Raw genomic sequence first — 71,078 nt, 5'->3', positions numbered from 1 at the left:
GTTGTTCAGTTGCAATTTTAGCAAGTGTTTTGTAGCTGGGTTTTGAATCACAGTCAGAGTCATCGTCACTAGATGTTTGATAGCGAGTAGTGCGTGTGTTTACCTTGGCACCGCGTGCCATGAAGCAGTAGGTGGGAGTGGAGTCGTTCTTGTCATTTGCGTCGGTGTCGGTGATGCAGTCATTGTCTTCAGTGTTGAAGATGGACTTGGCGACGTATACTGTAGCCAGACTCGCAATGCCAGAATCAGACTCCTCCTCAGACTCCACCTCTGCCTCCTCAGATGCGGACTCCTCCTCTGAATCCATCTCCTTTCCAACAAACGCACGTGCCTTGCCAGATGAGCTCTTCTTGTGTGATGAAGACTTTGATGAAGACTTGGAAGAAGACTTTGAGTATTTCTTCTTCTTCTTGTCGTCAGAATCATATTCCTTGCTCTTCTTCTTCCTTCTGTTCTCATTGTCCCACTGTGGACACTCAGAGATGAAGTGTCCAGTTTTCTTGCACTTGTGACATGTTTTCTTCTTGTAGTCATGAGCAGAAGCTTCATCATTCCTTGAGCTTGATCGTGAAGATTTTCTGAAGCCTTTCTTCTTGGTGAATTTTTGGAACTTCTTCACTAGCATTGCAAGTTCTCTTCCAATGTCTTCAGGATCATCAGAACTGCAGTCAGATTCTTCTTCAGATGAGGAGACAGCTTTTGCCTTCAAGGCACGAGTTCGCCCATAGTTTGGACCGTAGATATCTCTTTTCTCAGAAAGCTGAAACTCATGTGTGTTAAGCCTCTCAAGTATGTCAGACGGATCGAGTGTCTTGAAATCAGGACGTTCTTGAATCATCAGGGTCAGGATGTCAAACGAACTATCAAGTGATCTCAGCAGTGTCTTGACAATTTCATGTTTGGTGATCTCAGTGGCGCCGAGGGCTTGAAGCTCATTTGTGATGTCAGTGAGCCGGTCAAATGTGTGCTGGACATTCTCATCATCATTTCACTTGAAGCGGTTGAAGAGGTTGCGAAGAACACTGATTCTTTGATCTCTCTGGGTTGAGACGCCTTCATTGACCTTGGAGAGCCAGTCCCAGACCAGCTTGGATGTCTTCAAGGCACTCACACGGCCATACTGTCCTTTTATCAGATGACCACAGATGATATTTTTGGCACTAGAGTCCAGTTGAGTGAACTTCTTGACATCAGCAGCAGTGACACCTTCTCCAGCCTTGGGAACGCCGTTCTCGACGACATACCATAGGTCGACGTCAATGGCTTCAAGATGCATGCGCATCTTATTCTTCCAGTAGGGATATTCAGTTCCATCGAAGACGGGGCACGCAGCGGAGACTTTGATTATCCCTGCAGTCGACATAGCTAAAACTCCAGGTGGTTAAACCGAATCACACAGAACAAGGGAGCACCTTGCTCTGATACCAATTGAAAGTGCGTTATATCGACTAGAGGGGGGTGAATAGGCGATTTTTACGAGAGTCTTCAATGCGTGAGAGTTATGAAGACAAACAGCGAAGATTATGCCTATTACCATGCAGCGGAAGTTAGATTACACTAGGCCAGCCACGGTCATGTATTCAATAGAGTGAAAGCACAATGACAAACAACTGCAGTGTAATAAGGATCAGGTAGGAAGAAGTTATGAAGCCAAACAGTTCATACATTCACGTTGTGAAGACTAAAGACAAAGCAAGCATGCAATGGCTTCACAATGTGTGACAGTAAGAAGAGGAAGTGAAGATGAAACCAGTGACTCGTTGAAGACAATGATATGTTGGACCAGTTCCAGTTGCTGTGACAACTGTACGTCTGGTTGGAGCGGCTAGGTATTTAAACCTTAGGACACACAGTCCTAGACACCCAGTCCTGAACACACAGTTCGGGACACCAAGTCCTCACCGTATTCTCCTTGAGCTAAGGTCACTTAGTCCTCGCCCAATCACTCTGGTAAGTCTTCAAGGTAGACTCCCAAACCTTCACAGACTTCGTCCACTGGCAGTCCACAATGTCTCTTGGATGCTCTGAACGTGACGCCTAACCGTCTGGAGGATTCACAGTTCTCAAGTGTAATAAGTCTTCAGATCACATAGACAAGAAGACTTAAGTGATGCCCAATTTGCTCTGGCTCTGGGTGGTTAGGGCTTTTCTCCTCACTAGGAATTTTCTCTCAAAGGCTTCAAGGTGGGTTGCTCTCAAATGACAAAAGCCGTGCACTGAAATCTGAGCAGCCAACCGTTTATGGTTGTGGGGGTGGACTATTTATAGCCACTTGGCAACCCGACCTGATTTGTCCGAAATGACCCTGGGTCACTAAGGAACTGACATGTGTCCCAACGGTCAGATTTCGAACTCTCATGGCAACTTTACTTGGGCTACAAGCGAAGCTGACTTGTCCGGCTCTGGACAAGATTCGCTCTCATTGTCTTCACTCGAAGACATAGGTTTTTGATTTAGGCATCACTTTAGTCATTCTGACTGGTTCTCCTGGACCCCACTTAACAGTACGGTGGTTCCTATGACTCAACACAAAATAAAAAGAACTACGAAAGATCTAAGTCTTCGAGCTCCATAGGCTTCATAACGTGTCTTCTTCTGTCATAGTCTTCAATGTGAATATCTTCATATACCACCTTTGTCTTCAATGTCTTCATACATTTTTAGGGGTCATCTCTGGTAGTAAAACCGAATCAATGAGGGACTTCTACCTGTGTTTTCCTGCAATTCTCACACACACATTAGTCCCTCAACTAGGTTTGTCGTCAATACTCCAAAACCAACTAGGGGTGGCACTAGATGCACTTACAGTAGGCGGCGGCGCGTACGGGTGAGCGCAGTGCAGCAGCTACGGCGTGCAAGAGAGGGAGCGGGGAAGGGGAGCAGGGGCAGGAGCTCACTGCGGTTGCGACGAGGCCAACAGCGAGCTCGGGGAGGAACCGGAGCGAAGCGGGCGGCGAGGGGATCTCCGGCGGCCGAAGCTTCAAGACGAGGTCGGGGGAGACGATGCGGGGCTTCCGGCGTTGCGTGAGTCGGTGATGAGGAAGAGGGAGTCGCGGCGGACATCGGGAACAGCTCGGAGAGGCGAGTAGGTGGCTGTGGACGCGGTGGCTTTGGACGACGGCGACGGACGCGTTCGGTCCGAGCGAGAGGGAGGGAGCAGAGGAGAGGGGAGAGGTTGCGGGCGAGGGAGAGAGAGGTCAGGGGTCTCTGGGCGTCTCCAGGTGCGAGGGAGAGGCAGGAGGTGGCAAGCAGGAGCTGGAGCCTGCGGCCTGCGCAGGCGCTCTCTCGCGGCGACAGCAGCAGCTTTGGGGCGAGGGGAGGAAGACGACAGGAGGAGCCCCTAGTGGGCTGGGCTGGCTTTGCCCAGTGTTGGGCCGGTTGGTGGGCTGCACAGGTGAGGCCAGGTACGATTCCTTTTCTCTCTTTTATTTCAGTTTTCTATTTCTTTTATTCTGTTTTGAATTAGTAAAAATACTAATCCACTTTGTAAAATCCTGAAAATAATTGTGGGTAGTGTTTGGATTATTTCCAACAACCCAAAACTAGTTTCAGAGTTATTAGAGCATTTAAAAATATTTATATGATTTAAATGCTCCAATTCAAATACGATATGAGTTAATTCAAAGATCCAGAATGTCCTGGAAATATATTCATCATTTTTGGCAGAGGTTTTCACCTTTATCAAAAATCATGAACATTTTCAAAAGATAATTTGGAATCTCTGAAAATATTTTTTTATTGAGCCTAGTTAAATTCATTTGGTGCTAGGGTTTCGACAATCCCCATTTCAACTTTCATAGAAATTTAGACATGATGCATGGATGCTTGTGCAACTATTTGCAATCAAGTTCTAGGGCTGTGACAACTCACCCCCACTAAACAAGAATCTTGTCCCGAGATTCAAGACGTGAGGTAAGTAGAAAGAGGGGACACAAGCTAACACGATCTCATGATCCACTTTCCCTTCTCGAAGATGTTGATTCATTGCTTCTATTGATCTTGACGTCTTTGCTTTCGAGATCTTCATCCAACACGATGACGACAAAAGGAAACTCTACAGGAAACGATCTCCCTGAAGATCGAGCACTCAAGATCAACTCATGGAGTGAGACGTTAGAACATCTCTTGAGCTGAGACATGAAACACAGATCAGGAGTGATGGAAAAGAAGGTAGATGACAAGGTTCTACTGGGTAGGCAAAAATTCCACGCTGAAAAGGATGGTGCATGATTTCAAGATAGCGATGAAATAATTGCCATGATTCCAAAATGGGGCACCTTAGGGGAGATGACCCGTGGGATTTTCCCTTAAGTGGCAAAAAGAATTACTTTTGATACAAAGATCATTGAAACTCTCTATACCAGCCTAACGCAATCACAAACGATCATTTGAAGAAGTTCGAAGAATGGCATACTCCGACTAGAATGGATGATGTGGACTATCTTATTGAAGACAACGCAATGGATGATTTTTGCTTATCATCGGAAATGGATGGGACCCATGGTAAGTCCACTTTTGAGGATGATCCTGAACAACAACTACTAAGGTGCAAGCTGGGAACAGAATGCAAATGTTGGGAATGATTCTGGTAACTGGGGAAGAACTCAACAGTCGAGAGTGAGTCCACTGTTTGAAAAGGTTATAACATAACCGAGGAAACTGGAAGCAAATCCCAGTTAACGCCAACGGTAAAATCTGGTGCTTGCGCGTGCCCTCAAGAACTTGAGCATCTCCATATTCATCAAGGTTTTACCAATATCCGTGTCAAGGATCCTGGCAACACAACATACCACCATGATGAATGGTGATGGGTGATGCAGATGCAAAGGAAGATAACACTTCCTCAGATTTCACCTTAGCGAGGCCAAGGGAACAAAATCTGGATGATCGACCGAGAGACATATAGCACTCCGCTTCTAATGTTCTCCTTGATGTGCTAGTGTATCCCAATCATAGATATGGTTTGATATATAGAACATCAAGTAAAAGATCGGACTTCGGAAGCACAAGAATCCGTAAGGATTAACTACGGAGGTAAATCCTACGAAATCCTCACGGGAAGGTGGCCAACTTTCTTCAATCGAGATACTACAATAATAGGTCTTCCGGCTGGATGTGTTGGCCACGACATCCACTTTACCGGTTATCGAGAGACCAATATTATAGTTCTTGGAAAATGCTCCAACCATCATATCTGCCTGAGATTCAGATCTGGTTGGTGTCAGGATATTCCAGACTCATCGAGTCTAGAAAGGAAAATGAAGCTTTGCAACACAATTTGACGAGATGACGTTGCGAGATTCTCGGGGAATGAACTGCGATAGCAAGCTCCAAAACATGAGTTGGTTCTGCTACAAACCTGTGAACACGCTATCCAAGACGAGCATGACCACATAGTAGTCTTATAGTAAAACACTGTCGAGTTCAGGTGGGGAACCATCATCAAGGATTTCAAAGTCTTTACGCAAGTCCATGGATTAGATCCCAAGCGTAGACTTCTTTGCCTTGAACAAGTCAATCAGTGGCTTGGTGTGCTGGGGAATACATATGGAGTGGAGGTAATTAATCTACCAAACCATAGAATACATTCAGACATGCATAACTGACTTGGGATGGTGCCAGGGGAAACAAAAACAATCTTTCTCGAAATCACGGCGGCAACTTGCACCAAATGCACATGAATTCGAGGAAGTCACTTCTTCCATCCAAGCATAAGCTTCATGAACGGAACACGAAGACATTGCTTATAAAGTTTCCAACACTAGGTTGATGTTCAACATGAATCATGGGGGAGACAAAATGCTGTTGATGGGCTCAACAACAACTCATCGGAATTTCCATATCACTGGACTTCCACCATCATGTGAACACGGTGATAGCATTGGTTAGACCAAAAGAAGTAATGGTGTATGCTCGAGGAATCAACCATGAGTAAGACAACATTACGAATATCGTTGGTTTTAACTTGATTTGACGATAGCCCATACTCAAATCAGGGTTTGGACAAGACAATAGGTTCAACAACTGATCACAGGGATCAGTCGATGAAGATATCATCTATCTTCAACACACACACACACACACGCACCAGGATATCCCTTAACATGAACTAAGCCAGACAAGCTTCCATCTTCCAACTCTCCAAATTGTTGTTTAGCTCAACCAACTAACTCAGGGATATCCAACACAGATTCTTGGAGAAGGGGTGATTTATAAGAAAACCAACTTGATCACAAACTCAACATAGCGGTCAGGTGACAGCTAGGTAATACTTCCGAGAAGATCTTCGGAAAATCACGAACCACCGATATGTTATTAAGCTCGAGAACAATCTTGCTTTTCAGGCAAGACGATATGATCAAGGAGCGAGGGATTGTCACAATCCTAACTCCTTGGTCAATGAGTGCACCCAGAAATATGGACTAGGTAGCATGATCAATCTTAGAATGGTAGTTCAATAACCAACATGCTAAGAATGAGAAATTGTCCATTTACTACCAAGCAACGAGTTGCTCGGAGTATTGATTTCACACATCACAATTCATTTGTCGGCATTCCAGTTGCGACAGCACGGGACCGAGGAATGAACGATGATGGCGAGAAGTATCACTTTATCAAGAGTTCATAGGAGGTTGTGCAATTCCTATGATATTCCTGACATAAAGAGGGCAATACTTCAGGGTAGATCATAATCAAAAGCTGGATTGGCATTTTGTTCTGCGGAATACAACTGCTTTGATCCAATTCTAGATATGGATGAGGTACTGGAGTTTGTTTCTCCTAGTCATTCTGAAATAGAACGGCTCGACGGACCACGAGAAAAATAAGCATCGATAACACGAATGCACAACTAAAGAGGGACAACTCAAAGGAACATATAACTTCCTGAGTTGTGGATGCATAGATTAGTATGTCGAATCAAGTTCAATAGGTTTCTTCCGGATAACCCATGCAGAAAGGTAGAACTGACAGAATCACAATTATGAATGGAGAACTCCTCAAGAGTACTCTGATTGTGATATTTTGGTTCAAAGAACTTCTGCCTTAACGGTTCATGGTATTTGGAAGGAAGAAATACCACGGACCTCGAGGGCTGTCGCAAGGTTACTAATATCCTAAAGGAACTATCAAACACTATCTACATGAGGTAAGTAGGGTGAATCTCGGGTTCAAGAACCCATGAATAGAATACCTACCATTACATGGCATCACGGGATGCTTTTGAGAATAATGGCCAGAATCACACACTGGGGATACAAAACATGGCTAGATCACTAGGTGACTCCCTAAAACACCTAGGGTCATAGTAATAGCTCCAACATATATGTCGAGGCAACAAAGTACCTCAACTCACCGATTAGTGTGATTAATCTGGCCCAAATGGACATCAGGAACAGGAGGAAGGGATTTGCAAATGCATCAGACTATTTAGAAACATGGGATGACTCGGACAGCATAACGGCTGTGAATGCTCAAAATATTTGAGACATCCTGCAAAATAGTGGCATGACCACTCAACATTATAATATCAAGGTTCTGTGGCCAGCTATGAGCATACGGAGGTAAAAGGAACTGAACTGAGAATTGAATCCAACAATCCTATAAGTCTACGGATTAGTAACACGTCATCCTGATAGATAGATAGATGAGAAGGCCTAGTTCTTAATTCCCATAGAAAAGAAGAGGATGACTCAGATCAGAGGGCATGAGGTATAAGGAGTAAAAAGAGCCTTACGTTCCCTTCCACAATCAATCCCCTTACATAACTAAAGCATTTCTAGACTCGACTTTGACCAGTTTGGCTTGGTAATCCTACAGGCAGTCAGGCTCTAATACCAACACTGTCAGGACCCCGATTCTAGGTCACATCGATCTAGCCGGTAACACCTCATATCACTTTGTGGCCTCACGCACGGTATTCCCATGGGTGTCGCCTTACCATGGCCCGGGACCGTTTGCGCCTTTTGGCTCACGTATATGATAGTGTCGCTAGCATCCATATGACAGAGAACCCGGGCCGACATGGCTAGTCGTGAACCCAAAGCGGCACTAACCCATGGGGACAAGCATACATGAATCAACTTCGAACATGTCGGTCAGCAGCGTGTGAATCCGGGCTGTAGCACTCGGCTAACAGGACTCCGGTAACCCGGGCTGTAGCAGGCTAGGCAGGACTCCGGAGGTCACCGCGTGACATTTCCTCGAAGGGACAGACACAGGAACAAAGTAAAACACATGCCGGCCAGTCAAGTGTCATGAGCAGTAGTGCTGGGCTAGCAGGACTCCGGTGAACCGGGCTGTAGCGGACTACTATGGCTCATGGAAGCACAAGACCACATTTCCCCATAAGAGAGGCTGCCAAAGATAAACAACTAGATTGTCGGATCCCACACATACCAAGCATTTCAATCATACACACAATATGCTCGATATGTGTAAATACAACATGGCATCACAACATAACTCTACAACTCAAGTATTTATTCATTAGGCTCCGAGGAGCGAGATATTACAAACATGGGTCTCATGACCCAACAATCATAATATACAATGCAAAGCACATGCGGAAGCTTAACATGTCTGAGTACAAACATCTACAAATGAAAAAGGCTAAGAAGCCTGACTATCTACCAGATCCTACCAAGGACACAAGATCGTAGCTGAGGTATCAAGCTAAACGTCGAAGTCCACGTGGAACTACTAGCGAGACTGAAGTCTCTCTGCAAAACATAAATTAAGCAAACGTGAGTACAAAGGTACTCAGCAAGACTTATATCAGAACTAGCTACATATGCATCGGTATCAACAAGGGGGGGTGGAGTTTGACTGCAGCAAGCCAGCTTTGACTCAGTGGCTAACCTGAACTACGATTGCAAGCAACTCTTTTGAGTTGGCGCACACGAGTCCACATATTCACCATTCAATACACCACTATGGATCCGCTCCCGTCTCCCTACGAGAAGGCCATCCATAGCACTCACACTTATCTTGCGAGTTTTAGAGTATCCACTTTCACTTGTCTATGAACTGTTATAGGCAACCCAGAAGTCCATTACCGCGGACACGACTATTCGAATAGATGATGTTAACCCTGCAGGGGTGTACTTCTTCACACACGCTCTCACCACTTACCGCCGTTTACACGACATGTACTCGGCAACCTTCAAGCGGAAGCCCAACGAGGGTGTCGGCCACGGCCTACCTAAACACTCAAGTCTCTAGTCCAGGTTTATCGCCTATCCAGGTTCCATCCGCAGGGAGTCCGGCCGAGGTTTCCACATACGGCCCCGAACGATGTGAACAGGGTTCCCGAGACACCAAACGGGCACCCGGTACACCGTGCCACGGTGTATCTATCGCATCATAGCCCACCCCTAGGGTCAATGCTACGCACGGCCGCCAACACATATCCTATAAGCACCAGAAACTAGTTGCAACTCCTGGACAGAGGACAAGGGTGATCAAGAAGCCGAGAGGGTCCATTGGTTTCGGGCCCAATGCGTGGTAGTAACTGTTTCATGGATCACAAACACAGAACTCAGATCCTAAGGACAGCTTCAATGAGACAACCCACCATGTACTCTTACATGGCCTCTCACCGCTACCTTTACCAAATCGTGTTCACACACTTAGCTCTCAACAGTAGTGTAACGCCCTCGATGCGGCTATATCTCCCACGTGTCGAAGCACGACTTAGAGGCATAACCGCATTGAAAGCAATGTCGCAAGTGAGGTAATCTTCACACAACCCATGTAATACATAAGGGAAAGAGATACATAGTTGGCTTACAATCGCCACTTCACACAATTACATGAATAAAGCATTACATCAACCAGTTACAATCAAGGCCCGACTATGGAGCCAAAATAAAAAGAAGACTACCCCAAATGCTACACGGATCCCCGATCGACCCCAACTGGGCTCCACTACTGATCAACTAGAACTAAACAACACAAAGGACAAGATCTTCATTGAGCTCCTCCTGAGCTTAGTTCCGTCACCTGCTCGGACTCATCGGCACCTGCAAGCTAGTTTTGGAAGTATCTGTGAGCCACGGGGACTCAGCAATCTCGCACCCTCGCGATCAAGACTATTTAAGCTTATGGGTAAGGTAAAGATAAGAGGTGGAGCTGCAGCAAGCGACTAGCATATATGGTGGCTAACATACGCAAATGAGAGCGAGAAGAGAAGCCAAAGCACGATCGAGAAACTATGATCAAGAAGTGATCCTAGAACAACCTACGTCAAGCATAACTCCAACACCGTGTTCACTTCCCGGACTCCGCCGAGAAGAGACCATCACGGTTACACACGCGGTTGATGCATTTTAATTAAGGTCAACTTCAGGTTTTCTACAACCGGACGTTAACAATTTCCCATCTGCCCATAACCACGGGCACGGCTTTCGAAAGTTCAAATCCCTGCAGGGGTGTCCCAACTTAGCCCATCCCAAGCTCTCACGGTCAACAAAGGATAAACCTTCTCCCGAGACATTTCGATCAGACTCGGTATCCCGGTTCTACAAGACAACTTCGACAAGTTAAAACAAATCCAGCAACACCGCCCGAATGTGCCGACAAATCCCGATAGGAGCTGCACATATCTCGTTCTCAGGGCACACTCAGATGAGACTAGCTACGAGTAAAACCAAACCTCAAGTTTCCCCGAGGTGGCCCCGCAGGTAGCTCAGTTCGGACCAACACTCAGAGGAGCACTGGCCCGGGGGGGTTAAAATAAAGATGACCCTCGAGAGAGCGACTCCCAAGGGAAAAGTAGGTGGTGGTGAGGCAAATGGTAAAACCAAGGTTGGGTATTGCTGGAGGAGTTTTATTCAAGGCGAACTGGCAAGGGGTTCCCATTATAACCCAACCGCGTAAGGAACGCAAAATCCGGAAACATAACACCGATATGACGGAAACTAGGGCGGCAAGAGTGGAACAAAACACCAGGCATAAGGCCGAGCCTTCCACCCTTTACCAAGTATATAGATGCATTAATTAAATAAGATATATTGTGATATCCCAACAAGTAAACATGTTCCAACAAGGAACAACATCTCCATGTTCCAACAAGGAACAAACTTCAATCTTCACCTGCAACTAACAACACTATAAGAGGGGCTGAGTGAAGCGGTAACATAGCCAATCAACGGTTTGCTAGGACAAGGTGGGTTAGAGGCTTGGTTCAATAATATGGGAGGCATGATAAGCAGGTGGTAGGTATCGCAGCATAGGCATAGCAAAAGAGCGAGCAACTAGCAAGCAAAGATAGAAGTGATTTCGAGGGTGTGGTCATCTTGCCTGAAATCCCGCAAGGAAGAAGAACGAGTCCATGAAGAAGACAAACGGACATAGTCGAACGGATCCTCACAAACGCGATGTTACCGGAACCAACCCGAAGAAGCAACACCGGAAAGAAGCACACGACATAGTAAAAAACCACGACATAAGCATGGCACAATGCGCAAACAAGTATGATGCATGTCCGGTTTAATGAGGCATGGCATGGCAAAATGCACAAACAATCCTACAAATTAAGTGGAGCTCATTATGCAACGGAGTTGCATATTGAAGAGACACCACAACAAGTTATTTAGTTCAATCTCGTTTATGTACCCAACAATATTAAATGTTGTTAAACATGGCAAGAGGTGAAGCAAAACAAAACTATACCATCGAAACAATTTAAATGGGGCCGGATATAACAAACACCAAACCCGGTAAATCCCCATATGCATATTTTAGATTTGGTGCGGTTCTGCCCTAAACACAAATTTTAGAGTTGTTAAACATGCAAAACAAGTAGACCATGTTAAACTAGGCATTTTTCTACCCCATTTACATATAAAGTTTATTTAAATCCGAGTTACGGTTATTTAGTTATGAATTAAATCATTTTAGCATGGCATTTAAGCAAGTTTAAACAAATTGCATTTTAAACATTTCAAACATGCATGAAAGTTGCATATTATGAAACTAGATGCAAATCTAAGCATTTAACATGTTTGAATCATTTTAATCTGATGCACGGTTCATGAGTTATTAAATGCACGAACTCTAGGGACTTTTCTGCAAATCTGCAGTCTCAGGATAAAAGGAAAAACGTTCAGGCAGAAAAAATATAGAGCTGGGCCGAATCTGGAGCGTTGCTCACATTGGGCTTGGCCCGTTAGTGGAAGAGGCTGGGCAGGCCGGATCTATCTGGGCCTTGGAGGCGCTGGAGAGGAGGCAGCCCTAGGCACGCGCTGGGCCTTGGCGCTAGCGGGTCAACAACGATGAGCGGCTCCTGCTGCTCGATCTGGACCAGGAAAAACAGAGGCCGCCGATGCGGGCGACAGTCAACGGCGACGCTCGAGTAGCAAGGAGGCAGAACTTGCGGGGATGAACCATGCGAGGCTGGAGATGTTCGTGGACGTCAGGAACGGGCGCGACGATCTCCGGCAGTACCCAAATGGTGGCGCGGGGAAGCAACAAGCTTGAGGGCCGGCGGAGCTCTGGGGCATCAACTGGAGGCGCTGGTGTTCCTGCGAGAGAGACCGGGGTCTTAGAGAGGAGCACGCGGAGGAAGGAGAGAAACGGGAGAAAGAGAGGCAGGGGTCAGGTGCTGCTGCTGCTGTCACCGGCGACAAGCACCGGCATGGGCGGAGGCCTTCGGGCGTGGGAGAAGGAGCTCGAGCTCTGGTTGCTGCTGGTCGAGGAGGGTCGGGCGACCAACGGGCAAAGCCGCCTGGTAGTAGCTGTAGAAGACGGTGGCGATGGGATCTTGAGGCCGAGCCTAGGCCATGGCAGCTTCCTTCTGTTCCCTTGCGAAAACGGGACCGAGCGATGTGTGAGAGAGAAGCACGGGGAGGAAGGGAGACAGGGCGCGGTCGCTTAACTCGTGGTCGCCGGCGATGGCGCCGGTCGTCGGCTGACGAGGCGGGATGGAGGAGCACGGGGCTCGGGCAACCGATTAGTGGGGATGGATTTTTGGGTCGGTTTGTTAGTTGGTTGGGTAAAGAAAATGAGGAGGATTTGGATCGGGGAAGAACCCGAGGTGGAAGGAGACAAGAGGAGTGGCGGCGGCAGCTAAGAGGATCCCTAGAAATTAGGGATTTGGTCACGGTTTATATAGCGGGTAGGTTAGTCTAGGGTCTAACTCGTCCCTCCGATCGTAATCGGACAGACGGAAAAAATATGTTAGTAAGCCCAAATGAGAAAATGGAGACATTTTGTAGATGTTTGGGGATGATCCGGACACAACGATGGCGACAGTTCGGGTCGGGTCCGAGACAGATTTCGGACGCGCGCGGGAGGAGGTCCGTGGTCTGACGAGAGAGGTTAGGTAGGGCCTGGCGGTGAGAGGTAGTACAGAAGGCAAAGGTCTGAGAAGAGAGAAAAGGAGAGGCCCGGCGACTATTTCCGGAGACCGAAAACGCCCGACGTTAGACCGGCTATACTGCCGCTATAGTTAATCGTTGGGGCATCAAACGAACTCCGAATGCGATGAAACTTGGCAGACGGCCTACCTACAACATAACAAAACCGCATGCCAACTTTCAACCCATTCCGAGAACATTTTCCGGCCAGTTAGAAAATAATATTTCGGACGTGCCGCGGGCGCGTGCAAGTGTGACTGGGCTCAGAACGGACAACGGACGGAACTGGGGAACCCGGACAGATGCAAGTTTTTTAAAAACATGATGATGCAATGCACATGATGACATGATAAAATGCAACACGCAAGCGAATGACATGGCAACGGCAACGAATAACTCGAAGACACCTGGCGCATCGGTCTCGGGGCGTTACAAGTAGGACATGTTTACACACCTCCGATTCATCCCCGATGAATCAGACCTGACTCAACTCTAAGCAGTAGCAGGCATGAAAAACAAGCATGAATGAGTAGGCACATCAGGGCTCAAACAACTCCTACTCATGCTAGTGGGTTTCATCTATTTACTGTGGCAATGACAGGTCATGCAGAGGATAAGGGGTTCAACTACCGCAGCAAGTAACAGAGGAATCGTGTTGTCCTAATGCAGTAAAAGAGAGCAGGAGCGGGAGAGTGGGATTGTATCAGAATGAACAAGGAGGTTTTGCTTGCCTGGCACTCCTGAAGATAACATAGTTCTTCATCGGTGTCATCGATCTCATCGTCGAAACCACGTCTATCGAGAGGGGACAAATACCGACAACAGAGAAAGAAACACAATCAATGCAATGCACAATATGATGCATGATCATGACATGTCAATATGCTGTGGTTTGAGCTAATGCAACTAGCAACATGTTAAATGGAGTTGGTTTGAACCCTAGGTTCAAATTCAAACTCCATATGTGAGAGTTTAAATTCCATTTATATGAATTGGCCTAATCAGCAGCCATAAGTTGTTCTAACATGCATGAAAATGCCATAAACAGATTCCTTGAATTTTTCTGATAATTTTTCATATATAATTTATTTCATTTGGAGTTACGGTTGAATTTCTATGAATTTTAGAAGTTTAGAGCATTTTCCGAAATTTATAAATCATTTCTGATTTATTTCAATTCCAGAAAATGAATACTGCGTCAGCATTGAGTAAGCATGACATCAGAAAGTCAACTGCGGCTGACCAGGGTCAAACCTGACCAGTGGGGTCCACTGGTCAGTGATCCAGGGCTGTGTTGTGTGGCTGGCAGGTGGGACCAGGTCAACGGCCACGTCAGCAAGTCAATGCTGAAGCGTGGGTCCACGGATTTATTAATTAATCTAACTATTTTGGTTAGCCGGTAATTCCAACTAAGTGGGTCCCACTGTCAGTGTCTAAATGTTAATCCAGAGGTTGGTTAGCCCCTAATCTAATGACAGCCACGTCGGCTAACCGACGATTAGCCGCCGGCGCTAAACAGGACGCGGCGGCGCTCCTCGTCCGGGCGATTCCGGCGACGAGAGGAGGCGGGGTTGGGCTCGTTGGAACGGCCGCGATGCGGCGCGTCCAACGGTGGTGGTTGTAGGGGCTGGGGCGGCCGGAGACGACGGCGAGGAGCTCGGCCGCGGCGGTCGGCGTTCGGGTGTGCGCGGCGATGCGGTTAAGGTGGCCGTAGCGGCGCGAGCGTGGCACCTACGGGCTCTACGCAGCACGGCGAGCAGGTTGGGCACGACGGGCGGTCCATTAGTTGGCCGAGAGCACGCCGGCGACAAGGGCAGGCGGCGGCGCGTACGGGTGAGGCAGTGCAGCAGCTACGGCGTGCAAGAGAGGGAGCGGGGAAGGGAGAGCAGGGGCAGGAGCTCACTGCGGTTGCGACGAGGCCAACAGCGAGCTCGGGGAGGAACCGGAGCGAAGCGGGGCGGCGAGGGGATCTCCGGCGGCCGAAGCTTCAAGACGAGGTCGGGGGAGACGATGCGGGGCTTCCAGCGTCGCGTGAGTCGGTGATGAGGAAGAGGGAGTCGCGGTGGACCTCGGGAACAGCTCGGAGAGGCGAGTAGGTGGCTGTGGACGCGGTGGCTTTGGACGGCGGCGACGGACGCGTTCGGTTCGAGCGAGAGGGAGGGAGCAGAGGAGAGGGGAGAGGTTGCGGGCGAGGGAGAGAGAGGTCAGGGGTCTCTGGGCGTCTCCAGGCGCGAGGGAGAGGCAGGAGGTGGCAAGCAGGAGCTGGAGCCTGCGGCCTGCGCGGGCGCTCTCTCGCGGCGACAGCAGCAGCTTTGGGGCGAGGGGAGGAAGACGACAGGAGGAGCCCCTGGTGGGCTGGGCTGGCTTTGCCCAGTGTTGGGCCGGTTGGTGGGCTGCACAGGTGAGGCCAGGTACGATTCATTTTCTCTCTTTTATTTCAGTTTTCTATTTCTTTTATTCTGTTTTGAATTAGTAAAAATACTAATCCACTTTGTAAAATCCTGAAAATAATTGTGGGTAGTGTTTGGATTATTTCCAACAACCCAAAACTAGTTTCAGAGTTATTAGAGCATTTAAAAACATTTATAGGATTTAAATGCTCCAATTCAAATACGATATGAGTTAATTCAAAGATCCAGAATGTCCTCGAAATATATTCATCATTTTTGGCAGAGGTTTTCAACTTTATCAAAAATCATGAACATTTTCAAAAGATAATTTAGAATCTCTGAAAATATTTTTTTTACTGAGCCTAGTTAAATTCATTTGGTGCTAGGGTTTCGACAATCCCCATTTCAACTTTCATAGAAATTTAGACATGATGCATGGATGCTTGTGCAGCTATTTGCAATCAAGTTCTAGGGCTGTGACACTAATAAAAAGCAGTAGCGCCTCTCTTTAACCCGCGCTACTGATAAGACTCCATGTATAAGGTTTTCCCTAGTAGTGGTCCTAGGTATGGTGTAGTGGCATGTAGTCGATGTTCACATGACACCACTAAAGGAAGCAACAACATACATATCATCAAAATATCGAACGAATACCAAAGTCACATTATTACTTATAACTAGACTTATCACATGTCCTCAAGAACAAAAGTAACTACTCACAAATCATATTCATGTTCAAGATCTGATGGGCATTGAATATCATTAAAGATCTGAACATATAACCTTCCACCAAATAAACCAGCTACCATCAACTACAAGATGTAATCAACACTACTAGCAACTCACAGGTACCAATCTAAGGTTTTGGAACAAAGATTGAATACAAGCACTACAAAAAAACACTTTCATGATGATACATGTTTGTCACAGTAGGTCACGTTTTATGTCATGCATGTACATCCATGACGATTTTATGACAGAATCAAGATAGGCATACATGTGTTGTCGTAGAAGTTTATGTCGGAAAAGTTTGGAAGGTTGATGTCGGAAAATTATGAGATGTCTATGATGTGTGAACTCAAATTCTTCCTTGGTTTGCAAATCAGGCAAACTAGGGATGGTACATTTGTTTCCCAAACAAAGTATACCAAGGACTTATTCAAGAAGTTTAACATGCAAGAAAGCAAAGGTATGAAAACTCCCATGCCTACCACCGGACATCTTGACTTGACAAAGAATGGCAAACCCGTTGATCAAAAGGTTTATTGATCCATGATTGGTTCATTGCTATATATATGTGCCTCCCATCCTGATATTATGATAAGTGTGTGCATGTGTGCACGATACCAAGCGGCACCAAAAGAGTGTCATCTCAAGGTTGTGAAAAAGAATTGTGAGATAATTGATACATACACCAAACTTTGGCATTTGGTATCCCAAAGGATCTTCTTTCAGACTTGTTGGCTATTTCGATACGGACTATGTCGGAGACAAGGTTGATAGAAAATCCACTTCGGTTTCATGTCAATTTTTTGGTAGATCTCTTGTGTCTTGGTCTTTCAAGAAACAAAACTCGGTATCTCTATCCACTGCCGAAGCGGAATACATCGCAATCGGATCATGTTGTGCTCAATTGCTATGGATGACACAAACTCTCAAAGATTATGGGATACATGTGAAACATGTTCCACTACTTTGTGACAATGAGAGTGGTATTAAGATTGCATACAATCACATACAACATTCTCGAACTAAGTATATTGAGGTTCGTCACCATTTCATTCGAGATCATGTTGCTAAAGGTGACATTGACCTCAAGCATGTTCGTACCGACAAACAATTGGGCGGATATATTTACTAAACCTCTTGATGAGAAGATATTCTTTCAATTGAGAAGTGAGTTGAATGTCATTGATGCTTCCAACGTGAACTAGAAACTCACCTGGATGCATGCAAGGCCATGAGCTTTCATAACTAATCCTTGATTATTCTCTTATGATTATCACCCCATATCTTGGATACATTGCTTGCATCTAACCCCTTGTAGGTACTTAGATACAAACTATTCCAAAAGTTTGCTCCCAAACTCCTATCTTGAGCAAACAAAGTTGGACAAAGTATCTAGACCTTTGGTGTGCCCAAGGAATAAGACAACTCAAATATATCCTTTGACAATATATGACTCTTTGCTTCACTCTTGTCAATTTGGATATACATGTTATTCCTTGCAAATCTAACCCATGTAGGAAGATGAGATACAAACGAAAAGGATTGCTCCCAACTTCATTCCATGCGCATCCACCTCAGGTTCAACTACATGATGGAAATCTACACCAAAACCCAATGTAAGTCCTCACACCCTTAGAGAGGCTTTACTCAAAGACATGATCTAAGGCAACTCAAGAAGATGTGAATACACTGAAATGCTTAAACAAAAGCTTAACGATGAGTGTGACCCATGATCAAGTATTCTCACTTTACTCCTAAGTCAATATACTCTAACATAGGTGACATAGTCGTCGCCCACCTCTAGATGAAGCTCTCTTGTGTCTCTTTAGTTTGCTATTTTATTCTTGCTAGTGTGTTCCCCCTTTCAAAAAAACTTCATCTAGATGCTTTTATTTTCTTTCCTTGGTTAGTCTCTTTACTTCCAGTCAATTCATTGCAAATCCTATTCGAATTCATTGAAAATCTTTGTGAGAACTTATTGCCAAGTGAGCTGAGTTGACAATTTTCCCCTCTGCTTTGAACCCGGTCTCTCTGACCTAAACCACATCGGCTCCACTGAGACGCAATTAACATTGCACATCTTTTCACCGGTCCAACCAAAGAGGATGATATTTGGGTTTGCATTGGCGCGTTGGGACGACGTTGTCGTCGGTTTTGACTCAAACGGACACGCACATACCAAATGCATCGACACCTTGGAGTTTCCCTTACAACCCGATTTAAGCATCTAGGTTTAAGCTATAATGTAGTGTGAATGCTTATTCGAATTGACATGCTCTGTCTATGGGGGTGTGTGTGTGTGCTGGTAATCTCACCACTCGAACAAGAAGTTACGACACTGCATGTCCATGTAACCAAGCGGGTACCACATGCTTATAACCAAACGGCCTGCTAGTGGTTCACCTCTAATAGAGGCTGAGATTTTGTGGGCAACCAAACTAGATGCAATACATGGTTCTTGAGCCTGTATTAGCTCAACCATGCTGAACCGGGCCACTGATGCAAGGAGGCAAAAATGATGTAAGAGCATCTCAAATGTGTTGGAAATATGCCCTAGGGGCAATAATGTTTTAGTACTATTTATTTATAATTATTGTTTATATTCTATGTTATAACTTCTATGGGTCCCAAACCTGCGATGGCAAAAGATTCAAAGAAAAACTCATGTGCATGTGTGGAAACAGTAAAAAAGATTCCTATTCTTGCCTCTATGACTAGCTCATGTATTAAATGATGGTTGTTTTTTCCTTATCATGGGCATAACGGTAATGCTGACAACATTTGAGTGCACGATATTGGTACAACACTCGTGTTGATTTGACCCAGATTGTATGCTATACTAAAAGATGAAATTGTCACAAGTCTAGAGTTCATAACATGGGAAGTTGACATTTGCATAATTCCCCATACCATGAGAGCATCGAGCCACCCATACTGGATGATGCACTTTGGGGTTGTTCTAACATCATCCATAACAAGGTGATCAAAACAACAACTTACAGATTCATCGGAAACGTGTGATGAGAGACTATATAGCTCGAGACTGGGATTTTGCTCCTCCGGTGATGGAGAGGTATTCTTAGGGCCCTCTCGGTGTGACGACATCCATCATCGTCTGATCAGACACAGCGTGACTTGATCACGAGGATGCTGGAACACGAGAACGAGAAAAAAGAACAAAATTGATAACGAGCAGACTAGTATAGTGAGCGTGTGTTGGACTCATGGGGATACCGATATATTCCACCTCGAGTTTTATAAAGTATCGCGGAGCAAAAGTAATGGCATATGGTAGCTACAGGTTCACTCGACAAACCATCGTGTGAGTATAGGGGTCATGGATGTCCATGATTCCTTCATTGATCATTGATCGAAAGGTATTTTGGTCATATCTATATTTCACCAAACTACAAGGTCACACACTTAAGAACATTTGATCCGATGATTAGTAAATGAGTTAGGAGTATGACAAAATAGCACCAAAAAAGTTTCTGAGATAATGAAAATTGTTTTAGGAGAGAACCAAAAGTGTTTCGGGGAAACCAAAAGCATTTAATTTGGAGAAAACCAGATAAATGGAGAGGTGCAGAAGTTTTGGAGGATATAATAATAATATAAGAGGGCTCATACCGGGAGCCCCCTGGATTATTCTAGACTCCATAGGCTGCCCAAATAGGCTAAGGCCTATTAGGGGCAGCCACATATGCCTAGAGGATGAATAGGGTGGCGCCCCCGTTTAGTCTTGCCCCCAAACTAGGGTGTGGCTAGGGTTTGGGGAGGGCCCCACCTCCTAGGCCGCCTCCCTAAGGTAGAGATCCAACTAGTAGAGAAATGACTAGTCGCAATTTTAATTGGTGGCGCGCCATTTGCAATCAACGCCAACACTATTTTTTTCAAATATTGATGATGTTGGCATATTTGGTACGTCATCACTAGGAACTTAGTGGTGGCGTTGGAATATTATTGCATGCCACTTGTAGGTGGGACCCATCATTTGACCATGCGCAACTTACTGGTGACATGGCAAACAAATTGACGCCACCACTATTAGTATACTTGTGGTGTCAAATGTTGTGCCACATCACCGGTATATGACGTGGGACTTCAAGAATGCGATCTTCACTAACTCTTCTTTCGTTGCAACTCGTTGTGTCACATCTAAACTTGTATGTACATCTTTGTAGCGATCCTAGTTTAGTTTCATAGAACGATTTTGTTTTTGTTTTCTATTACGATTTCCAACACAACGTTGACCCACAGACCGCACGCATCCGTCTGGACTCTGGACCGAGCAGTTCAGACCGATTTTGCCATCCAACATGGCACGCCATCGGTCCGCGGACCGGTCCACAAACCGGAGGCAAACAAGGGGGTTTTCGGGCGTCCAGACCGCTACCACGTACGTGACGAACACGCTCGAACCACCAAAACCCTCTCGCTCATCCGTGCCCTTTCTCGTTCGAAGCAGTTGCCGCACATTCACGTCGGTCATTACCGCTCCAGAGCACAGCTCTGCATTCATGCCGGCCCAGAGCGGACGCGACCTCTCATTGGAGTCGGCAATGAAGTGGCGTGCCAATTGAGAGTGCCGCTTGCTCTGCATTCGGGTGTACACGCCTTCTCCCTGCATCTGGATGTATGTGTCTTCTCTCTGCATCTAGGTGTACGCGCCTTCTCTCCGCATGCACATGCCACCCGTAGGTCTGCTTGCCGATATTAAATAAGCACAGTTGCCAAAAAACCCACTCCGACGCCCGCATGCAAACGTCACCCGTCTGCCTGCTGGCATTAAACAACCCATCACTTGGCTTGGCTGGCGCCCGTTGTTTATATGTGGCCATGTGAGGGAGTCCTGGATTAGGGGGTCTCCGGACAACCGGATTATATCCTTTGGCCGGACTGTTGGATAATGAAGATACAAGATTGAATACTTTGTCTCGTGTCCGGATGGGACTCTCATTGGCGTGGAAGGCAAGCTAGGCAATACGGATATGTATATCTCCTCCTTTGTAACCGACCTTGTGTAACCCTAGCCCCCTCCGGTGTCTATATAAACCTGAGGGTTTTAGTCCGTAGGACAATATACAATCATACCATAGGCTAGCTTCTAGGGTTTAGCCTCTCCGATCTCGTGGTAGATCAACTCTTGTACTACTCATATTATCAAGAATAAATCAAGCAGGACATATGGTTTTGCCTCCATCAAGAGGGCCCGAACCTGGGTAAATCATCATGTCCCCTGCCTCCTGTTACCATCTGCCTTAGACGCACAGTTCGGGACCCCCTACCTGAGATCTGCCGGTTTTGACACCGACATTGGTGCTTTCATTGAGAGTTCCTCTGTGTCGTTGCCGTTAGGCTTGATGGCTCCTTCGATCATCGATAGTGATGCAGTCCAGGGTGGGACTTTTCTCCCCGGACAGATCTTTGTATTCGGCGGCTTCGCACTGCGGGCCAACTCGCTTGGCCATCTGGAGCAAATCGAGAGTTACGCCCCTGGCCACCAGGTCAGGTTTGGAAGCTTAAACTACACGGCCAACATCTGCGGAGACTTGATCTTCGACGATTCGAGCCCCTGCCGAGTACGCCGCACGGTCACGATGAGCATGATTTAGCTCTACCATCGGACAGTGTTCAGGAGATCGCACCAGCAACCACTTTGATCCTCAATTCGGAGCCAATTGTGCCATCCATGGACGGGTGGATAGACCCCGCCACGGAGGCCGTATTCTCAACGGCGATCGAGACGAATATTGACCTTACCCTTCATGGGAGCCATGACGCCGAACTATGGATTCTTCCCCGGCCACGGACTCCGAACCGCCTGCGCCCGTGCCTATCGAATCCGACTGGGCGCCGATCAGGGAGTTTACCTCCGCGGATATCTTTCAGCACTCGCCCTTCAGTGACGTACTGAACTCACTAAGGTCTCTCTCCTTGTCAGGAGAGTCCTGGCCGAACTATGCCCGGCAGGATTGGGATGCGGATGACGAAGAAATTCGCCGCCCACCCACCACCCACTTAGTAGTCACTGTCGACGATTTGACCGACATGCTCGACTTCGACTCCGAAGACATCGACGGTATGGACGATGATGCAGGAGACGAACAGGAACCACTGCCCACATGCACTAGACGCCCACTTCATCATATGACGTATACATGGTGGACACACCCAAAGAAAACGACGAGGAGGAACGGAAGGACGCAGCGAAGGGTTGTTCCCTCGAGAAGCAGTCAAAGTGGCGGCGTAAGCGCCGCTCCAAATCCCGCCTCGGCAGAAACAACGATCATATAGACCCAGCGTTAGAGCAGGGTGAACCATCGCCCGACCATGGCAACACGGAGAATCAAACCAAACAACCCGACTCCGTCGAAGATAACAGTCCGGACGACATCACATCGGACAGACGCCCGGAGCAACAAAATGCCCATCAAAGGTTTGTTGCCACTGCGAGGAGTCTGAAAAAGCAGAAGCAAAGGCTCAAGGCTGCGCAAGACACACTCAGAATCAGATGGAGTGAAGTACTCAATACTGCAGCGAAGTACGGTGGTAATCGCCACACCAAGAGCTACCCGAAGCGAAAGTTGCTACCTGAATTCGATGAGGAGGCCTTAGATCCCCTGCAACCAAAAATTAAAACGGCCATCTGGCCAGATAGACGACCTCGTGGCCAACATAGAGCGGCAACCGATGCCGCACATAAGCCAGTACGCGATCCACGTGAGTGCTCGCATCAAAAGGACGGCGCAACCATATCCATATACGGGCCACGCAAGCACGCTCCAGCATGCAATGCAACACAACAAACATCTGAACACCACGGTACACCCAAATACAGGGGTGCCGCACACCCCCTATGTTTCACCGATGAGGTGCTGGACCATGAATTTCTAGAGGGATTCAAACCCGTAAACATAGAGGCGTACGACGGAACAACAGACCCTGGGGTTTGGATTGAGGACTACATCCATATGGCTCGAGGATATGATCTCCACGCCATCAAGTACTTACCCCTCAAGCTCAAAGGGCCAGCTCAGCACTGGCTTAAAAGCCTCTCCGAAAACTCCATCGGAAGCTGGGAAGAGCTCAAAGACGCTTTTCGGGCAAATTTTCAAGGGACCTATGTCCGACCACCGGATGCAGACGATTTAAGTCATATAACTCAATAGCCCGGAGAGTCAGCCCGAAAGCTTTGGAACAGGTTCCTCACTAAAAAGAACCAAATAGTCGATTGTCCGTACGCTGAAGCCTTAGCAGCTATCAAGCATAGCGTTCGAGACGAATGGCTTGCCACACACCTCGGCCAAGAAAAGCCGAGAACAATGGCAGCATTAACAAGCCTCATGACCCGCTTTTGCGCGGGCGAGGACAGCTGGTCAGCCTGATGCAGCACCAGCGACCCAAGTACATCCGAAGTCAGGGATGGAAACGGGAAATCACGACACAGCAAAAATAAGCGCTGGAATAAAGAAGACAGCCCGAAGAGCACGGCGGTAAACGCCGGATTCAGAAGCTCTCGGCCAGGTCAGCAAAAGCCGCCCTCCAAAGGCAACAGAGACGAATTGTCCAGCCTAAATAAAATTCTAGACCAAATATGTCAGATCCATAGCACCCCAATAAACCTGCAAATCATACCCACAGAGAATGTTGGGTCTTCAAGCAGTCCGGCAAGCACAACGCCGAACACAAGGGGCAGGATACACCAAGCGAAGACGAGGACGAGCCTCGCAAGCAAAGCATTGGGGAACAGAAGAAATTCCCACCAGAAGTCAAAACAGTCAACGTGTTACACGTGATAAAGGGGAGGAACAAAGCGGCACCCCTAGAGAAACATGCCCCAGGGCCTATCACCGCGGAGTTCTGCCACTGGTCGTCCCAACCGATCACCTTCGACCATCGGGATTACTCGGCAAGTATCCGGCGTGCAGGATGGGCTGCCTTGGTATTAGATCCAATAATTGATGGACACCACTTCACACAAGTCCTGATGGACGGCGGCAACAATTTAAATCTGATATATCAGGACACAGTCCGCAAAATGGCGATAGACCCAACAAAAATATGCCGCAGTAATACTACCTTTAAAGGAGTAACGCCAGGCCCAGAGGCTCATTGCACGGGCTCCCTGCTACTAGAGGTTATATTCGGCTTCCCTGATAACTTCCGCAGCGAAAATTTAACCTTTCACATCGCTCCGTTCCAAAGTGGCTATCAAGCACTACTCGGACGCGAAGCTTTCACTCGCTTCAACGCAATACCGCATTACGCTTCCCTCATGCTTAAGATGCCCGGTCCACGCGGCATCATTACAGTAAACGGAAATATTGAGCGCTCTTTGCACGCGGAAGACCATGCGGCTGCCTTGGCAGCTGCACACTAAACGACCTCACCAACTGAAGCATCTGACAGGTCGTTAAGACCACGGACGCGGTTAGACGAGTCCGGTGCAGTTATATGTAATTGATACAGGTTTGATGGCTATACCCCTATTACAATACAAGGGGCTCAACGCGCGTAAACAAGTGGCAATTAGGCTCAACTTTACTCATCTTGAACTGTACATAGTTTCTTTAGTACAACCTACCTTTTTGCATGACAAATTTTCAACTAAGTTCCTCTCTTTTACAGATGACCATCGTGCTACACCCATCCAGGATACGGCACAACGGAGACACAGGCGTCGACGTGCAGCAGGGACCTGTTCCAAGGATTCTTTTTAGATTAAGACCCTGTGTAAACCTTTTTTACTGTCTCTTGTTGATACACATCCCTCGGATTCTTGGTACAATTGAGAAGGATGCTGACGTCTTGGCATGTGGCCACGTCAGAATAATGCACGTACCTGGACACCAGGGGCTTATTATAAAGGGCATTGTTTAGGCCTGGTTTACACCATAAAGACCGAATACCTTAGGGAGTGCTCGACGTCGCGAGTTTGGCCTTATATGCATCAGCTCCGAGTCATGTCTTTGGTCAAATGTTGGGTTTGCCCGCCTCCTGTGTTTTGCTGCCTTACGTTCCGCTCTATCGGCTAAGGCGGCACCAGGAGAACTACTGTGATTGTGCCCTGGTTCATCCGGACGAGCACCTTAATAGAGAAAGCCGAAAACTGACTGTCATGATATAGCGTGAGACTGGTCAACCACTCGATGACCTATCAGAATCTTCGGGATTCCTCCGCCTTAACGAAGGGCCGTTTCCCGGCCAGGCATGTACGCACCCCGAATTCGGATGAGTGCGGAGCCACCAGGGGCTATATAGTAGCCCCACCGTCAAACTCCTCTGGCTAAGTGAAAGTGTTAAAGCATTATAGTCCGGTTGCCCAGTTCGCTGCGCTATCACCTCCTTAATGGACCAAGACGTTGGATCAAGTGTGAACACGAGTCTTCTGTGAACACCCCCGCATTATATGCGTGGGGGCTGAAGCCGACGACTGCAATCTTTCAGGTTATATACATATATACATAAACGGCTGCACAGGAGGCATCATAATACTTTCGGGCAAAAGTATAAATACAACCTTGATAAATTTAATAAAACATTGTTTCTACAATGGGAATACATGTCACTCAAACATAATATTCTTCGAGCACTGGGCCTCTATCGAACGAGCGCCTTCAAGAACTTCTTCAAAATAGTGCTCGGCAGCCACTCGGCCTATGGCCGAACCCTGCGCCGCAACAGTGGTGGCATCCATCTCCGCCCAGTATGTTTTGACACGGGCAAAGGCCATTCGCGAGCCTTCTATGCACGCCGACCTCTTCATCGCATTAATGCGCGGCACCGCACCAAGGAACTGCTGCACCAAACTAAAATAACTGTTCGGCTTTGGCCTTTCCGGCCACAGATGATCCACAACAGACCTCATGGCAAGTCCGGACAATCTATTCAGCTCGGCCCATTCGGCAAGCCGATCAGTCAATGGAAGCGGACGCTCTGGAACGTTAAATTGTGACCATAATAGCTTGTCCACTTCACGATCTGTTTGATCTTGGAAGTATTCGGCCGCATCGACAACACTCGCCGCCAAGTCCAGATATGCGTCCGCCGAACTCCACAGCCGGTCCAGAGGGGCATACCAAGGATCTCCAAACTTCCTCCACAGCATAAAAGGTTTCCCAGCCGCGATATCCCCGGCTTGACGCAGCTCCTCCTTCTTCGCCCTCATCGCAGAGCGGGTGTCTTTGGTCGCCATCGTGGCCTTTTCCAGGTCCGTCGCCTTCGCCCGGTTTTCTTCTTCAAGAAGCTGGCAACGGTCGGCAGTGTCTTTTAACTTTACAGCCATCTTGGCCATCTTGGCCATTTTTTCCTTGCTCTCGCTATGCGCGGCCTTTTCAGCTCTTAACTCTTCGGCCGCCTTTAAAGCGGCCGCATTACTACTCCTTACTTGCTCCTTGGCTCGGGCAAGCTCCGCCCGAAGGGTCTCCACGATGGCAGCTCCACTTGCAGTCACGATATATTAAAGATACTGGCATCATGCTGCTCTTACTATGTGACATTCACCAGAAAAATCACCTACCCTGTGCCTCGTCAAGCCGCTTGTTAACAAGCTCGATGTCAGCATCTGCCGCATCCAGTTGCCGCTTTAGTTCGGCAAACCCATCAGTCCGGCTAGCCACCGGAGCTTCAACACCTGCACATAACGGCGGTCTGGTTATTACCTGGGACTACGATCCTCTGTTTGCCGCCGTTCTTGATGGCAACCAGAGTCTCAGGGGCTACTATCTACACAGGGCACACCTAAATATGTGCGGTACTGTCAAAAATGTACATCATTTCACGTACCTCAAAACCCGTCAGTAGACTCATAAAGGCTTCATGCAACCCGCTTTCGGTGGACGAAATCCTTTCAATCACCGTACTCATCAACGTGCGGTGCTCTTCTGAGATAGACGCTCGCTCTATCAGATCCTTCAGTACGTCCGACCGCATACCAGATGGTGCCAGACTCTTTTGATTGCTCTCTTCAAGAGCCGGATACTGGGGACTTCGGGTGGCCATAGGATTACCTTCTGGCCTCTCCGGATCAGGAGAAACCTTCCGCGACGATACTTCAAGGTCGCCCGCTTCTTGATCTGGGGAGTCCGGGGGAGGCGTTTCGCTCTCCATCATCTCCGGAAGAAGATCCCCTGAAGACGAGCTCTGCTGAGAAGGGCTAAGATCCGAACTGCAAGATAAATGCTTTGGTTATTTTCCTCAGAAGTAAGGTAGGATATCTTCACTATTAAGTACTTTTTGATTACTTACAACTCGTTAGAGGGTTGATCCCCGCACAGACATTGTGCGGCAAGAGCACCCTCCGAGGCAGGACCCTCTGGTGGAGATTTCTTCTCCCGTTTGGAAACCTTGGTTTCCGGATCTTCAGAGGTAGTCCTCTTCCTTCCCCGGGGCAAGAGAATGTCCGATTCTTCCCCTTGGTTATCCTCCCTCACGGAGGCGCTCATTCCCTCGGTTGGAATAGGTAGCGGTGGAGGCCCGCTTTCGCCCTCTTTATTCCCCCTTCATCTTCCTTTGAGGGCACCGGGCAAGGTGCTGGCTCGAGCATCTTTTCCAGCACCGGATTGTCCAAGCCTTCAGGAAGGGGGGCTGAACACCGGATCATCTTCGCCTTTGTTATCCAGTCCTGGTCAAAGAGCGATTCTTCAGAATGATGTCATGATAAATAAAAAGACGGTGTGTTCGGCCATGGGATTACTTACTTGGGCCGCGGTGCGGTTGCTGCTCAGGCCCACGTCCTTGGTAGTGTCCGGACACTCTATTTGGGGTCCGAAGAACGATTTGTACATCTCCTCGTGCGTCAGGCCGAGGAAATTCTGAATAGTGCGTGGTCCTTCCGGGTTGAATTCCCACATGCGGAGGGGCCGGCGTTTGCAAGGCTGGACTCGACAAACCAGCATAACTTGCATTACCATAACCAGACTAAAATCTCCCTCGAAGAGATCTCGGATGCGGCTCTGCAGTATGGGCATGTCCTTGGCTGGCCCCCAGCTCAGCCCCCTGCTAATCCATGACATCAGTTGTGGTGGAGGGCCCGAGCGAAAAGTGGGGGCGGCTACCCACTTGGCACTTCGGGGAGCTGTGACGTAAAACCACTCCTGTTGCCACAATTCGGACACCTTTGGAAAGGAACCCTTCGGCCATGGAGCGCCAGCAATTTTGCTTATTAGAGCACCTCCGCACGCTGCATACTACCCCTCGACCATCTTCGGCTTCACATCAAAGGTTTGGAGCCACAGGCCGAAGTGAGGGGTAATGCGTAGGAAGACCTCACAAACGACAATAAATGACGAGATGTGAAGGAGGGAATCCGGGGCTAGGTCATGAAAATCCAACCCATAATAGAACATAAGACCCCTAACAAAGGGATTCAGAGTGAGGCCTAGTCCTCGGAGGAAGTGGGAGACGAACACAACGCTCTCGTTGGGTTCGGGAGTAGGGATGACCTGCCCTCGGGCGGGTAGCCTATGCGAAATTTCGGCAGTCAGGTATCTGGCCTCCCTCAACTTCTTGATATCCTCCTCCGTGACGGAGGAAGGCATCCACCGGCCTTGAAGGCTGGATCCGGACATGATTGAAGGTCCGAAGCACCTGACCTGGATTTTGGGTGTTAGAACTCAAGGCGGGGGAGGATTCGATTGAGCACGGGAGGAAAAAAAGTAAAAGCCTTGTCCCTTTATAAAGAGGGTGAATATCAAGCGTCCTCCTCGTGGCCATTTGGGACTTGCCTAATATCTAGGAGTCCTAGGCATGGTTGGGTTACCCATGCCCGTATTGATGAGAATCCCGTAATAAGGGGGACACGATCTCTGCTTTAACAAGACGTGTCAAGAAACCGCCTCGCGTTATGAGCGGGGCTGGTTAAAGAAAAACGGTTTGAATGATTACCGGGCCATGGCATGATGTCGTGCTGCCAAAACATGTCGGCAGATTAGATTTGTGGAAATATTATTCTCTCTATGATGGTGTGTGGAACTTATTTTACAGGGTCGGACACTATCCTTGTTTTCAAATTCTTCCGTGGTGTATTCAGAGGAGGAACCCACCTTGCAATGCCGAAGACAACACTGCGCGCCAGACTCATCGTCATTGAAGCCTGTTCAGGGGCTACTGAGGGAGTCCTGGATTAGGGGGTCTCCGGACAGCCGGATTATATCCTTTGGCCGGACTGTTGGATATTGAAGATACAAGATTGAAGACTTCGTCTCGTGTCCGGATGAGACTCTCCTTGGCGTGGAAGGCAAGCTAGGCAATACGGATATGTATATATCCTTCTTTTGTAACCGACCTTGTGTAACCCTAGCCCCCTCAGGTGTCTATATAAACTAGAGGGTTTTAGTCAGTAGGACAATATACAATCATACCATAGGCTAGCTTCTAGGGTTTAGCCTCTCTGATCTCGTGGTAGATCAACTCTTGTACTACTCATATTATCAAGAATAAATCAAGCAGGACGTAGGGTTTTACCTCCATCAAGAGGGCCCGAACCTGGGTAAAACATCGTGTCCCCTGCCTCCTGTTACCATCCGCCTTAGACGCACAGTTCGGGACCCCCTACCCGAGATCCGCCGGTTTTGACACCGACACCATGCCTCGTAAGAGCCGCATCCCACATCCGCTCCCAATCTCCTCTGGCTCCAAAGCACCGTGGGACGACTTATTCGCCGAACTGAAGTAGGGGCTCTTCGACAATGCGGCCGGCCGGCAGGCCCGCCGAGCCAGCCAGATGCATGATGGCTTGCCGCCAAGCTCTATGGAGGGCAGCGATGCCGACGATACAATGGAAGAGGCGGCCGCCGACAAGTCGGCGCCATCGTCCTTGTCGGTCCATGCCGACATTACCTTTGGGCCAGGCGACATGATGGCAGAAGAGCGGGAGGCGGCGTTTCGACATGCACGGGAGGACCAAAGGTACAACCTCTAGCTTCTCGACGAGCACTGACTCACAAAGGAATAAATCACACGCGACCAGGCGAATGACATTTCCGTCATGACCATGGTGGCGGAGGATCCGGGCTTCCTGGATGAGCAGAGGGCGCTGCTCCGGTCCTACCCCACCGCCCGTGAGATCCAACACGAGCCATGGCAGCTGGGTGTCCTATGGGCGAAGAAAGACACCCTGTTCGCGGGCATTGACGCGACGGAGGAGGAAGAGGAGGAGATTGTGGACGTTTTCAGCTCCATGTTTGCCGTGCCGCCACGACGACGAGGCCGTCACGTCCACGTCCGACGATGTCAACATGGCAGACACTGGCGAGGAAGAGTAGCACACTGGAAGCTGTCGTGGCTTGGGTCTGAGGAGGGCCACCACTCTTCCCTTCTCGCCGAAGCTTCACTTTCGAGGCCTCACGGCCGACTGGTGAACTTGCCGAACATGGGGAAGACATGTCATGAGAAACGGGCGCCGCTGTGGCCGCCGCTGCGGCCGGCGATTATTTAGACTAGGTTAAAAAAGCCTAGTCCGATTATGATTTAGTGGAAAAATGTGATGAATTTGGTCTAGTTTAAGTGAACATCAACCAAGTTGTGTGGAATTCGTCCGTTTAGTTCAATTTTTTTTAAAATGTATGCAGTCATGGTTAGATGGCCAGCTCCTGCATCTATGTCCGCAGACTGGTTTGGATAGTCTGTGGGCGGACACCGTGCCCGTTTTGGAGGTCGGCATTGGAGATGCCCTAAGTAACCAAACATGCCCTTAGTTATCTCGACAACTTAACCGCCTCACAACTCGAGGTAACATTTGCCCATTACACCCATAGGGGTATCATCGCACGTTCGCTAAATTTCACCGTTTTTGGCAGTTTTCATGCAGGAACAAGAGCTGAAATTGATGTTCGATTATACAAAATATCCTCTAAAACCGGAAAGAAACACAATCTCGTTTATTTTTTTAGAAAGAAATAAACTCCCGCGGGGCACCCCGCATTTTTACCGTTCAAACTTCGAAAATCCTACGCGGTTTTCTCAGTAAAAAGAAAGAATTCAATTTCACCAGCCTGTCCCTCTCCCTCTCCCCCGCCTCCAACCCGTTTTGGCGCCAAAAGATCCCAACTTTGCCGCCGAATCCCGTCCTCTTCTCCCCCCCAAACCCTCCCCCACTCCCATCGTCCAATCCCGCCCAGACAGCTCCCGAGCCAGAGGCGCGCGCGAACGCAGCCGCCGCCGCCGCCCCCACCACCACCATGCCGAGCCAGCAGATCCCGGCCACGCCGGTCGGCGGCATCACCTCCCGCCGCCACGCCAAGCTCCTGCTCCACCTCGTCGAAGGGGACGGGGGTGCCGCCGCCGGCGGCGGCGCGTCCGTCAAGGACCTCCGCCTCCGCCGCGTCGTCCCTCCCGCGTCCGCGACCCTCGACGTCTCCCCCGAATGCGCCGCGGCCGCCGCCAAGCCCGGATCCGTCCAGATCCAGAGCACCCCGCCGGAGCCCGTGACGGCCGCCGAAGACCGCGAGAGGAAGCCGGTCAGTCCCCCCCTCCCCCGCTAGTTTCTCGATCTGTCTCGTACCTTGCGCGTCTCTCGACCTCTCTGCTGCTCCCCATCTCACCCCGCTTCGTTGGTGAATGGATCAGATGCTGCCGCGGTCCAAGCTCGTGCGCGACCCGGGCTCCTTCGGCTACCGGCGGCTGCTCCCTTTCCTCAACCAGATGGCCAACAAAGGTAGCACCACCCACCCTCTACTTGGTTTCCCTCCCCCGTGTTCGTGTGCTTGGGCTCGCATTTCATTCCCCATTTCCTCGGATGTGTTTTACAGGTTCAGACATCTCAAGCAGCAAGGACATGCCCTCCGAAAACAAGGTTCCCATCCCAAGCAAGGAGCTCAGCAGATCTGACTCCGGGTTGGCTGATGAGATACCTCCCGTGGGTGGGAGTCAAGGCGGAGCTGCTCCTCTGGATTCCGTGGAGCCGCCGCCTGTTGTGAAGGCTGTAGCAGACACGGAGATCTGTGACAGTGTCAAAGAAGAAACCAAGTCTGCCCCTGTCGATCTCGCAAGCAGCAAGCCCGTGAGTGTTCTTGATACTACTACGTCTCTTGTTTACGTCAGTAAATTAAGCAGGGTTGACTAGATTTCCTGCGTAGCAGTGAGATAATCTGTGCTTCTGCTCGTTTCAGTCTCTTGCCCGCTGCACGAGGTCAAAGTTTGTTCATCACCCGAGCTCATTCAGCTACAAGAGGATGTTGCCATTTCTCATGGAGAACGGTGAGTCGACTGCTGCGTGCAGCTGATTGTGATCCTACTTGCCGCAGTTCTCTTCAAGTTCGGCTTTCTGATAGTTTCCTATTGTCTTTCTGTACCAGACATCTCCTCTCAGGAAGGAGACAGGGCCAAGTTTAGAAGATTATCAGAAGAGCAGCAAATGACATCTGATGAGACTGATGTCCAGGCCAGTGGACAGATTCAATCTGCCACTGCAGAAGTTTTGCTGGATGGCAGTGCAGCTGAAGTGCAGAAAGGCACACAAGGAGAAGAGCCAGCTTCAGTTGGAGACCCATTGTCTTCAGAGAGTGGTGAATTAGCATCAGGCGTGAATGCTGTTCCGTCCGGTCGACAGAACCAGCTTCCTGTTTCAGAAGACACTCATGGTGAAGGAAATGCAGCTGAAATTGAAAGCACTGTGGAAGAGAAGGCATCAAAATCAGATGAGAAGCCTGTTCCTATGGATTCTGTAGACCTGCCTGTTGGGAAGGCTGAAGGAACTCAGGAGGCGAAGGATTGCTGTGACAGTGTGAAAGAGGAAACCAAGATTGTACCTGCTGATCTTGCAAGCAGCAAGCCGGTGAGCTCTTGAGACCATGTCTCTTATTTGCACGTGTAAATTAAACAATGTTAACTGCATTTCCTGTATAGTTGTGACAATTGACATCATGTATTCTTCTGCCTGTTTCAGTCCGTTCCCCGCTGCATGAGGTCAAAGTTTGTTCCCCATCGAAGCTCATTTAGCTACAAGAGGATGCTGCCATTTCTCATGGAGAATGGTGAGTCCATCGCTGTGATTTGCTGTTCATGATCTGTGACACTTATTTTAGAGTTGCCTGTTCTTATAGTGTGCTGTTGTCTTTCTGTACCAGAAACCTCTTCTCAGAAAGAAGACATGGCCAAACTTCAAACAGTCTCGGAAGAGAAGCAATTAGCATTGCCTGAAAATGATGTGTTGGCTAGTGGAAATCATCTTTCTGTCTCAGAAGGCTCCCCTGAAGCATGCTACCAAGCTGAACTTGACAGAATTGTAGAAGAAATATCATCAACAGATGAGAACTATCTTTTGAAGGGTGTACAGCTTCAGTCTGTTGTTCCAGTTGCAGAAGTCTCTCTGGATGTCAGTACAGCTGAAGTGCAGAAAGTCACACAAGAAGTGTTGGCTTCAGATGGAGACCTATTATCCCCAGACAAGCGTGAGCTAACATCAGAGAGGAATGATGTCCTGGCTGGTGGACAGTGTCAGCTTGCTGTCTCAGATGGCTCTGCTAAGGAAAGTGATGTAGCTGAAGCTGAGAGGATAGTTGAAGAAAAGGCAACAAAATCAGATGAGAATTCTGTACTTAATGACAGAGATGAGTCAAGTGGATTAGCATCAGACAAGGGTGAGTTTCTGATGAAAGATCAGCCTCAGGCATGTGACTCAAAGAAGTTACAATGCAATGCTGATCTTGCTCTAGCACAACAATGCCAGAGCCCAGAGTCAGGATGTTCTATCAAGACAGTAATGGTGGATGGTGGAGCTGATCCACACGGTTCACCAGAGAGACATGATTCTGTGGCTTCTCTTGGTGGCCTACTGCTTGATGTGGGAATGATCTGCAAGCCTTCTGAACCTTCTATTGGCTCACCCTTATCAGCAGAGGGAATGTCTGGTTGTGTTGCACATGCTGAATCAGGGCTGAGTAAAGTGGGCACACCGTCTCCATTGGGTTCTCCTTGTTTGGAACAACAACGCCTTTCTCCGAAGATACCCTCCCCTAGCAGTGGCGCTTTCAGCGGCGCCTCTTTTCTGAAGAAGCGGGGCTTTTCTCCGAAGAAACTTTCTCCAAAGAAGGGAATACTTAAGAGGCATACAATGGGGTGCAGGGGCATCTGCATGTGCTTGGACTGCAGTGTGTTTCGTCTACGTGCTGATAGAGCTTTTGAGTTCTCTAGGAAGCAGATGCAAGAGGCAGATGATATAATAGTGAACTTACTGGAGGAGGTGGCAAGTCTTAGGAGTATGGCGGAGAAATCTTCTGGCAAGGTAAGTGTATTCACCGGCACTTCACTTTCAGTTTCTCGTCCTTGTGATGAAGTTCTACACTTGCATTTTTCTCCAAAGGAGAGAAACGCTGAATAGTATATTTTGCTTTGCTACTTGTTTTAAATGAATCATCATCTGCCTAAATGAAGATTCATTGCCAGGACCAAGACTTAATTCAGGTTGTCACCCACATGCATTTTTTAAACTTGGCTGCAATTTTCAAATCATGGTTATATCTGTCATGAGCCCTCTGCATGGCACTCCTTGTGTATTCTATTTATGTGTGCAACTCTTGTGAGCACATACTAGTAAAACATATTAGGAAACTGGCTTTTAACACTAAATTAAAACCTGGGAGTGCAATGCCTGTAACCTGACCTGTCCTTTCTCAGCTTACAATTTATTTTGGCTGTTTACCCATCATGGATGGGAATCCTGTCTGAAGATTTAGCTGCCTGTAGCATTACTGTAACTTGCAATATATTTGAATTTTCTGTTTTAAAAGATGTCAGTACTGAAGAAACACTTCTGTTAAATCTGCAGCAGGAGCAGATGGAAGCTTGCCAGAGGGCGTTGCGGGTAGAGGAGGTGGCCAAGGAGCGTCGGCAGCAGATGCTGGCCGAGCTCAACTCTCACTGCAAAATTCCTGTGAGTGGCCTCCCTACCTTGTGCAACGGTTTGCCATGAGAACTCGCCGGAGTCGGTTTAACTAAACAATCGTGTCTTTGAATGGATTCAGGGCCCAAGGGTGAAATTCGCTCAGTACGTCGAGGGAAAGATGGCCTCTTCTCCTTCCAGCAGCAGCAGGAGGCAATAACCACATTTGCGAAGACGCCGGTGATTGATCGCTGCCGGATGTTTGTGGTAGTGCTGGATTTTGTGGGAATTCAGCGCAGTTCAGTGCAATTGTTGTCTCATGATTAGATTATGTAGAGAGAGGTGGAAGCTCTGTTGGTTCCACTGAAGGAAGAAGGAACAAAAGCTGGTTGTGATGTGTCTGTTCGCATGTAAATCAAAGTTTTTTTTAAAATCAAAGCTGTGAAACTGGAACATGCCAATCTGGTCTGTCTTTGAACTTTTTTCCTTCTGAGATATTTTTTCTTGGGTCGATGAAACTCACTCATCAATTTTAGCCCTCTTTGACTGGTGCTACTGAATTGCACCTAGATATTTTTGGGGGTATGGCTCAAATCAACCATTCAATAAATCACAGGTTGATGAACTGACAGACAATCCTGAGCATATAGATTATAAATAGAGTAAAAAATACAAACATGGAACACACACGATGGATCTCTTGCTCACACTAGCACTACTAGCTAGCTGGTGGTGTGTGGAGTGCGGGAGGTTTAGCCGGCGTAGACGTGGACGCCGACGGCGACCATGAAGATGGCGCAGAAGGCGAAGAAGATGACGGTGTGGACGAACATGGCGATGCCGTTGGTCTTCATGCTGTGGAACTCGGGCCGGCCGCGGCCCCCGCCGCCGGGGATCTCGCAGATCAGCCCCGGCAGCATCACCACGAAGAAGGCCGTCGCGATCAGCACCGGGCCCCAGTCGCCCGACATGTTCGTCCGATCAACGGTGAGCTCGAGCGCCCCTCTGTCAATCAACAGCTCTGTGTATCTATGCCAGTGCTGCTCTCCTAGTTAAGTTTCCATCTATAAATAGGATGTTGGCCGGACGATGACGACGACGGTGATGACAGTGTGGCGTCTGGCGTGACCAGATCGGGCGAGCTGCCGTGCCGTCCAGGGCGTGGCGGCCGGCCGGCGAGAAATTGTCACTAGCAGGCGAGTTCAAGTGTTGGGTGGACCTAGGCAACAAAACAAAACCCATCCATCACATCACGGCTTCTGAGACCCCAAAGGCCACATCCTGTGAGACCTAGACAACTTATTTGCAGTCCGGAAGAAGATCACTTGTGTCTCTCATCATCCTGCCTTAGCCTCGTGTACTACACCACCAGCTGAACATGTCATCTTTTTACTGCTACTAACCAACCACTACTGTATATTTGACTGGTGTATGTGTGTGTTCGTGTGCAGATAATGTGTCACTGTCAGAAGCTTAAAGACGCAGCCTGCATGCTCACTTGTCAGCACGGCTAACAACAAGCACACCAGCCAGCTACAGTAGCCAAGACAGACACCGTCCACCATATCATCACTCTCACTCTCTCAAGAGTAGGCTCAGCTCTTCACTGAAGCAGCTCTGCATCGTTCTCTGAATAACTCTCTGAATCACTTGCAGCCTGAATGCAAGGATACACTGAAGCAGCAGCAGCTCTGCATCATTCTCTGAATCGCTTCCAGACCAATTTACACACACACACCAGTTCCAAAGCTGGAGCAGCGACGTTTTTATTCCTGTTCCTTTTAGGTCACACTCACATAAGCTGGATTTTGTTCCTTTCCTGCACCAGTCACTACCCAGAAAGAAGGCTTTCGCCCCGCTTTGTAGATAAAAGCCAACACAGCACCGCGCGCGCTACCGCGACTCGACACCAAACCCTCTGTTAACTACGCACATTTTACCCGACACATACTGTAACTACTGACCTTGTTTCCTCGGCGCCGCTGCGCCGAAACAGTTTCAGGGAGAAAAGAAATGCAAACAATCTGAACAAGGATGGAGGTTGCAAAATTAAATTTATCTTCAGAGGTGACTGAATCTTAGCTAGAAGCTAGGAACAAATTTCTTCCTTAATCACTCTGAAAACCAGGCTCAGTTCTTCACTGAATGCTCTGTGCGTTTCTTTTAGGACGAGGAATCATTCACTCACCCTCAGCTGGGGACTTTGATGGATGCTCTCCAATTTGTTCCTTTCCAGCACCACTCACATCCTACCGCGACTCCACACCAAACACTCCTTGTATCTGACAGACACTGTAACTACTACTGCTAACCTGCTTCGTCCTCTCTTGAAGCAGCTTCAGGCACAAGGGAAATGCAAACAATCTGAATGACAAAAAGTGTCACAGAAACAGAGCTTTATTTATCTTGAGGTAAGTGAATCTAGCTACAAGCAAAGAACCAGTTTCATCCCCAGTCACCACGGCGACATTGCCGATCGACACGGTGAGCGAGCGAGAGACACTATTATGCATGAACCCACATAAACAAGACCCTAAACTTTCAGAGAACCCAGCCCAGCTACATGTTCAGCTGATGGATGGATGTTGAAAACACGAAACACCGAGTTCGGTTCAGGGGCCGAGGTCGATGTGCACCCCGACGGCGATGAGGAAGATGGCGGCGAAGCTGAAGAAGATGACGGAGTGGACGATGATGGAGACGGCGCTGGTGTGGAAGTTGCCGAACTCGATGATCCGGCACTTGCCGGGGATCTGGAACAGCAGCCCCGGCGACAGCAGGATGAAGAGCACCAGAGGGATGAACACTCCAGCCCAGTCCTGCATCTTCTCCCCCCCTCACTCTCTCTCTCTACCTTCTACTCTTCTTGACTCCTAAGGTAGAACAGGGTATGCTCTGACACACTGCAGAGGAGGAGCCTGTCTATATAGCAGCAGCTAAGCTAGCCAGTCTATCTCTCTGTGCAGTGCTATATAATGGCCATACAATGGATACCAGTAGATGGAGGAGGAGGAGGAGGAGGTTGGAGCAGAGCTTTCATTCATGCTGCACATGCCATCATTCCAGGAAGAAGAAACACGGCCTCTCTACTTTAACCACAACAGGCAAAGGGCAGCCGAGCCTTTTATGAGCACCAAAAATGGACCGCTTTTCACTTGGGCGGTTGGAGGCAGTTAGAAAGGCTGGAAATTTTCTGTTCATAAACAATCTATATGGTGTAGAATAAATTAAATGGATACTTCCTCCGTTCCTAAATATGCCTTTTTAGAGATTTCAATATGAACTACATACGGATGTATATAGACATATTTAAGAGTGTAGATTCACTCATTTTGCTCCGTATGTAGTCTATATTGGAATCTCTAAAAAAACTTATATTTAGGAACGGAGGGAGTACATATTTGGGCAGATGTAGCAACAAGTATAGCATGCTGTTCATGCTTTTTCATGCTATTCATGTTTTTCTGTCTCACAAAACATGCTATTCATGCTTCTCTGTTCCTAGCCAATCTGGTGTAGAATAAATTAAGGATCAATAATTGGTGTTGGAGTATTTAACAGATGTAGTAGCACTGATTCTTGTTTCTGTCTCACAACATACCATGCATTACCGAAAAAGGGTTTCCCTCGCTTTGTATTCCAAAGCAACCAACATCGAGTACAGATAACGCTGTGGCGAGCAGCACAACACACCAAGAAAAAAGAAGAAGAAACAAATGCCAACCACGGCAGCTTGGCAAAGCGCGGATGACCCGGCACCGCGGCGCCCACCGGACACAAATCACCACAGACCAAGTCTCCGATCCGCCGCGTACCAAGCAGCACCTCCAAGAAGGGATGCGACGCCGACGACGCTGCTGCCCGGACGAGTCCTCAGGTTTCCCCGGGCACGCGGAGGGAGGTGGGGGGTGGATACCACCGACACCCTCCAGGAAGGAATGGTGGCACCTACAGGTGTCACCGCGTCGGGGCCGAAGCCGGCAGGGATTTCTCCCGCATTCCAACCCCAACCGCCCAACCGGACGGAACCGACCTGCCAAACCGTCGCCCACCACCATGCGCCAACGCAGTACCGCCGCCACCCACGCCGCCTCACTACGAACACCACCACGAGGCCAAGAGGACCGGAGAGAAGCTCACCACGACGGGAGCAGCAACACCGACATCGAGCGGGAGGGAACCACCTCCACCGCCGTCGTGCGGGAGGCCCGTGCCTCCGGCACCGTCGCGGTAGCCGTCCGGACGCGGCAGCGGGGCATGCCGGGCCACCCCTGGCCCAGCCAGGCCCGAAGCGGGCCCGTTAAGCCCCGCCGGCCACGATGCAACAGGCCGGCGTCGTCGTCGCCGGCACCCAGCCGCTCGTCGCATCTCCTCCGCCTCCCAGAAGCCACGCCGGAGACCATCCCCGCCGCCGGCCCGCCCAGGCCCAGATGGGGCCTGAAGGGCCTAGATTTGGGCCGAGCGGGCGACGCCAGATCTCGCCGCCGCGCTGCCCCGCCGCCAACGGCAGCGCCGCCGCCCAGCTGCTCGCCTGCATGCGCCACGGAACCCCCCGCCACGCCAGACCGCCGCCGCCTAAACGCACCCCCCGGAGCCCGGAGCAGCTCCGCCCGCGCTGGAGAGCAACCGGGAGGGGAAGGGCCAGGAGGCCGCCGCCACCAGCAGCCCCGGGCCAAGCCGGCCGCGGGCGCCGGCGACGGCGGCGGGAAGGGAGGAGGGAGGGAGGGCCTGGAGGGAGGAGGCCTGGCGCGCGGCCGGTCGCCCGCGCGCGCGCGCCGGCGGGGGGGGGGGGGGGGGGGGGGCGACGCGGTCGCGAGAGGAAAGTGCAACTTTCCGTTGCTATCAGTATCAGACTTCATTCCTGTCATACCATGCATTACACAGCAGTAATTCAGATGTTTTAATAGACTGATCGAAAAGGGAGGCAGCAGGTTACTGCAAGCATAGGAGCTAAGAGACACTAATAAGGGGAATAAGTTGCCTGTGTAGGGGTATATACATGGCTTCTGAAAGGGAGGTCAGCTAGGTTAACCATTGGTTGGTGAGGGCACCTAATTAATTAAGCTGGCACTTCAAAGTCAGACCAATAAACTGGATAGGAAGAGGACACCTAAATAGAGATCCTCACAAAAAAGATTTCCTGACCACACAAAAAGGATTCCTGATAAAACAGCTGGCAACAACAAGTTCCTTGTTACCAACTCACACAATTAGACAATAGCTACTGATAATATGAAATGTGTCTCGGTGAAAAGCAAAAGCATGGAAGATGATGGTAGCTAAAAATGACGCGCGATTAGATGCGAGTTCGAGAGAATGAAAGAAGATGGTTAAAAGCATGCACTAGTAAATTCCAAACCACCGCAAATCTTCGTCGTGACTTGACAGGTTAAAGCATGTTATTTGTAAGTTCCTTGTTAAATCTCAACAGTTACTGCTAATTAAAATGTCATTTTACCCACCAAGTTACTGATAATTTCCTTGATAATCAAAATGCCACTTTAGTTAAAGATAGTGTCAACAGGACCAGTCCTGCATCTTCTCCCCTCTCTACCTTCCGCCTCCTCCTTGGATAGAATAGAAGATGCTCGGTCTCTTTGTGCAGCAGAGCTATATGGTGGCCATACAATGCCAGTAGCTGGAGGAAAGGAGGTTGCAGCAGAGCTTTCATGCATGCACATTCCATTCATTCCAGGAAGAAACATGGCCTCTTTAACCACATCAGGCAAGGGCAAGGAGAGTCAAGTCTTTCATAAGCACAAAAAATGGACTACTTCTCACTTGAGCAGTTAAGAGGCAGTTGTAAAGGCTGGAATTTTCTGTTCCTAAGCAATCTGGTGTCCAGTAAACTAAATGGATCAATAATTGGTGCTGCAGTAGTTAACAGTAGTAACTGCCAACTAGTACTCCCTCCGTAAAGCAATATAAGAGCGTTTAGATCACTACTTTAGTGATCTAAAAACGCTCTTATATATTTTTTACAGTGGGAGTATGTCATGCCATTCATGTTTGTGTCTCACAATAAAACATGTAGAGCAGAATTCAAATGTGTTTGTAAGACTGATGAAAAAGGAAACTCAGCAGGTTACTGCATGCATAGGAGCTGATAAGAGTATACTTATTGTTGGTAAGGGGAATTTGTCTAAAAAAAGTTGTCTATGTAGGAGTACATGGCTTCAGAAAGGAAGGTCAGCTAGGTTAACCATTGGTTAGTTTTGGTGGACAGCTAACTACTTAAGCAGGCCCATGAACTGGGTAGGCAGAGGACACCTAAATAGCCGCACACCAAGTCTTACTAACTTTCCTGACCACGCAGAAATGGTTCCTGATAAACAGCAAGCAAAAGCAAGTTCCGGGTTACCAAGTTACACCGATAGGCAATAGTTACTGGCGATTTGAGCGTTGTCTTCATAAGAATCCTCTCTTGCAAAAAAGCAAAAGCATGAAAGATGATCATAATTAAAATGGCATGCATTCAGACGTGCGTTCGAGAACATGAAAGATGATGGTGAAGTAGCAGAAGAGTCCGGACCCCCGCAAATCTCATGCCAAGTCTTTGTCTTGTCGTGGCTTGACAGGTTAAAGCATGCTGTTCATAGGTCTGTCATATTGACAAGATTAGATCACGGTGTGTGTCCGTGGGTGAGACTGAGAATATGCATCGGTTAGGGAGTAAGTGGGATGTCTGTGTCGGCTGCCAAAGCAAAAACAAGAATGGACTAGTGGTGTGCTGAATGGACCATGCATGCATGATGAAGCCTTTGGTTGCTTGCTTTCTGAATAAAAAGCATGAAAGGGACCTTGTTTCAACTCCAGGTTTATCAGGAACTTCATTACTTACTCTAGGTCCCCTGCTTTACACAATGATAGTGATCTATGACTTACACGAATACAAAGTAAAATGGAAATATAACTGAAAGTTTTGGTTGCAGGTTAAACGATGAGGTTAGTAACAAGCACAATCACTTGATAAAACAAAAACAGAGTCTTAAAGACAGATGCAAAGATGAATCCAGCATCAGCAAAGGTGTTGCAGATGATCATGTCCACAGAAACACAACAAACGACTGAAGAGCACCGCTTCGGTACAACCCCCCTCACAAAACGTATAAAGGACAATATGGACTTTACTCACTTTCGTATGTACGATGGCTCGTCTATGAAATACGTCAACTGCTCCCTCGTCATGGGCCGGCCCACTTACACCTTGTTTTTCTCTTATGTAATAAGTGTTAAAAAAATATGCAACAAGCTATTGGTACCTTCGTCTTGGTGGCCGCTGGATTAACATTTCGTCTGATCTGACACGAAGGTTAGGCGCTGAATATTTCCTTCCTAAATCAGTGCTTCTAGTAATCACTCCCACGTATATAGCATCTCCTCCCGCTAATCTCTCCATGGATAATTAATTTTGTGCTTCTAGTAACAAACTAGTAACTGGTTCCCAGAAATTACGCTAATTGTTTTGGTTGGTTGTGATTGCTTCCAACAAACAAACACAAAAAATAATGCTTCCCAAAAATTACATATTTGCTTCCGAGTTTTTTTCATGGAACAGATTTGCTTCCGATAAATAAACAAATAAAGAAAATCAATTGCTTCTGGATGGTTTTTCTCAGCAACGCAAACGCCATGGAAACATTTTTTTTTCCGATAGAAGCACATGGAATGGAAATATATTATTCAGAAAAATCTGCTTCCAAAATAAAGGTACTCCAAAAATTCGTTTCAAATGTATATATCTCTCCCTAATAATAAAGCACGGATTGAGTTTGTCGGGTTCACCGTCATCCTCTATTTTTTTTCACTTCTTCCGTACGTGGTTTCTTTGGCCGGTTCTTACGAGGTGGTACTATTCCCCTGCCTCCTCAACGGTTCGTTGAGCGTGCGCCCTACGGTGCGTGCACCCGCTTGGGCTTCATGAAGCCGGCCCACCTACACCGGGAAAGGCAAAAAAAACAGTGGCAAATTGTGTCGTTACCGGATCGAACTCACAACCTCGTAGGAAATTTCTAAGGCTGCAGCAAACCGAGCTAGAGAACGTTTCTGTTTAGTACCACATCGCTTTAGGCATGCCATGTTTTTTGCTTTCTAACATTATATGCAGTCTCTAGGGTTTTCCCACTGAAACCCCTAAAATACTGCCCGCACATGACGCAACATGTGTTCGGTGTTCGAATTCATTCAAGGTTTGCGTGGGTGACTACCTTGGGCATGGCCATACACTGGCAACATTTGGTGCCATTTCATGCATGACAGAACCTACACCATGTTCAACCGGGTTCATTCAGGTTTGCTGGCACGACAAGTCTCAAAGCAGTTTTTTTCAGGACCATAAAATGGAATCGATTTATTTCCACACACTGGCATCACCATGGAAGGCATGCATGCCAAGTTTCATTGCTTTCTGACATTCTATGCATTTTCTATGGTTTTCCCCGTGATAAAGCCCTAAAATATTGCCCGCATGTGGCACAACGTGTGTTTGGTGTTCGAATTCGTTCAAATTTTGCATTGAGGCCTTCCATGTGCATGCCCACACGCTGGCAAAATTTGGTGTCATTTCATGCACGACATGACCTACACCATGTTTGATCTGGATCGTTTGGGTCTGTCGGTAGGGTAGGTCTTGAACCAGTTTTTTTTTTCACATTAACCAAATGGAACCCAAAAAATCCACACACTAGCATCACCATGGAAGCATGCATGCCAGGATTTGTTGATTTCTGACATTATATGCATTTTCTAGAGTTTTCCGAGTGAAAAAACCTTAAATACTACCCGCATGTGACGCAACATGCATTTCGTGTCCGAATTGTTTCAAATTTTGCATGGAGGCCCTCAATGGGCATACCCAAATGCTGGCAAAAATTGATGTCATTTCATGCACAACAGGGCCTACACGATGTTCAATCGGGACCGTTCGGGTCTGTCGGTAGTGTAAGTCTCGAACCAATTTTTTTCACATTAACCAAATGGAGCCAAAAAAAATTCCACACACTAGCATCTCCATGGAAGGCATGCATGATATGTTTCATTGCTTTCTGATATTATATGCATTTTCTATGGTTTTCCCAGTGAAACCCCCTAAAATACTACCCGCACGTGACGCAACATGTGTTAGGGTGTCTGAATTCGTTTGAATTTTGCGTTGGGGACTACCTTGGGCATGCCCACACGTGAGATAAACTGGTGTCATTTATCCATGGTCCAAAAAAATTTACTATTTTTAGGAGTGTGCTAGACTAGGCGAGACGGGTGCATGTGTGAGCATGTAGTTTTCTCTAATTTGAATGCCTACGTTATTTGCAATCTCCGTCATTATCAATCAACATGAACCTTTTATTATATCCAAACAATTTCTTGGAAATTTGTCAACAATTTTAGAAATTTAAATTGTATACAAAATTTTAGAAACTTGAACACTTGATGTTGTACACTAATTGCAAACCACATGGTTTTTTTTAAATATCAAAATTTTGAAACGCAAACATTTGTTAAATTTGTGAACAAAAAATTTCGAAAAGAGGAACAGTTAAATTCCCAAATAGTTTCCGAAACTGTAAGCAATATTTGAAAACAACAACAGTTTATGGCATTCCAAAAATATTTCAATTTTTAACAGGTTACAAAAAGAATAGTAAATTTCAAAAATGATAAAAATGAATTAATGAAAAAATAAAAGAAAACGAAAAAAGAGAAAATAATTCAGCCTTGGTTCAACTAGGCGACAACATCGCTCCCGTCCGGTTCCTGTTAGGCCAACACAATCGTTCGCGAATTTAAGAAAATTTCATCAATTTTTAAAACACATTTTCACGAATTTGAAAAAGAAATTGCAGGCTTTGACAAATGTTTGTAAAATTTAAAAAGGCTTCATGGATTGAAAAAAAGTTCACATATTTGAAAACAAAGTTCATGAATTTATGAAAATATTCATGAATTTGAAAAGTTCATGGTTTTAAGAAAAAGGTTGATGATTAAAAAATAGTTTAAAGTTTTTTAATAAAGAAAATAAAATGAAAAAAGATAAAAATAAAAAATAGAAGGAAGACGAGACAAACAAAAACCGAAAAATAAAAACCACAACATGTTCCTGAAGATGTTCGGAAAAGTTTCGATTTTTTGAGAAAATATTTCTTGTGTATTAACGCTCTTGTGTTTTCTTATATATTTGGCGCTACATATTACCATGAATTCTGGTGGAATGAAGTGGTTAGCAGCGCTTGTCTTTAGGTGGGAGGTCTTGACTTCAAGTCCTCACGAGGTCATCTTTTTATCAGTATTTTTACATCATTTATATTGAACTTGGTAGGAGGGACATTGCTTAATGGGCCGGCCCAGTCGTGAGGTGCAATTCTTATATGAACGAGTTCTCGCGACGTACTTTCAAAAAAGACCATCTTGCCCTTTATTATGAAGGGGTATGTGGTAATCTTAACCGTTGATGTATTTAGGGGGGTGTCATCTTTTTATCAGTATTTTTACATCATTTATATTGAACTTGGTAGGAGGGACATTGCTTAATGGGCCGGCCCAGTCGTGAGGTGCAATTCTTATATGAACGAGTTCTCGCGACGTACTTTCAAAAAAGACCATCTTGCCCTTTATTATGAAGGGGTATGTGGTAATCTTAACCGTTGATTAGGGGGGTGTACCGAAGCAGAAGTGACGACTGAAATGTTCGAGGAAGAAATACGGTCTCTATTAACAAACAGATATGCTTGTCAGAATAGATTCCTCCTCAATAGCTGCCACTGCACTAGCTGGGCTTTGCAGAAGAAACATTGTGATATAAGAAGCCCAATGGGTTATGATCCACATGAACCAAACCGTGGCCAATTAAAAATGAATAAGTAAGAAGCTAAGCTTGATTATGTCCATAACTTGAAATCATACATCCCTCCAGCCTGTCTAACTTTCTCAGTGAACAACAAATTTAAAGCAAAGCACCATAGGTAACCATTTTCCCAAAGACAAATGTCCCCCGTAATTTATCGTTATAGAGATAATATGTTCCTCTGTAACAAAATTCAAGCAAATGGTCCGCACATGTGCATTACATTTCAATGTAAAAGTTAGTTAAATTGGCAAACAGGGCTGTATCATGAAGGCTACTGGAGGCCCCTATTCAGTTATAGGTATGTCACAAGGTACTTGACCGATCCAGGCATCCAGCACTGGGTCAACCAACTAGTTACTACTCCTGATTCCCCCTCTTCTGTGTCTGCTATACTAGTGTTTCAGATGATCATGCTCACAGAAGTACAAATAATGATCGAAATGTTGACTACTTAATAGGCTTTGCCATAGAGAGGTTGAGATATCAGAAGCTCAATGGGTTATGGCCCATATAAACCAAACAATGTCCACTCTAAAATAAATAAAAAAGAAGATAAATTTTATACATCCCCCCAATGAGTCTCAGTGAACAATAAACTACTGTAAAACAAACAAACACCCCAGGTAATCATTTGTCAAAGACAATTGTCCTCCGTAATTTTTTGTTATATATATAATAATATGTTCCTCGGTAATGAATACTATATAATAATGTGTTCCTCCATAACGAAATTCAAGGAAATGATCCCCAGATGTGCACTCTACATTTTTGAGGTAAAAATGAGTATTACATTGGCAAAAGGGGCTATACAGTTAAGGTTCTTGCAGCCCCCTATTCGGTTATAACTGTGTCACATGGCATTTCATATATATACTAATATTTCACAACATTGTAGATGCTAGCCTTGCTAAGCCTTTGACTTATCTAATTAAGGACTTGAGGTGGTACTCTTACTTGTCAAAGATGACCTCATGGTAACAATTGCAGACTCATTTGCGCCTAACCGTCTGGCCTGCCTGCTTGCCTGCAGAAAACCTGTGATGGCTCGTCTCACATACGTGTCGGCCTGCTTCACGGTCATCTTTTTCTGCGTCTCCTGAGCGGAGCTCGTCAACATGTAGTCGCCGTTCAAGAAGCTTGCTAATTCGACGAGCTCACGCTGGAAATCCGAGAGAATTCCGTGGTCTTTCGCTGGTGGTGTTCTCTCAAATGGCACTTCTGGCAAAGTCTCTGTAAAGGATGAAAACAGAACAAAGTTTCTTCATTCATACTGTAAGCTTCAAATTAAGCAGAGAGCATCCAAATTAAGTGAATTGTGACTATAGTTCTGCCAAATTTTCCATTCTTCATTCATACTCTTGAGCTTCAAACTATGTAGAGAGCATCTGAATAAGTGGAATTGTGATGACTATGATTCTGCTGAAATGAATTCCCCATTGTGTTCATGTGAGAGATCCTCAGTAGTATTAAGTAGAGAGGATCCAAATTAAGTGAAATGTGAACTAGTATGATTCTGCTAAATTAAGTGAGCTCTGACTATAATTCTTCTAAATTAAGTGAACTCTGACTATAAATCTGCCAAAATTTCCCCATCGTGTTCATGTGAGAGATCCTCCGTAGCAGTACCTGGGCAATCTGTCCTTGGTTGGTCAAGCTGGGTGAAGATGTGCTCAAATGTGCCTGCCCATTCATCCCTTTTGGTGAGGAAGTCGGATCTGAGGTTGAAGATCTTCTTGATGGTGGCCGGGATGGAGGAGTGCTCGTACTCGGATGTCGCCGTCGGCCCGTTCGGCGGCCGCCCCACCACCGTCCCCTTCTTGATCCACGGCGATACCATCATTGTGGGCACTCTGACCCCGAGCCGGTCGAACTTGAAGAAGAAGGGGACGGGGCCCCTGAGGCCGTCGGGGCTGGGCACGCCGGCGACGGGCGTGGCGACGTGGTCGTAGAAGCCGCCGTGCTCGTCGTAGGTGACGATGAGCAGGGTGTCGTTCCACTGCGGGCTGGCACGCAGCGTCTCGTACACGTCCTTGACGAGCCTCTGCCCGTTGGCGACGTCGTGCGCCGGGTGGTCGTCGTCGGCGGGCGTGCCGGTGAGGTCAAAGTACCTGGGCTCGATGACGGACAGCGCCGGGAGCCGCCCCCTCCGGGCGTGGTCCCTGAATGCGGAGTCGTAGAAGTGGAAGCTCTGGGCGGCGGCGCGCACGGTGCGGAGGTTGCGGTAGAAGAGGGTGGTGGGGATGGTCTTGAAGTAGACGTTGAAGCGGCGGCCGTCGGCGGCGAGGGAGTCGAAGATGGTGCGCTGCGGGTAGCCGCGGAGGAGGTTCCACTTGTCGTGGGCGACGGCGCCGTGGGAGGTGGCGGAGTAGAGGAAGAGGCGGTTGGGCTGGGTCGGGCCCGGGAGGGAGGAGAACCAGCGGTCGAAGACGGCGAAGTCGGCGGCGAGCGCGGAGAAGGCCGGGAGGAGGGACGGGGTGAAGCCCCGCATGACGGCGGAGGAGAGCAGGGCGTTGACGGAGAGCGCGGAGCGGACGAAGCCCGACATGGTGGGGGGAGCCGGCTGGTCGGCGGCGCCGGCGGTGGAGTTGGGGCGGAAGCCGAAGACCTGGTCGAGCACGTCCTCGAAGGAGTGGCCGGGGTCGTCGGGGACGACGAGGGAGGCGTCGGCGGAGACGCAGACGGGCGGGAGGGAGGAGTTGGTGGGGTCGACGTTGCACTCGGCGCCGGTGAGGCCGTCGATGGGGAGGCCGAGCAGGCGGCGCATCCAGCCCAGCATGTGGTCGAAGGACCGGTTCTCCAGCGCCAGCACCACCACGTTCTTGATCGGGCTTGCTCCGCTAGGTGCGGCACTGGACGTGCCGGCGGCGAAGGCGAGAAGCAGGAGCAGCAGCAGCGCCCGCATTCCCATCGGCGGCGGCATTGCCGCGGCGGTGGCGGTGGCGGTGAGTGAGTGAGGGAGTGGACGAGCGGAGCACGGAGAGCAAGGGAAGTTGGGCTGGCCTGGCTGCTTTTGGCGGTATTCGGTCCAATACACTCCTAGAATACTTTAATATGTTGGGCCCATGTACTGTTGGGCCCTGCGTATTCCCGTGCTACGACCGTGTCAGTAAGTAGTCGGCCGTTCATCTCGTGTGACAAAAAAATCTTTCAGATTTATTAGAGATCGAGGACCTGATTAGAGAAGCAAGGAGTCGCTGTTTTATATCTTTTGAGTGCTTTCATTTTCAGCATTGTCGTCATATATGCAATAGTGTAGCGCATGTTCTTGCGAGGTATGGTTATGGTTTGGCCGAGACCCCTGTTGTTTGGGGTGAATTTGTGCCGGAGTTATATTGCTGGGTCCAGTGCATAAATGAAAACATTCTTTTCAAAAAAGAAATCTTTCCAAAAAACATCCAATTTTTTTCTTGAACACGCACAACTTGGGTGTCATATTTTATAGAAAAAGATGGGTAGAGAACCCAAATCCACCATAGATGTTACTCCCTTCGGTTTTTTAGTCTGTATATAAAGTTTAGTCAAATCCAAGATTTATAAAGTTTGACTAACTTTATATATTAAAAGAATATCAATATTCATAATATGAAACAAATATTATCAGATGCCCCATTGAATGTATTTTCATACTATATAGTTTTAGTATTGGAGACGTTCATATTTTTTGATATAAAGTTGGTCAAACTTTGTGTAGTTTGACTTTGACCAAATTTTATACGCGGAGTAAAGGGAAACGGAGGGAGTACATATAAATTATCATGAGCCAAGCTTCCATGTCTACTCGGAGAAGAACATAATCTAGGACTACTCGCCGCTCGCCCACCTTAATAGCTTGGCTGCTACGCCGTTCCAGTCTCCCTTAAGCAATCCAGCACGATGCCAGTCGTTCCTTTCCGCCACTATCCTCTCAATGAGCCCGTCAAGCGAGGGAGAAGCGATAATATGATGCTTCCAAAGCTCCCATAATACTATGGTTACGATGATGCGCGTGTTCTTTGGCTTGTTCATGCACCAACCTGCCAATGTGTCATGTGCCGTGGCCCGTGGGCGTCCAGGACGGTTTGCCGATCGTGGTGCACAAGGTCCTCCATACCGTCCTTGCGAAGACCCATGTCAATTCGATGTTGTCCAAAGTCTCCACTTGCTGGTTGCAGAACGAGCATGCATCCGGATGCGGTAGGCCTCGCGGCGCCAGGCGGTCCACTGTCCAACACCTGTTCTTCATGGCTAGCCATAGAAAGAAGCAGCAACGCAATGGTGCTTTAGACTTCCACGTGAATTGCGTTGTGGCCGACACCTTTCTACCAACGAACTTCACAGCATAAGCTGAACGGACTAAAAACTTGTCGTCGCCCTTCCAAGACCAAGATATGATGTCATCCATGCCTTCCTGCAGCGTTACTTCTTGCACCCTCTGCCATAGATGAAGGTGTTGGAAATATGCCCTAGAGGCAATAATAAAAGCATTATTATTATATTTCTTTGTTCATGATAATTGTCTTTATTCATGCTATAACTGTATTATCCGGAAATCGTAATACACGTGTGAATACATAGACCATAATATGTCCCTAGTAAGCCTCTAGTTGACTAGCTCGTTGATCAACAGATAGTCATGGTTTCCTGGCTATGGACATTGGATGTCATTGATAACGGGATCACATCATTAGGAGAATGATGTGATGGACAAGACCCAATCCTAAGCATAGCACAAAGATCGTGTAGTTCGTTTGCTAGAGCTTTTCCAATGTCAAGTATCTTTTCCTTTGACCATGAGATCGTGTAACTCCCGGATACCGTAGGAGTGCTTTGGATGTACCAAACGTCACAACGTAACTGGGTGACTATAAAGGTGCACTACAGGTATCTCCGAAAGTGTCTGTTGGGTTGACACGGATCGAGACTGGGATTTGTCACTCCATATGACGGAGAGGTATCACTGGGCCCACTCGGTAATGCATCATCATAATGAGCTCAAAGTGACCAAGTGTCTGGTCACGGGATCATGCATTACGGTACGAGTAAAGTGACTTGCCGGTAATGAGATTGAACAAGGTATTGGGATACCGACGATCGAATCTCGGGCAAGTAACATACCGATTGACAAAGGGAATTGCATACGGGGTTGCTTAAATCCTCGACATCGTGGTTCATCCGATGAGATCATCGTGGAGTATGTGGGAGCCAACATGGGTATCCAGATCCCGCTGTTGGTTATTGACCGGAGAGTCGTCTCGGTCATGTCTGCATATCTCCCGAACCCGTAGGGTCTACACACTTAAGGTTCGGTGACGCTAGGGTTGTAGGGATATGTATATGCAGTAACCCGAATGTTGATTCGGAGTCCCGGATGAGATCCCGGACGTCACGAGGAGTTCCGGAATGGTCCGGAGGTAAAGATTTATATATGGGAAGTCCTGTTTCGGGCATCGGGACAAGTTTCGGGGTTATCGGTATTGTACCGGGACCACCGGAAGGGTCCCGGGGGCCCACCAGGTGGGACCACCTGTCCCGGGGGGCCACATGGGCTCTAGGGGGTGTGCCTTGGCCTACATGGGCCAAGGGCACCAGCCCCAAAGAGGCCCATGCGCCTAGGGTTACAAGGGGATAGAGTCCTAGGAGGGGAAGGCACCTCCTAGGTGCCTTGGGGGGGAGGGAAACCCCCCTTGGCCGCCGCCCCACCCTAGGAGATTGGATCTCCTAGGGCCGGCGCCCCCCCTTGGCCCTCCTATATATAGTAAGGGAAGGAGGGCTTTTCTCCCACGCCTTTGGTTGCCTCCTTCTCCCTCTTCAACACTTCCTCCTCCTCCATAGCGCTTGGCGAAGCCCTGACGGAGTACTGCAGCTCCATCATCACCACGCCGTCGTGCTGCTGCTGGTGCCATCTCCCTCAACCTCTCCTCTCCCCTTGCTGGATCAAGAAGGAGGAGACGTGGCTGTTCTGTACGTGTGTTGAACGCGGAGGCATCGTCCTTTCGGTGCTAAGATCTTCGGTGATTCGAATCACGTCGAGTACGACTACCTCATCCCCGTTCTTTGAACGCTTCCGCTTGCGATCTACAAGGTACGTAGATGCATCTAATCACTCGTTGCTAGATGAACTCCTAGATGGATCTTGGTGAAACCGTAGGAAATTTTTTGTTTTCTGCTACGTTCCCCAACAGTGGTATCAGAGCTAGGTCTATGCGAAGTTCTCTTGCACGAGTAGAACACAATTTGTTGTGGGCGTAGATGTTGTCAACTTTCTTGCCGCTACTAGTCTTATCTTGCTTCAACGGTATTGTGGGATGAAGCGGCCCGGACCAACCTTACACGTATGCTTACGTGAGACCGGTTCCACCGACTAACATGCACTAGATGCATAAGGTGGCTGGCGGGTGTCTGTCTCTCCTACTTTAGTTGGAGCGGATTCGATGAACAGGGTCCTTATGAAGGGTAAATAGAAGTAGACAAATCACGTTGTGGCTTTCACGTAGGTAAGAAAACGTTCTTGTTAGAACCCTACTTCAGCCACGTAAAACCTGTAACAACAATTAGAGGACGTCTAACTTGTTTTTGCAGCAAGTGCTTTGTGATATGATATGGCCAAAGTTGTGATGAATGATGAATGATCTATATGTGATGTATGAGATGTTCATGCTATTGTAATAGGAATCACAACTTACATGTCGATGAGTATGACGGTGACAGGATGATCATGGAGCCCCAAGATGGAGATCAAAGGAGCTATGTGATATTGGCCATATCATGTCACTATTATTATTTGATTGCATGTGATGTTTATCATGTTTTGCATCTTGTTTGCTTAGAACGACGGTAGTAAATAAGATGATCCCTCATAATAATTTCAAGAAAGTGTTCCCCCTAACTGTGCACCGTTGCTACAGTTCGTCGTTTCGAAGCACCACGTGATGATCGGGTGTGATAGATCCTTACGTTCACATACAGCGGGTGTAAGACAGATTTACACACGCAATACACTTAGGTTGACTTGACGAGCCTAGCATGTGCATAGACATGGCCTCGGAACACAGAAGACCGAAAGGTCGAGCATGAGTCGTATAGAAGATACGATCAACATGAAGATGTTCACCGACGTTGACTAGTCCGTCTCACGTGATGATCGGACACGGCCTAGCCAACTCGGATCATGTTATAATTAGATGACTAGAAGAGGGATGTCTATCTAAGTGGGAGTTCATTATAATTTGATTAGATGAACTTAATTATCATGAACTTAGTCTAAAATATTTACAATATGTCTTGTAGATCAAATGGCCAACGTAGTCCTCAACTTCAACGCGTTCCTAGAGAAAACCAAGCTGAAAGACGATGGCAGCAACTATACGGACTGGGTCCGGAACCTGAGGATCATCCTCATAGCTGCCAAGAAAGATTATGTCCTACAAGCACCGCTAGGTGATCCACCCGTCCCACAGAACCAAGACGTTATGAACGCTTGGCAGACACGTGCCGATGATTACTCCCTCGTTCAGTGCGGCATGCTTTACAGCCTAGAGCCGGGGCTCCAAAAGCGTTTTGAGAGACATGGAGCATATGAGATGTTCGAAGAGCTGAAAATGGTTTTCCAAGCTCATGCCCGGGTCGAAAGATATGAAGTCTCTGACAAATTCTTCAGCTGTAAGATGGAGGAAAATAGTTCTGTCAGTGAGCACATACTCACTATGTCTGGGTTACATAACCGCTTGACTCAGCTGGGAGTTAATCTCCCGGATGATGCGGTCATTGACAGAATCCTCCAGTCGCTTCCACCAAGCTACAAGAGCTTTGTGATGAACTTCAATATACAGGGGATGGAAAAGACCATTCCTGAAGTATTTGCAATGCTGAAATCAGCAGAGGTAGAAGTCAAGAAGGAACATCAAGTATTGATGGTCAATAAAACCACTAAGTTCAAGAAGGGCAAGGGTAAAAAGAACTTTGAGAAGGACGGCAAGGAAGTTGCCGTGCCCGGCAAACAAGCTGCTGGGAAGAAAAAGTCAAAGTATGGACCCAAGCCTGAGACGGAGTGCTTTTATTGCAAAGGGAAGGGTCACTGGAAGCGGAACTGCCCCAAATACTTAGCGGACAAGAAGGCCGGCAAAACAAAAGGTATATGTGATATACATGTAATTGATGTGTACCTTACCAGTACTCGTAGTAACTCCTGGGTATTTGATACCGGTGCCGTTGCTCATATTTGTAACTCATAGCAGGAGCTGCAGAATAAACAGAGACTGGCGAAGGACGAGGTGACGATGCGCGTCGGGAATGGTTCCAAGGTCGATGTGATCGCCGTCGGCACGCTACCTCTACATTTACCTACGGGATTAGTTATAAACCTCAATAATTGTTATTTAGTGCCAAGTTTGAGCATGAACATTGTATCAGGATCTCGTTTAATGCGAGATGGCTACTCATTTAAATCTGAGAATAATGGTTGTTCTATTTATATGAGAGATATGTTTTATGGTCATGCTCCGATGGTCAATGGTTTATTCTTAATGAATCTCGAACGTAATATTACACATATTCATAGTGTGAATACCAAAAGATGTAAAGTTAATAACGATAGTCCCACATACTTGTGGCACTGCCGCCTTGGTCACATAGGTGTCAAACGCATGAAGAAGCTCCATGCAGATGGACTTTTAGAGTCTCTTGATTATGAATCATTTGACACGTGCGAACCATGCCTCATGGGTAAAATGACCAAGACTCCGTTCTCAGGAACAATGGAGCGAGCAACTAACTTATTGGAAATCATACATACTGATGTGTGCGGTCCAATGAGTGTTGAGGCTCGCGGTGGCTATCGTTATGTTCTCACCCTCACTGATGACTTAAGTAGATATGGGTATGTCTACTTAATGAAACACAAGTATGAAACCTTTGAAAAGTTCAAGGAATTTCAGAGTGAAGTTGAGAATCAACGTGACAGGAAAATCAAGTTTCTACGATCAGATCGTGGAGGAGAATACTTGAGTCACGAATTTGGCACACACTTAAGAAAATGCGGAATAGTTTCACAACTCACGCCGCCTGGAACACCTCAGCGTAATGGTGTGTCCGAACGTCGTAATCGCACTCTATTAGATATGGTGCGATCTATGATGTCTCTTGCCGATTTACCACTATCTTTTTGGGGCTATGCTTTAGAGACTGCCGCATTCACTTTAAATAGGGCACCATCGAAATCCGTTGAGACGACACCGTTTGAATTATGGTTTGGGAAGAAACCTAAGCTGTCGTTTCTAAAAGTTTGGGGATGCGATGCTTATGTCAGGAAACTTCAACCTGAAAAGCTCGAACCCAAATCAGAAAAATGCGTGTTCATAGGATACCCTAAAGAAACCATTGGGTATATCTTCTACCTCAGATCCGAAGGCAAGATCTTTGTTGCCAACAATGGATCCTTTCTAGATAAAGAGTTTCTCTCGAAAGAAGTAAGTGGGAGGAAAGTAGAACTTGATGAAGTATTACCTCTTGAACCGGAAAATGGCGCAACTCAAGAAAATGTTCCTGAGGCGCCTGCACCGACTAGAGAGGAAGTTATTGATGATGATCAAGATACTTCTGATCAAGCTCCTACTGAAATTCGAAGGTCCACAAGGACACGTTCCGCACCAGAGTGGTACGGCAACCCTGTCTTGGAAATCATGTTGTTAGACAACGGTGAACCTTCAAACTATGAAGAAGCGATGGCGGGCCTGGATTCCGACAAATGGCTAGAAGCCATGAAATCCGAGATAGGATCCATGTATGAAAACGAAGTATGGACTTTGACTGACTTGCCCGTTGAACGGCGAGCCATAGAAAATAAATGGATCTTCAAGAAGAAGACAGACGCGGATGGTAATGTGACCATCTATAAAGCTCAGCTTGTCGCTAAGGGTTATCGACAAGTTCAAGGGGTTGACTATGATGAGACTTTCTCACCGGTGGCGAAGCTAAAGTCCATCCGAATCATGTTAGCAATTGCCGCATTCGACGATTATGAGATATGGCAAATGGACGTCAAAACGGCATTCCTTAATGGTTTCCTTAAGGAAGAATTGTATATGATGCAGCCGGAAGGTTTTGTCGATCCTAAGAATGCTGACAAGGTGTGCAAGCTCCAACGCTCGATTTATGGGCTGGTGCAAGCATCTCGGAGTTGGAACATTCGCTTTGATGAGATGATCAAAGCGTTTGGGTTTACGCAGACTTATGGAGAAGTCTGCGTTTACAAGAAAGTGAGTGGGAGCTCTGTAGCATTTCTCATACTATATGTAGATGACATACTTTTGATGGGAAGTGATATAGAACTCTTGGACAGCATCAAGGCCTACTTGAATAAAAGTTTTTCAATGAAGGACCTTGGAGAAGCTGCTTATATATTAGGCATCAAGATCTATAGAGATAGATCAAGACGCCTCATAGGTCTTTCACAAAGCACATACCTTGATAAGATTTTGAAGAAGTTCAAAATGGATCAGTCCAAGAAAGGGTTCTTGCCTGTTTTGCAAGGTGTGAGATTGAGCTCGGCTCAATGCCCGACCACGGCAAAAGAGAAAGAAGAGATGAGTGTCATCCCCTATGCTTCAGCCATAGGATCTATTATGTATGCCATGCTGTGTACCAGACCTGATGTAAACCTTGCCGTAAGTTTGGTAGGAAGGTACCAAAGTAATCCCGGCAAGGAACACTGGACAGCGGTCAAGAATATCCTGAAGTACCTGAAAAGGACAAAGGACATGTTTCTCGTTTATGGAGGTGACGAAGAGCTCGTCGTAAAGGGTTACGTCGACGCTAGCTTCGACACAGATCTGGATGACTCTAAGTCACAAACCGGATACGTGTATATGTTGAATGGAGGAGCAGTGAGCTGGTGCAGCTGCAAGCAGAGCGTCGTGGCGGGATCTACATGTGAAGCGGAGTACATGGCAGCCTCGGAGGCAGCACATGAAGCAATATGGGTGAAGGAGTTCATCACCGACCTAGGAGTCATACCCAATGCGTCGGGGCCAATCAAACTCTTTTGTGACAACACTGGAGCTATTGCACTTGCCAAGGAGCCCAGGTTTCACAAGAAGACAAGGCACATCAAGCGTCGCTTCAACTCCATTCGTGAAAATGTTCAAAATGGAGACATAGAGATTTGTAAAGTACATACGGACCTGAATGTAGCAGATCCGTTGACTAAATCTCTCCCTAGGGCAAAACATGATCAACACCAGAATTCTATGGGTGTTCGATTCATCACAATGTAACTAGATTATTGACTCTAGTGCAAGTGGGAGACTGTTGGAAATATGCCCTAGAGGCAATAATAAAAGCATTATTATTATATTTATTTGTTCATGATAATTGTCTTTATTCATGCTATAACTGTATTATCCGGAAATCGTAATACACGTGTGAATACATAGACCATAATATGTCCCTAGTAAGCCTCTAGTTGACTAGCTCGTTGATCAACAGATAGTCATGGTTTCCTGGCTATGGACATTGGATGTCATTGATAACGGGATCACATCATTAGGAGAATGATGTGATGGACAAGACCCAATCCTAAGCATAGCACAAAGATCGTGTAGTTCGTTTGCTAGAGCTTTTCCAATGTCAAGTATCTTTTCCTTTGACCATGAGATCGTGTAACTCCCGGATACCGTAGGAGTGCTTTGGGTGTACCAAACGTCACAACGTAACTGGGTGACTATAAAGGTGCACTACAGGTATCTCCGAAAGTGTCTGTTGGGTTGACACGGATCGAGACTGGGATTTGTCACTCCATATGACGGAGAGGTATCACTGGGCCCACTCGGTAATGCATCATCATAATGAGCTCAAAGTGACCAAGTGTCTGGTCACGGGATCATGCATTACGGTATGAGTAAAGTGACTTGCCGGTAACGAGATTGAACAAGGTATTGGGATACCGACGATCGAATCTCGGGCAAGTAACATACCGATTGACAAAGGGAATTGCATACGGGGTTGCTTAAATCCTCGACATCGTGGTTCATCCGATGAGATCATCGTGGAGTATGTGGGAGCCAACATGGGTATCCAGATCCCGCTGTTGGTTATTGACCGGAGAGTCGTCTCGGTCATGTCTGCATATCTCCCGAACCCGTAGGGTCTACACACTTAAGGTTCGGTGACGCTAGGGTTGTAGGGATATGTATATGCAGTAACCCGAATGTTGATTCGGAGTCCCGGATGAGATCCCGGACGTCACGAGGAGTTCCGGAATGGTCCGGAGGTAAAGATTTATATATGGGAAGTCCTGTTTCGGGCATCGGGACAAGTTTCGGGGTTATCGGTATTGTACCGGGACCACCGGAAGGGTCCCGGGGGCCCACCAGGTGGGACCACCTGTCCCGGGGGGCCACATGGGCTCTAGGGGGTGCGCCTTGGCCTACATGGGCCAAGGGCACCAGCCCCAAAGAGGCCCATGCGCCTAGGGTTACAAGGGGATAGAGTCCTAGGAGGGGAAGGCACCTCCTAGGTGCCTTGGGGGGGAGGGAAACCCCCCTTGGCCGCCGCCCCACCCTAGGAGATTGGATCTCCTAGGGCCGGCGCCTCCCCCTTGGCCCTCCTATATATAGTAAGGGAAGGATGGCTTTTCTCCCACGCCTTTGGTTGCCTCCTTCTCCCTCTTCAACACTTCCTCCTCCTCCATAGCGCTTGGCGAAGCCCTGACGGAGTACTGCAGCTCCATCATCACCACGCCGTCGTGCTGCTGCTGGTGCCATCTCCCTCAACCTCTCCTCTCCCCTTGCTGGATCAAGAAGGAGGAGACGTGGCTGTTCTGTACGTGTGTTGAACGCGGAGGCATCGTCCGTTCGGTGCTAAGATCTTCGGTGATTCGAATCACGTCGAGTACGACTACCTCATCCCCGTTCTTTGAACGCTTCCGCTTGCGGTCTACAAGGTACGTAGATGCATCTAATCACTCGTTGCTAGATGAACTCCTGAATGGATCTTGGTGAAACCGTAGGAAAATTTTTGTTTTCTGCTACGTTCCCCAACAGAAGGTACTGCCAGAGGCCCTCGAGCCCTATGTTTGGTTTGATATAAGTTGCCTAGACACTCGAAGAGATGGCATCATTGAGCGATCTCGATTTCCTTGCGCGTGGAGTGACTACCTCATAGACCGGTGGCGCGATTTCCTTAAGACAGGATCCATCCATGCAATGATCCTCCTAGAAGAGGGTCAGATTCCCGTCCCCTACTATTATCCTGGTTGCGACATTGCATAGAGCTGATGATACTTTCGGGACTGCAATGCTGAACTCGTTCCACGGCCTTTGCTGATCCACTCGCTGTAGCCACGACCATCTTGCCTCCAAGGCCACATTCAACCATGCAAGGTCGGGTATGCCCAAACCACCTGCCCATTTGGGCGTGCAGATTGTCTCCCATGCAACAGAGCAGTTTCCACCATTTTTTTGGGCTTTGCCGCACCACAAGAACCCTCGGATGATCTTGTTCATGGCATGGATGGTCTTCAACGGAAGAGCAAGCACTAGCATTGCATGTATAGGAACCGAGCAGAGGACCGAAAGAACGAGAAAATGGGAATAATTGATTTCAACAAGAAAATCCCTTGAAAAACTTTAAGTTTCAACGATAAAACTTACGGTTTTTTGCATCTAAAAATCCAAGTTTCAACAAGTTGCAGAGATAAATTTTAAGTAATTTTTCCTGTCAGTCGTAGACACAAAATAATTGATTTTTATCGGTCGCTCGTACTAAGTTTCAACATTGAAACTTAACATATATTTTTAGAAGTCGTCAAAATATATTAAAAATGATTCTTATTTCAAAGCGTCAGTCACGAGAAACACACATATGAAAACATAACTTATTTTTTTTAAGATATAAAACTTTGAAAATCAAAAGCCAAAATAAAAAGACGCCACCAGGACCCGAGTGCCTCCGCATTTGCGTGCCGTAAATCCTCGCCCGATTCTTTGCGTGAAAGCACAACCGTGCTCCTTAAAAACGAAGCATCACGGGAGCACAAAGTTGGCACACTTTGCGAAACACATGCACGTTTCTTCTTGGGAGCACAATTCTGCTTCAATATGTAGGAACACAACTTAGTACACTGTGTTTTCATGGTAGGTGCTTCAAAATGGGGGAGCACAAGTTAGTACAATTTTAAAATATGAGTTAGTACAGTTTTGAAGCATGAGTTAGGCTGTGTTTGGTTGAGCTTATTTTTGTAACTTCGGCTTTCAAAAAGCTAGAAGCTAACCAAAGGGAAAATTTTGACATCAGCTTCTGTAAAACCTATAACTTCCACGTGGTGCAAATCTCACAGCCAATCTACCTCAACTTCTCGAGATTCTTAGCGAACCGTTCAGCCGTCCTCTAGAAATTGCGTACTATTTACCTACTTTTGCCACTCCCAAGCGAAAAACCATGGGATGATTAGAAGACCATGAGCAAACCCACTAGCCAATCGCCTCTAAACGAGCAGAGAAACCACTACTCCCGACCCCGACGGCTAGGGTTCCTAGCAGCTGCTGCTTGTGGCCCTCAAGCGCCGTACGCCTAGCCGACCCTCCGCCTCCATCCCCCGCGCCAGTCCAGCCTCTGCTCCCCCGTCGAGTTGCTCGTCCCGGCAGACAAGGAGGCCCTCCCGCAAGCAGACGCTCTCGCCCAACTGTCCAACCACGGACGCCGATGACCGGCGCGATGCCGACGAGCAGAGCTAAAACATGAGGTAGTCAGCACTCCTTCCTCCCTCCTTCTCTACTCTCCCACCCCTCCTTGTTCTTGTTGTACAAAGTAGTAGGATGTTGTGTTTGTTTAAAAAAATCATGGAGTTGTTTTGGGATGAATACTTGTTGTACATAGTATATGTTGACAATATGATGAGGAGATCCATGTGGATGGCAAACTCCTCCCCGTCCTCACACGGGTCGAGGTCTCAGTCGATGGATCCAAGTTGCCGGACTCGGTTCCACTGTCTGTCATGTCGGAGAAGGCCGAAGATCATCGGAGATGAACTGCGGTTGGATCGAAGCGAAGCGGAGTGGACCGAAAGTGAAGTGGACTAGCAAGTAGCTAGCGTTCCGTGCGAATGGAGAGAGAGATATGTGCTGAGTTTGAGGGATGCTGGAGAGTCCGGACATGTATAATGATTTTCTGAGGGGTGTAATTGAGTTGCGTTTTCGTGACCGATGAGCAAGGGCAGTTTGAAGGATGGGGCTGTAGATGCTCTCAATCCAACCACATTGCCGCCTAGCTAGAAAGCTCGACCTCGGACCGCCGTATGAGCCCACAGTTTGGTGCGCAGGAAGACGACGGAGACCAGCCACGAACCAGATGTCCCAGCCGGCAGCTCGATCGCTCACGGGAGGTCGTCCGGTAGCGTACATGCATGCATGTGCTGGCCAAACTGCGATCACACAATTATCAAGCACTGCATATATGAATTAGCTAGCTAGTGGTAGATCGCTTAGTGTGGCCGCCGGCATGTCGTGTCGACGATCCAATCCCACGTGACGAGCTCGATCGGTCAGCCGTCCGGAACGATCGAATCCGACGAGCTGAGTTGAGCTGAGAAAAAAAGATCCATTTAGTGAGACTAGATCGCTAGAGTATATACACATGTGGCTTGTGGACCAGCTTCACCCTGGAGAGATAAGATCCGCCCACGATCCAAGATAATTGTGCAGTTGCAAACAAAAACATTTTCTTTTCTTGAAAAGAAAACAAGAGGCGAGCTCAGCTAGCTGGACTGACATGAGGCCGCCGCTGGCGTCTTCTTCTTCTTCTTCCATTGCTGCCGCCGCTGCAACGGCTCCCTCCTCCTCCCCCTCTGCTCCTCCGGCCACAACCAGGAGAGCACTGCTCTTGTCCACCTCACCCCTCACGCTCGCTGCCGTCGTTCCTGCAGTAGCGCAGGCCGCCGCCAACCCCTTCTCCACGCCCTACTCCCAGTCCCGGACACTGCAGCTCGGCCTCGACACCAAAGGGTAAGGTACCTTCCATGGATTAGTTGACCGTCCACTCTTCTTGCTATCCATTCCAGTCACCACACGCGTATGAGTAGAGTATGATCGATGGATGGATGGATGCAGGAAGATTCGGACATGCCCCTCCACCAATCCCGGGTGCGTCTGCACCAACCCCACCGTCGGCGCCTCCTCCTCCGTCGCCTCCCCGCTCATCATCCCGGAGTCCACCTCCGCCGACGCTGCCGCTCAGGTATCCATCCACCATGCGTGGCTGAATGTAGCATATGTCTTTCACTGACTGATTCCAAGCTAATTCAAAATTTCAATCCACCCATTCATTCAGTTGTTGCGGCAAGCCATCCTCAAGACGCAGAAGAATGTCAGCTTCAACATTGATCAGCAAACTCCCCACGGTACGCACTCGGATTTAAATTAGTTGCAACTTTCTTGACCGGTCAGCTAGCTGGACCAAACTACATAGTACTGAATTCCGTTACACTTAGCTCAAGAATGAAGATGCGATGGAGTTCATATGTGTGTGTATGCCTTTTCTTTTTGCGGGGTTCATATATGTGTGTGTATGCAGGCCACTACATCCAGGCGGAGGTGGACGGCGGCTTCGGCCGGGACGTGATGGAGTTCCTTGTGAAGAAGGACGCCGGCGTGGTGGCCTACCGCTGCGTCGCCACCAAGGTCACCTTCGTCTACCCCTTCACCACCGCCATCGGTGACTCGCGGGGCCAGGAGCAGAGGGTCGCCGCCGTCGCGCAGGAGCTCGGCTGGTACGCGCCCGACATAAGATCCTCCGTCGACGACGTTGCTACATAATTAAGCTATGTATGTAACGCGCCGACTGTGAGATGCATTTCAAGATCAAACGGCATGCGTGCATGAGATTGGTGTATGTATGTAGATCGATCGATCATGGTCAGTTGGTCACTGGCTCAGATAATTTGTCGTCCAATAGCCACCGCGCGATGTGTACTACTATGGATTTTTATGCTTGGAAACTTGGAACTCCAATTTTTCATTTGACATAATGCCCCTCTATTTTTTATTTTATTTTTAGAAAAACTTCTGAGTTATTCATCAAACATCATGGCAGTATAAAGAGCATGAGAAGTAACAATCACATTCATGTTTGTAGGCCACCTAGCGACGCTACAATCACTAAAGTGATCCTGAGACGCACCACCATCATCGCCCCTTCCTCACCGGGGAGAACATCGTCCTTTGGGTTTTTCAAAGACGTGAATATGATCTACGCCACACACGTCACAAGGAAGGAATGGAAACACACGCTTTGAGATGTTTACGCCGTAGAGCTAGCAGCGCCAACCTACAGCCCGTGGTCGGAAATTCCGATCACCTTTGACCAAAGGGACCACCCGATGAGCATCTGTCACGGAGGCACCGCCACCCTGGTTCTCAACCCCATAGTGGACGGCTTTCACCTAACACAAGTCCTCATTGACGGGGTTAGCAGTCTCAACTTAATATACACCGACACCATCAAGAAAATGCATATGGATCCGGCAAGAATCAAGCCCTACCATTACCACCTTTAACCAAATAATACCAGGAGTTGAGACACAATGCTCGGGCAACGTCAACTTGGACGTGGTCTTCGGTACTCCGGATAACTTCCGAAGCGAAGAGTTAATCTTCAACATCATACCATTTCGTAGCGGTTATCATGCGCTCCTCGGACGAACTGCCTCCGACGACGTAAAATGCACCGCCAGGATGGGGGCTAGACGGGAAGAACCTTATCCCATCTTCAGGGAGTCCCCACCGCGTCACCTTCATGGACATGACACAAACCCTAAACAGACTAAAAAAGCACCTAACAACGTAGCATGAGTCATCCCGCCGACAAGGGCCGGGATCTACAGATGAGGCAGGTCGGCGGCGGCGCTGACGAGAGGCAAGGAAACTCTAAATGTTTGAGTGACTTTCTTTATTTACGTGGAAGAAAGAAAAAACACATCGTTATCATGCAATAATGGTTACATCGTTTGCTAGGAGAGGATTGAGTTCCTCCGGAGCATTATCAAACTACTCACGACGCCAGTTTTGTGGAGAGCATTAACGTAGCCAGTGTAGGGGTTGTTGCTAGAAATTCGACTGGCAAAATCATCATTTCCTCGTGGGATTTTATTTGTCGGTGTACTAGTGTCAATGAAGCCGAGCTCCGCGCCTGCCTAGCCGGCCTTTATATCGGTATTACCCTCCACCAGTCTATTATTTTGGAGACTGGCTGTGCTTTCGTTCATTCTTTCCTTGCAAGTGAGAAGTTTGATAGATCCCCTCTCGTTGACCTGAAGAGAGAGGCTTTGTGCATCGCCAAGTTGTTCCAAAATTTGAGCTTTTAAAAAATAAAGCGGCATGCCAATGAGGTGGCACATGAGATTGCTAAGTTCGATTTTATTAGTAGGTCTGATGGGTTGCTTGTTAACTTTGTCCCGCCCTGCGTGGCGTATGCTGTAATGAATGATTGTAATAACCTTTTGTTTAATTAATTAATATAAGGGGTGTTTTAAAAAAAACTACTCACAAGCAGGAACTCTTTTTTTTAGAGAAATCATGGTCTCTTTATTGCATGATAATATATTGTACAGTTGTAGTGTCATCCGGCTGCAGCAGTCTGTTATATCGGCCATGAATAACAATAAAGTGCTTTTTACAAAATTGTGAGCCTTCATATTGGACATCCAGCCGTCATGAATAATCCAGACCTCTTCGAACTCCTGACTGGCGACGGATGTTGATTTCATATAGAATTTAGCTATAGATACCTTTATTTCCTCCATTAATCTGTTTAACTACGGCTTATGCGCCACATGCAGGAACTCGAAACTTGTCTTAGGAATTTCGTTGGGTCGCTCAACCAGTTTTCTTAATTTTTAGTTGACCTAGAATAGTTTCTGGGCCCATCTTCACAAAAAAAAAACAGGACAACCTTCGTTTTTGTGCTGTCAGGCCCATTGCTCACTTAAATAGAATGGCTTCTCTTTAGGCTTCTTTTTCACCCGTGGCCGTGGGTTAGGACTTTTTGCTGGAAAATCCTATTCGCCGCTCGCTGCGGCAAACTGTCGAGCGATCGCACAGGAGCAGCGCAGCGAGCGACAGAAATGGGCCGGCCCACACATAATGCGTCCAAACCGGTTTTGGGAACCTTCCAGAAGGTTCCCTGAACCGGGTTTTTTCCTGTATCGTTTTTATCTGGTTCTTTTTCGGCTTTCTATTGTTTTTTTATTTCTCTTTTTTTCGTTTCTGTTTCTTTTTCATTTTTTCGTTTTTTGTTTCTTGTTTCACTTTCTTTTTCAAGTTTACTTTTTTTCAGAATATGTTCTTGGTTTTACAAAATGTTTATGATTTTCTTTTTTATTTCCTTTCCTTTTCTTATCTTCCTTTAAAAAAATCAAAAATTTAAATTTTGTTCGTGTTTCCAAAAAATGTTCAGTTTTTGAAAAAATGTTCTCAAAATTCAAAATTTGTTCTCGTTACACAAAAAAGTACAAAACTTCTAAAATTCAGAAAATGTACTGAATTTCAATTTTTTGTTCACATATTCAAAAAATGTTCGCGCTTCCAAATTTGTTCGGGATTTTTAAATATTTCTCTCCATTTCAAAATATGTTTTCAAGATTCAAAAAATGTTTGTGCTTTAAAAAATTGTTCGGGCTTCCAATTTTGTTCACATTTTCCAAAAAAAATTCATGCTTCCAAATTTGTTTGGGATTTTTCAAAATTGTTCTCTATTTCAAAAAAAATTCTTGAGTTTAAAAAAATGTTTGTGCTTTCAAAAATTGTTCGCGCTTCCAAATTTGTTCGGGAGTTTTCAAAATTTGTTCTCAAGATTCAAAAAATGTTCGTGCTTTAAAAATTGTTCGCGCTTCCAAATTTGTTCTGAAGATTCAAAAAATGTTGTGCTTCAAATTTTTTTTCAAGATTCAGAACATTGTGTACAAAAAATATACACTTTTTTTGTACAGAATATGTTCCTGTGTACAAAGTATGTTTAGAAATGAAAAAAATGGTCGCACTTTTTCAAAACATACACTTTTAGAAAAAAATCTACAATTTCTTTTAAGATGTTCACTACAGTGTGTAATTCTGGTTGTACGGTTGTACTAAGTTATTATAAATGCGCGTTTGTATGCTAGTACAAGGAATGCTAGTCAGGTGGAGTGGCTGGGAGCATGCGCTTCGAATCTGTAGGTCGCAGGTTCGAGTTTCCATCGCGTTTCCCTTTCCCCTTTTTGCTTTCTTTTCTTACCACCGGTGCAACACTATGGGCCGGCCCAGTCAGGCTGCGCCCCTGTGCGCGGCGACGACATTTTGACGCAAAGCACGTCCAATAGGAGCTCCCCTTTTTGCTGGCAAATCCTAAACGGTACCCTCTGCCCCCATCCCTTCAATGTACACAAAGGGGCGCACACGCTGCGCCGTGCTAGGCCGGGCCATGTTCCCTTTTCTTTCTATTTTGAAAAGGTGCAAAAAAGAGAGACCGGCAAGTTTCAAAGCTACGACCTCGTGCAAGCTACCTAAAATAACCAACTAGACCAATCAAACCGATGTGACTATTTACATCCTTTTCATTCCTTTGTTCTTCGTTATTTTCTTTTTCCTTTTATTTTTTTTATTATTACTTTTTTATAATTTGATGAAACAATTTCACCAAGTTTTATGAATGTTTTCAAATTTGGTGAACATTTTTTTTCAAAATCAATGAATTTTTTCTTATTTATTGAACATTTTTCAAATTTGATGAACTTTTCTAAAAATCGGTGAACTTTTTTCAAATTTGATGAACTTTTTCTCAAATTTGTGATTTTTTTGAAGTTTTTGAACTTTTTTCAAAATTGGTGATTTTTTTTAAATTTTGATGATTTTTTTCGAAATAAATGTACTTTCTTTTCAAAACCAACGAACCACTTTCAAATTGATGAAGTTTTTTTTTAAACTTGATGAATTTTTTTAAAATTTGTGAACTATTTTTCAAGTTTGTGAACTTTCTTTCAAAATTCGAGAACATTTTTTAATTCCCGATATTTTTCCTTATTTTTTCAAAAGTCAGCCATGATCGAGCGAACGGGGCGACGTGCGGGACGATCAAACAAGGCGACCTGGGTCGGCCCAATTCGCGGGCGCGTAGGCGCCAGTCCCTCGAGCCGATGCTGAAGGCGCCCTATAGGGGCTCCCCTTTATGCTGACATTGTGAAGGAGAACAACATGATCAACTAGCTGAGGAGTACTCGTTGTGGGGCTCCCACAACGGTCACTTTTGATGTGGCGCGCTCTAAGTCACTGCCACATGTAGCGTGCTGGGCGTTCCCTCAAGATTTTGTGTTTTTTTGTACGCATTTTTGGGTTTTAGATGGTTTTTTTGGTTTTTTTCGGCTTTTGCCCTGTTTTTCATAGGTTTTTGGACAAAAAAGAATTTTAGAAAAAATTTGCATGAAAAAACATGTTTTATTATTTTCTTTCTTTGGCGAGAGGCATGGATTTACTTCTCGTGAAGGCACATGTTTGCTCTTGCAATAGTTACAATTGTACCTCTCAGAAAAGAAAAAAATGTGTGTTTTTTTGCTTTCGCGAGAGGCACAAGCTTACTTCTCATGGAGGCACAGAACTAGAGAAAAAAATCATCCTACGATCACGGTCCCGGAACACTATGAAGATGGACAAAGGGGTTTATATCAGACCATTACCAACTACGAGTTACACTGAAAGAAGAGTTGGTCTAGATCGTCGATGAAGTCCCTCAAACCATTCACGGACGATCCCTCTAACCGAAGACCGAAAACACGAGCTCTCTACAGATTGCAAGTGTTCGGGCTTCAAGATTCAGCAGCGCTTTGTCATCCAGAGCTAATAGTCGCTGTAGAATTAGAGGAAGAAGAAGAGAACCACACATGGCTTCTCTATTTTGAGGATTAGAGAGATCTAGGTCTAGCTCTAATTAGATCATCTACGAAACTTGTATCTCCAAAGGGACAAATCCTAAGTATATAAAGTTGGAGAGGGAAGGGGCGCCACAAGGGGGAAGGAGGACTCCCCTCTGTTGTGCCGGCCAAGGAGAAGGAGGAGTCATCCACCCACTCCAGTTTGGCCCCTCTAGCTTGTCCTACAAGCTTAGGGTGTCCCAAGTGTTATTGGGCCCTAGGGCCCAATAGCTCTCCACCATTTGGCCTTTTAAGTATTTTCCTTGGCCCATTAAAATTTAAATAATTATAAAAGCCTCCTAATCATTATTAGAGCATTTATTATTAATTTAACATCTCCAGAAACCCTTCCGATAACCCCGGAACGCTTCCGGTTTCTCTCGAAACTATTCCTAATATTAACGAAACTATTTCATAAGTTTTTTCACATAACTATTGCTCCACTAACACTCATTGGATCATGATTCCCTTAACCTTGTGACCCTATAGGTTCGGTAGAACATAGACATGAACAAAAGCCCTTTCATTCAATGACCAATAGCAGAGCCATGGACATCCATATTAATCCCTAGGAATACAAGAATGACATTCGAGTGAACTTTTGGTTATCATGTGCTATTCCCTTTGCTTCGCAATATTAAAAAAACCCATGGTGATATATATCAGTATCCTCTTGAGTTATTATCATGCTCACTATACCGGTCTCCTCATTACCGGTTTTGTTCTTCTTTCTCGTTGACATATTTCGGCATCCATGTGACCTAGTCACCTGTGTCTAGTGAGACGATGATGAATGTCGTCACATTGAGAGGGCCCTAATAATATCTCTTCATCATCGGAGGAGAAAATCACACTCTTGAGTTATCTAGCCCCTTGTCAAACTTTCCAATGAACATGTAGTTGTCGTTATGATCATCGTGTTACAGATGACGTTTGAGCAACCCCAAAGTCCATCGCACGGTAAGAAGTGACTACGATACTCTCATGGTCGAAGAAACTAAAGCATACATTAACTCTTTGTGTTATAACGATTGACTTGTGACAATTGTATCTCAAAGTATAACAAACAAGTTTGGGTCAATTCAATATGATCGTTCTTCCAAATCCACACTCTCAAAGTTGTTTTAGGACTATCGTTACACTTAATTATAACCTAAGATCCGGAAAACATGATCACTAACAACACTTGAGCTAGTCTTAGAGACGAGACTAGGAATCAAGTTTTACCGTTTGTCATTCCACACGTGCATATGGGTTTTCCACCGAATCACACATTCCAGTATCATAGCAGTTATAGAATAGAATATAAACTATTAATTATAAACATGAAAATATAATAATACAATATTATTGCCTCTAGGGCATATTTCTCACACACCTTGAATTTGTGCGTTGTATAGTTTGCCATGCAATATCTTGACACACTTTTTTTTCTGCAATGAACATACACTTGTGTGCTGTGGCTGGGATGTTCCTAGCTGTCATGGCGGTATCTCGATGTTGGAGAAACCGAGAGCCTACATTGGCAAATCATTCAAGACTGAAAGTTTTGAAGGCACGCTGGATTTCTGCTATAGTAGTAGTATTTTATTTCGTGGCGATCGAGCATCTAGTTGAGCCATGTAATTTTGTTCATGCGTTTATGCTTCCAAGGCCAGAGCAGCACGAGAAGAGCATCATCGATCAACTTCTGCTTGGTGTGGATCCCGATCCTGACCTAAGGGTCCCCTAGTTGGGTGGCTCCGTTGCTCCCCTCCCACACACCCTTGTTCAGAAATTTGAAGGCTCTCTTTGAAAATTGGGGGGGGGGGCATGGCCCCCCCTCACCCCTGGTTCCGTCACTACTTCTACTTGAGCACCAGGTTCTTGAGATCGCCAAGCATGAGTCCTGATTCCAGTTATCGGCGATCTCCCTGAACCGCGCGGACTTGGTGAGCGTCACCACTACTAGGGCGACAATGTTGGGCGCTTGCTAGTGTTGGTAGTTGGCCAGCTGCCCCATGCTTGCAGCGCGGACTTGCGGCCCAGAACGAGCCCATGAGGCTCGGGTAGTCGTTGTCGAACAACAGACTTGTCGCCCCGGGAAGGGTGCTGATATGTCTCACTTCACGCGAGATGAAGCAGGCACTCGCCTCAAGCACCTCCCATAATGGGCCAACCCAGCGGGGAGCATGGGCATTCAACGTTTTTTTCTTTTGTTTCCTTTTTCAGTTTTTGTCTTGTATTTCGCTCCTTTAAATTTTTGCTTATACTTTGTAATTTTATAGTTATATCTATAATGATAATTGCTTCACCTACAAAATTAAAAAAATATATTAAATGCGCATTTAAAAAATGTTAAACGTGTATAGAGAAAAGTTTATCACACACACACACACACACACACACACACATATATATATATATATAGGAAAAACAAAATGTGTATGAAAAAAATTTAATCATGTTTAAAAAAATGTTAATCGAGTATTTGAAAAAAATGAAAAATTGTTTCAAATTGTTAATCAAGCATTTGGAAAATGTTAAATATGTATAGAAAAAATATGGACCACGTTTTAAAAAATGATGAATTTTTTCATCATGTATATAAAAATGTAATCAAACATTTGAAAAAAATATTGAACAAGTATTCGAAAAGTGTTAATCAACCATTTGAAAAATGTTAAATGTGTATAGAAAAAATGTTGACGATCTATTAAAAAATGATGAAAAATTGGATCATGTATTTAAGAATGTTAATCAAGCATTTCAAAATGTGCTTAGGAAAAATGTTGACCATGAGTTCAAAAAATGTTAATACTGTATTTAGAAAATGTTAATCAAGCATTTGAAAATGTTAAATGTGCATAGAAAAATGTAGACCATATGTTAGAAAATCTCAATCTTGTATTAAAAAATATTAATCAACACATGAATTTTTTTACAAGTGTGTTTATGAAAAATGTTGAACACGTATTCAAAAAATATTAATCTTGTGTTTGAAAATGTTAACGAAGCATTTAAACAATGTTAAAAATGTGTACAAAAA

The 71,078-nt window shown here is 46.8% G+C and overlaps 5 protein-coding genes across 6 annotated transcripts; 2 read left to right on the top strand and 3 right to left on the bottom strand.

Annotated features, from left to right (window-relative positions):
- The first annotated feature begins 31,562 nt into the window (after positions 1 to 31,562).
- LOC125542728 (uncharacterized) lies at positions 31,563 to 35,761 on the top strand. 2 transcript variants are annotated; one of them, XM_048705901.2, is made up of 9 exons: positions 31,563 to 31,938; positions 32,048 to 32,135; positions 32,230 to 32,480; positions 32,590 to 32,677; positions 32,776 to 33,254; positions 33,366 to 33,453; positions 33,547 to 34,703; positions 35,250 to 35,351; positions 35,443 to 35,761. In XM_048705901.2, the coding sequence occupies exons 1-9, from the start codon at positions 31,660 to 31,662 to the stop codon at positions 35,518 to 35,520; spliced, it is 2,610 nt and encodes an 869-aa protein (XP_048561858.2). In that variant the 5' UTR covers positions 31,563 to 31,659; the 3' UTR covers positions 35,521 to 35,761. The 2 variants fall into 2 exon arrangements, with proteins under 2 accessions (XP_048561858.2, XP_048561857.2); XM_048705900.2 differs by having other exon boundaries at positions 31,564 to 31,938; positions 35,247 to 35,351.
- Positions 35,762 to 35,926: 165 nt separating this feature from the next.
- On the bottom strand, positions 35,927 to 36,539 carry LOC125542730 (uncharacterized). Its single transcript, XM_048705902.2, has one exon. The coding sequence runs from the start codon at positions 36,269 to 36,271 to the stop codon at positions 36,053 to 36,055; it is 219 nt and encodes a 72-aa protein (XP_048561859.1). The 5' UTR covers positions 36,272 to 36,539; the 3' UTR covers positions 35,927 to 36,052.
- A 1,142-nt stretch (positions 36,540 to 37,681) lies between these two features.
- Positions 37,682 to 38,389, bottom strand: LOC125542732 (uncharacterized). The gene has a single exon (XM_048705903.2). The coding sequence runs from the start codon at positions 38,123 to 38,125 to the stop codon at positions 37,913 to 37,915; it is 213 nt and encodes a 70-aa protein (XP_048561860.1). The 5' UTR covers positions 38,126 to 38,389; the 3' UTR covers positions 37,682 to 37,912.
- Positions 38,390 to 46,826: 8,437 nt separating this feature from the next.
- On the bottom strand, positions 46,827 to 49,148 carry LOC125542729 (non-specific phospholipase C6-like). Its single transcript, XM_087546287.1, has 2 exons — positions 47,770 to 49,148; positions 46,827 to 47,373 (listed from the first exon to the last, which is right to left on the bottom strand). The coding sequence occupies exons 1-2, from the start codon at positions 49,061 to 49,063 to the stop codon at positions 47,072 to 47,074; spliced, it is 1,596 nt and encodes a 531-aa protein (XP_087402413.1). The 5' UTR covers positions 49,064 to 49,148; the 3' UTR covers positions 46,827 to 47,071.
- Positions 49,149 to 60,923: 11,775 nt separating this feature from the next.
- On the top strand, positions 60,924 to 63,161 carry LOC125542727 (thylakoid lumenal 17.9 kDa protein, chloroplast). Its single transcript, XM_048705899.2, has 4 exons — positions 60,924 to 62,117; positions 62,223 to 62,349; positions 62,443 to 62,512; positions 62,686 to 63,161. Exons 1-4 carry the CDS (start codon positions 61,885 to 61,887, stop codon positions 62,925 to 62,927), a joined length of 672 nt encoding a protein of 223 aa, XP_048561856.1. The 5' UTR covers positions 60,924 to 61,884; the 3' UTR covers positions 62,928 to 63,161.
- Positions 63,162 to 71,078: the final 7,917 nt, after the last annotated feature.

This window comes from Triticum urartu, chromosome 3A (genome assembly GCF_056163025.1).
Source record: "Triticum urartu cultivar PI428250 chromosome 3A, HENAU_Tu73, whole genome shotgun sequence".
NCBI lineage: Eukaryota > Viridiplantae > Streptophyta > Magnoliopsida > Poales > Poaceae > Triticum > Triticum urartu.
This window is presented reverse-complemented; position numbering and strand designations above follow the sequence as displayed.

Coding starts and splice junctions, on each gene's coding strand:
- LOC125542728 (XM_048705900.2), top strand. CDS start 31,660: ATGCCGAGCCAGCAGATCCCGGCCACGCCGGTCGGCGGCATCACCTCC. Junction 31,939..32,047: donor AAGACCGCGAGAGGAAGCCG/GTCAGTCCCCCC, acceptor TGAATGGATCAG/ATGCTGCCGCGGTCCAAGCT. Junction 33,454..33,546: donor GCCATTTCTCATGGAGAATG/GTGAGTCCATCG, acceptor TTTCTGTACCAG/AAACCTCTTCTCAGAAAGAA.
- LOC125542729 (XM_087546287.1), bottom strand. CDS start 49,063: ATGCCGCCGCCGATGGGAATGCGGGCGCTGCTGCTGCTCCTGCTTCTC. Junction 47,374..47,769: donor ACCAAGGACAGATTGCCCAG/GTACTGCTACGG, acceptor CATCCTTTACAG/AGACTTTGCCAGAAGTGCCA.
- LOC125542732 (XM_048705903.2), bottom strand. CDS start 38,125: ATGCAGGACTGGGCTGGAGTGTTCATCCCTCTGGTGCTCTTCATCCTG.
- LOC125542727 (XM_048705899.2), top strand. CDS start 61,885: ATGAGGCCGCCGCTGGCGTCTTCTTCTTCTTCTTCCATTGCTGCCGCC. Junction 62,118..62,222: donor CTCGGCCTCGACACCAAAGG/GTAAGGTACCTT, acceptor GGATGGATGCAG/GAAGATTCGGACATGCCCCT. Junction 62,513..62,685: donor TGATCAGCAAACTCCCCACG/GTACGCACTCGG, acceptor GTGTGTATGCAG/GCCACTACATCCAGGCGGAG.
- LOC125542730 (XM_048705902.2), bottom strand. CDS start 36,271: ATGTCGGGCGACTGGGGCCCGGTGCTGATCGCGACGGCCTTCTTCGTG.